A 72,089-nucleotide genomic window follows, 5' to 3' on the forward strand; every position below is an offset into this window, starting at 1 on the left:
AGATTCACCTGGTAAAGTGACCGTCGTGAGTTCCTATGGTAATATTATTTTGACCTCTGCCTAAATAGTTTCAAATGTTTTACTCGGCTTTCTCAGCAACCTATACTTTCTCTAAATTGAAAATAAAGGTCTTTCTTGAGATACCCTTCTATAACTGAGTTCCCTAACAGAATATTGCATCATATGTATGAATTAAGAGAGAAGGGCTAATATTCGGCGACCTACATCGCATCTGATCAGCTACATAGGTGTAGTCTAGGGGCACAACAGAAAGACACGTAGCGATGTGCTTGAGAATCGCAGCCGTCAGTAGGAGCATGGTTGTCCCATCTGTGCAGCAAAGACAGCAGGTGCATAAGGCGGCGATGTATTTATTCGTGTACTTGAGCTTGATTTTATATTTTGACACTGGCCGGAAACAAAATAGGAACCGCTGAAAGACACGTAGCGATGTGCCTGAGAGCTGCAGCCGTGAGTCGGAGCATGGCTGTCCCGTCTGTATTTATGCGTGCACTTGAGATTGGTTTTCAATTTTGAAACTGGCCAGAATCCAAATGCACTCTGTGAGATGATGTGTTCAACATGTCTATGATATGAGATGGTCCAGTCCGCATAAGAGCGAACTGGTTTCCCCACATATGCGGGAGAGTGCCCGGCTATAATCAAATTACTTCGTTTGTAATGAATTGCAGTTTCCAGCGCTCACTTGCTTGCATAATTTAGTTACTCCGAAGAGCTTCCTGCGCCCACGAAGTGCTTTTATGCTCCCTGAATAGCGACAGCAGCCGTGCCAATTGTTTCCGACATAAAGTTCATAGAGTTGCCAATGTGGCACAAAAACATTCAAAGTGTTGGCAACGTATGCTCGCCCGATTTTCAGAAGATATGTGTGTGGTCTCAGGTGGCGTGGTTTCAGAGCGTGTGGCCAGCTGAGGCTCTTAGAGACGACAAAGAGTGCGGGAGACATGGAAAGGCCGACCTTTACTGTCCAGAGACCAACTGAGACCCCGCTTCCGCATTGCCGCTCCTCGTGCCAAGGTCGCTGCGCATGGCCCGGGCGCCGGAGCCCGGCTACGATGATGAGGAGCGGCCAGCTTCCCCATTGTAGTCTAAGGGGCCGTAATGTATAACTGTGCACTTCAAGCACAGCTTATGTCGCGGTTCGTCCTAGGCTCAGGCGCCTTCATACTGCACTCACTGTCTTGTTGAGACACTTGTTGGAAGACGGAAAAAGAAATCAAATCCTATTAAAATAAATTAGAATGTTTAACTTCACAAAACTGCAAAGTGGCAGAAGGGCAGCGGATTGGGCGAGTTGGTGTTGCATGGTAACAATAAAAATTCAAACAGCGCATAAACGACGGGACCAGAATGAGGAGGAGACAAACACGGCGCTGAACTTACAACTGATTTATTTGAAGTAGGAAATCGAACATTTATACGTAAGTTATGTTGTTATGTTCTAAGTTATGTTGACATGAAAGTAGAGAATGACCTAAATGGAAGGTTTATTCGAATTTTTCGATACGTGGACGACTTCCTAATTTTGGTTAAGTCTAAGGGTGCTGAATGTGTGCCTGGCTTACTCGATGTTTTTTCTAAGCATGGTTCTGGACTGAGCTTCACACATGAGATCCCACAGAGCAACGTCCAGCAGTTCTTGGATCTTAATTTTACTTTTCTGTCTAGCCATGTATGCTGGAGATACGCTCCCAGGAGTGAGAAACCTCTTGTAAACTACGCGTCTTGTCACTCTAAGCTTGTTAAATTCGGAATTGTAACAGGATGTATTGGTATGGCTGTTAAGAAATCGTGTACACATCAAATGTCCAGTAGCCTGATGGTCCAAGCCCAGAGATGCAGAGAGGCCGGTTTTCCAGATTCTGTAATTGTGGCTGGTGCTAATAAGATTATAAAAACGCTCAAGTGTTCGGAACAGCCCAAAGAAAATGTCGCGGGAAAAAAGGTTGTTGTCATGCCTTATGAGCACGCTTTGTCACATCGTTTTAAGAGAGTAGGGGCCAAATATGGTGTGAGGGTCGTTTTTTCTGCTCCGATGAAGCTGGGTAAGTTAGGGGCAGCAGTTCAGAGGAAGCAGGAAGGCGTTAAACGGAATACTGCTTGCAAGGTAAATCATGTTAACAAGTACATCAGTTGTAAGAAGGGTGCTGTCTACCAAATTCCTTTATCTTGTGGCCAAACTTACATAGGCCAGACAGGCCGTTGCATCAATATTAGACTAATGGAGCATGCCAATTCATTAGACAAAAAAGACACTAACCTGGCAAAGCATTGCAGCATTTGTAAATGCGTACCTTTTTTTTGACGATACTAAATTGTTATTTTTTCATAGTGACAAGACTACCAGAGAAGTCGCTGAAGCATTTCATATCACCAGAAAATCTAATAGTTGCGTTAGCAAAACATCTTTAATCTTGTCGGTGAAAGAAATGGCATTGCTGCATAAAGGGTAGATTACTGGGCAGGTACAACGCGTGCGAATGTTTGCTGTGCGGAGTTTGTATGTGATCATTGATGTATTGACCGGGCGCATGCGTGCCCATTTTTTACGTATAAATGTTCGATTTCCTACCTCAAATAAATCAGTTGTAAGTTCAGCGCCGTGTTTGTCTCCTCCTCATTCTGGTCCCGTTGTTTATGCGCTGTTTGAATTTTTATTGTTACCATGCAAAGTGGCTTCTGAAGGACGCCGTTCTGGGCCTGATAAATTCTGGCAACCTGGGTTTCCTCTACGTCACCTTAGATGTAATTATAGACGAGCGTTTTTAGAATTGTCCTGCGAGAACCACGGTCGGGGATGAAATCCTCGACCTTGTGTTAAGCAGCAGAAAGTCATTGCCAATGAGCCATGGCAGCAAATAGGAAAGAGCATTGGCAAACGAAATGAAGAGTTGAAATTTGCGAAGGTTGGCTGGTTCGTTGAGCAGCACTCCAAGTAAGCCCGGGTAGCACGAAGATCACCAATAGGCTAAACGGAGGCGCTGTCAGCGCCAGCCATTTTCTAATCTTTCGATAAAGCTGTGTGCCATGTTTCTCTTAAATTTGCCAAATACAAAAGATCTGCCAAATATTGCCGTGCCTCTTTACCAGAACAAATGCTGTGGAGATGTGCGTAAGTGTAGCATGTTGGCGACTATTACACGCCGTCATGCAACTGATTACTTTCTTTTTTCCTTAGTGAGTGCGATGGTTTGCATGATATCAATTTTAAATTAAGTCCTTGGTGACATTCGTTACACGGGGGGAAGACAACTTATTTCCCGTAGCTGTGACTATCTTATGCTTTAGGTAAGAACTTTACACCTATAGACCAAAATTAAGAAAGTTGAGAAGTTGAAATGTAGTGTTTTATATGTGTTATACTTGAGAAGTTCAAACGTACTGTTTTAATTGTTCTATACTTACGATTTAAATGCTAATGAAATACAAAAACAGTGTGATGGCTGGGAACTCAGGAAAGCATGACAGATATAATCAATAATTTGTAGACGCTCATTTCTGACACATGCAAGTAATTTTCTGTTAGAGAATTTTCAAATGTTTCATGCACCCGCCATCTATCATTCTTAGAGCTTTGATTACTGTGTGTGCGGGTCTTAGGAGCGCGAGAGTGTAGTAATTACCTGCGCCAGCACAGAGCGACACATAGTTGAAGATAGTGCAGTGGCATTTTAAGGACGGCACTTACTTTCCCAAAAAGTTATTTGTACATCCCGGGTCACTGTTATTTCACCTGTGAATGCCTTGTCACGTAGATAAATGATGCACATAATAAGTCGGAAAATTCACAGGGTGCATTCAAATAAAGCAATTCTGAGGACTTGCTATATTGAATCACCTTAGGTTATAGTGTGGGCTCCTCCTGTATTCGCACAAAGTAGAACTAGTTACCGTATGCTACCAGTTCTTCATAGAGCCAGCGGTTGAGTTGCTGTCAGTCGACTTCGGCAACCCCGTCATTTCGAGTCCAAGATGCAACCGCTCTCTAATATTCTACTTTTACTGCCGTGTGTGCAAAACCTTATTTATTTTCATTTAAATGCAGGCCTATTTCAACACAGCATTGATTCTGAAGGAGTATCGAATCAATCTGTATGCTGGATTTGCATGGTGTTTTGGTAGCAACGCTAATGCAGGACACGGGACGAAGTAACACGTGATGAGGGCAGGCAGTCAACCCTTATCCTCGTCGTGTATTACTTTGTCCTTCGTCCTGAATTAGCCTTGTTATCCGACCTGATAATAAATTTCCATCACTTTTTTTAAGTTAATCCTCCGCGATGCAGTAAATGCATCATCATGCTTCTTTTATTTGTGCGCTTGTTGACTATTTCACTCTTTATTGAAAGGTAACGTGACAGTGTTTGTCATCTCTTGCAGCGTAACTTGGTTTCTTACTTTCAACACGTACTGGCACTACCCGCTATCAATTTATTAGAGTGCCCAATGAGACGCGAAACGTCATACGTTCGTTGGGATTAGATACAGCACGAAAATTACAGCTACAGTAACCTCTTTTGTGGACTAGGGCACCCTGCCAGCCTTCCCATTGCTCATATCTAGGACGGGAAACAAATTTTTATATTCTATTGCCCGAAACTTGGCATTTGGTTGCCTGTGAAAATATATTTCGGCTCGGTTGCGTTGGTGACTGTTGCCTCGCGAATTACGCACATTTAGGGACAGGTTTTCGTAGATAATCCTGAATGCTAAGTATGCAAAATCAGCTCTGAAAAAGGGCGCGAGATGTAGGAAAGTTCCGGACCGAGAAAACGTGACATCGGCCGACTGTAGCACAAAGACATAAAGGAACCGCATACTAGTTTATCAAAAAGAAACCTTCGCACTTCAAGAAAAAATGACCATGTGGGAAATTTCGTGGGCCCAAGAAGTAAGACCACAGCGATAGGAATGTAGATACGGAGAAATTATAATTATACACAGCGATAATTTTGGTGCCACATCAGAGTTCGAAACGTATAATCACTATAGTTTACGGCTACCAGTAACTCTGATTATACCATCTGACGCTACGCGCTGCATTTCCCTTTGACGTCTAGTGTCCTTGGCGTCGGCAACGCAGCAGGCGACACTGTGACGCTGGCAGCGCAAATATCCACTGATAGTCTGACTCGAGGTCGTGCCGCGGAACGGCCCGCTCTTGTCAGCAGGCTCGCGACGAGGGTTCGGCCCGACGACTGAACGGACCACAGAGTCTCACGAAGTCCTCGGCATGTTCAATCTGCGCTCCAGAAACAGGCAGCTGGACAGACCAAGTAGCCGCCCAGGGTCGGCCGCGGGACCCGGCTGTGGCTATGTACAAATCGGAGGTGCCCGGTAGCCTCCCGATCCCCGCAAGCAGGTGCGGCCTGAAACTCCATGATATTGACCCCCCGATGATGGCCCCCCGCGGTGGCCCATCTGTCCTAGTTGCTGTGACGCTTCTCCTGGTCGCTCTTGTCGAGTGTTTCTTGTCTAAAATAAACGGTGACGCTGGCACTCCCACGACGCACCCTTCAGCTGCCACACGCCCCCTCAATCACGTTGTCTTTTGATGCCCGTCCTGTAGTGATAACGTAACTGTGGCGTAGGTGTGCCTACTCGTCAGAAGTGGTGCGGCATTCGAACCCGAGACCAAAGCCGTCTGAGCTCCGTAAGGGGCTACCAGAACGCAGAGTGACGGAGAATTTTTCGAAAGCTTCAAGCACCGGCACAATTAATTCGGCAAATGATCTCTGCGAAATCCCGCAAGTCCGCAAAGCCCACGTGTCTGTGGTAGCTTCGGGCTACAGTGTGATGGATGTCAGTTTTTCTCTTTCAACGACTTTCGTCTACCTTGCGGCGGATCGCATAGCCGATTCGCCATATTCAGTGTACTAGTGCTTTGAGTTGTCGAATAATTTGCCCTGGCTCTGGCATCTACTAGTCTCTTTGTTAGGTGGAATGATAGTGACCACCCCGGCAAGATGGTGTTCTGGGGAGAGGATCGAGTACAAGCACGAGTTTTCCTTCCGGCCGCGAAGCTTTCTTTCAAAGCCCCTACGGGTTTATATGTGCTAAAGCTCAAGGAGGTTAATTTTCGTTCCATTCTCAATACTACAATTATATAGCATACATCGAGACAAATTACTTCCTAATAAACCATTTTCGCTTGAAGCATTCCGAGCACTTTTATTTTCCTTGTATTTATGTACATATCACGTTGGCTAAATGCGAAGTTTGTTAAGTACAGACACATACTGATTCTATGACATCTTTGTTTCTGAAAATTATTCGTCTGCACAGTAAACCCGTCCTATATGCTGCGCATTACGTGAAATGCGCCCATGTGACCGTTTCTACCAAGCCTAGATTGCATGAGCGAACCCATCATTTTCAATTTTCACAAATGCTGCATCAAAGGACATAACTACGTCTTGCTATATGTCAAATCTATGCCTTTGTTTGCTGTGAGTAAGGTAAACAAGTAGGCAAAGACCACATCCGGTCTGTATAACGATTAAGAGGATTGTTGCGATCCTTCTAGGAACTGCAAAAAAAGAAAACCACTTTGACATGGAACAAGACGTGGATCAAGGCGTAGGTAATGCACAGGCGACAAATTTTATAGAGGTAGCCAATGATGCCGTTGCTCGTAATATGTAGGTTCGGTAGAAATGGTGGGACGAGTGCATTTCACATATTGGGATACAAGTAAAAAGGAATAAATGTTGCGGATGAACATTTTAAGAAATAAGATTTCAGAACAGTTTGAGTCTTCAACAATCCTTGCATGTGGGGTTTTTGTCGTGTAATTAGCGCGAAGAAATTCTACGTTAAACTTCTGTGTTCCCTCTACGCGGTTGTAATAACATAACATGTTTGCTGAATTTCAGATCCCGAGAATCTTTTCACCGACGCAGTGCCCTATACTGACTATAGGAAGTGCTTCATTCTGATATCCGCCGATCTCGGAGGCCGTGAGTCACTGTAGATGATTTACTTTGTAACACATTACACGTGCACAAAGATAACTCATGGACACCATTGTGTAAGATTAAAGCAGGTATTAATCATTTTATTTTTACAGCGCAGCTATTAGGCACCAGTTCCTTCGGCTAGCATCGGCGTCGGTGGCGTAACCAAGGGCGCTATTCCGGACATTCCGCCATTCCCTTCGATGCGTGACGTGGACGCGACGCGAATAACATGGCGCTGATGGTCCCATTTTGCTTTCGTAACATGACGCCAATTTGACGTTTTGCCTAAGAAACTGATATGAAGGCCCTGAACCTAAGGTTCTCGATAAAGCAAAACAGTTTTGCTCCGCAGTAAACTAAAGCAGCTAGCTCAAAGGGCATGATTATTCCGTCAACAATGCTTCTCGCTTTCGTCGTCAGCTGCGTACAAGCCGTCCTCTTCTTCATTACCTAGGATGCGTGTACCCGGGAAAAGGAAAGGGTCATGGTAGGTTGGCGCCAACGCGCTTGTTTTCTACCTCGAGACAACATACGCGACTTAGCAGTGGTGATTAGCGCCTGTTCTACGCCACCTTATGGCTATCTCGCGAAACGTAAGTGACTCAGCCCAACTTGGCTGGCTGAAAAACGGCAGAATATCACCGATAGCCTTGCGCGCGCCAGAGGTATCCGCTTGCGCGACGCAAGCGCCGGCATTGCCATCTCTTGTTCTCTTTGTTTGTTACTCGCACCGCCTGTTAAAACTCCAAGGCGCGGCCTTACGTGCATTCCTTTTTATAAATTAAACAGACACCGTTGTCATAACTTCTAATTGTGCGAAGAGGTAATAATATTGATTACAATACAAACGCAGCAGTGAAAAGTCAACAACGTTGCAGAAAGTTTGCTATGTTTAACCAATATTATTTAATAAGAACGCGTTATTTAAAAACCTGATGGCCCAAAAGACAACTGCCAACACCCCGAGAGTGATGCAAATACTTTGAGCACACATTATGAAAAAAAAGAAAGATTTTCATGGCGCCAAACTACGGGGAAAATGTGGCGATACGCACTCACCTTGGCCGCCATTGCGTATGAGTGCGCATTAGCAAGATTCGCGCGGATAGTCGTACCCAAAATTATGGCTCAATATCTCTGCGATGGCAGCCGTACGCGACGTCACGCAACGTCTAATTGACGTTTACGAAATGGGCCTTCCTGCGACGCTCCCCACGGCATATTCCTTCAGCCAATCAGCAAGCTGACGTGGCACCTATCTTGGATCGCCACCACATTTTTGCGAAACTGCAGATGCATTCGACTGGCTTCTGCACGATAGCGCTCACTTTCTTTTTGAAGCCCTAACGTCACAATATAGCTGCCAAGGACCCCCCAAAAATGTATTAGGTAATAAAATTTGCAGGCCCACGTCAGCGTTTCTTCATCTTGATGAAAACGTGAGCTCTCGACAGCCAATGAGAGAGTCAACATGGCGGAGAATGGCGGCCGTGCAGCCGCCATGTGTGTCGAGAACAGCGGCCCAAGCGAACGAGCACAGCGGAAGATGAAAGACGATAGCCGCGAACGGTGGAGACCAGTAAGAGCGGCCCCTTCAGTGGCGTGCGCGCAGAAAATCGGTATCATGTGGACACGCCCGACCCCTCGATGCATACTTATATCTGGTCTTAGCTGGACCTCTCATTTGACACTTTCACCTGCTCCCATCAGCTCTCGCGCCCGCTTACTTGGTGTGTTCGGTTTCGTCTCGTTCGCGTTTGTTTGGGTGTCATGATTCGCGATTGTTTTGTAATATGACTGTATGCGCAACGCGAATTCTATAGTACTTTCAGGAAGCCATGCGGCACCAACAAATACACTGGAGCCTTCGGCGAGTCATCTATAAAAGTCGACGCGCTTGACCTGCCGATAAGATTTTAGACGATGGCCGACTCTGCCACATGCCTCTCAAATTATTTGCCTAAATATATCACAAAATGAAAACGCGTATAGACCTGCGCTGAAATTTCGCATTAGGTGGCATCGTAATAGTCGGCGAACTTTTTATGGGACAAGAATCAGTTAAATTAGTTTTTCTGAGAGCATCAAATGAACTTGAATTATTGTCTACAACGTAACGCCTTTAAATTCTTAGTTCTTAGGTTCTTAGTATCGCATCCAGTTAAACATTTGCCACAAGAGACATACTTCTGATTTTTGGGTCCAGTGCAAGCGATCTGAAAGCCATGGCAATCTAAGCAGGCAAAGCCTCCTAGAATTGTTTGCGCCTGCGGACTGCATCCGATGAACGTCAAATATGAAGCTTTGTGCACCCTTTTATTCCGGTGAACGTTAAGAAAACTGACAAACCGATACGGCGCATCTAATAAGCGAGACGAAACTGTGGTGCAAAAATACAAATGCAACTGTTGAATTTATCAACCGTGGATTAGCCGAAATATCGCTTTACCTCTTTATTCCGCGTTTTATTCCAGCACTGCGAAACAAATCTCGACATTCAATAAATTACCACCGTTTTCTCGCATTCGAAACAACTGTGGAGCGTCGGAAATGTTAAAAGGCCTATTTTGATAATCATAATGTTGCTCATGTATTGCGCCAACGTTTTCGCTCTGGCGTGGGGCTGTGAATGAAGCTTTGATGCCTTCAGAGTAAACACCTTCGTCCTAAGCAGAACGCTCTCTACTTGAAAAAAAATAATGACTGTTGTTACAATCTTTGGAAATGACACGTATTTCATGTACCGTCACAAACAGCGCCGTAAGTCATTACCGTGCAGCCATGCGCACCAAAACTACAGTAATTTATTTCTTTTTTTTTATCGTAACATAGTACATTAGATGGGGACGCATGGTTTTGTGAGTCATTATTCCGCAGATTTTCAAATTGCCGTAAGTGTTAGTCAGATACCTAAATTGTCCTTAGCACCCAAGTGTGTACTCTAATTTCCCAAAGTAGGCGGCAACCGTGCCCGGTAACTTCAAGAGCGTCTTCCCAGTCATGACGACGCAGGATGTCATAAAAGTAGTACACCGCCAAATGTATTGCACGAACATTGCCGGTGTTCTTCTTTATAACAAACGTGTCTTAAATGTTTAATGTGACCTCTGCGCTCATTTTTTTTCTCTCCTTCAGAGTGCATGTTATGGGTCAACGACCAATACAAGGACAACTACCCTCGGAAATGCCAACAAAAGTACAAAAAATACTGCGGTGAAGGCGTTTTAATCTACGACCAGCAGACTTGCGCCGACCAGCAAGGTGCATAGGAAGCGGCTGAATAAAATGCTTGTAGCAGGCGGCGTTTCAATATTGTCCGATACGTTTGGGTTTGGATTGAAGTCATCACAATACGCGAATATTTCGCGTGCCAGTGCGCATAACGCAAAAGCCACAGCTCGTTTTCAATCGAACAATAGAAAGCTTAGAAGTCGATAAATACCAAATGATGAACGCACTTGTGTAGCCCGAAAGAGCAATGCCACTCAGAAGCATAGCACTCTCTGCGTCTTGTGTCCAATGGCAGTCAGCGCTGGTTTGCACAGGTCACTGAGAAACTCCCGTGGTCCACACAGAAGCACTATGGTCTCAGCCGTTGGTGAAGGAAGGTGCTCGGCCATGATGCCAGGAGTCAGGGGTCCCGCCACGTATGTAATTGCACTTTCACTCGTGGGAGGCTTGCTTAGTACGTGACAGAGACTGCAGTGGGAGGCAAAGCATTTACTCAGATGCACGTATGAGAAAGAAAGGTGTCGCTGATGCAGTATAGCTTTTTTTTTTTCATTAAGGATCAGTGATATGACACACGTATCATTTTTTTTTGCTTAGACGGCGTTACTCCACCTCAAAACCATGGTAAACGTAATTACAAGCCTAGAGTGGTTGAAACAATTTACTGTAATAGTTTTATTACTGTAATAGCTTTTGTCTCCCAAAAAGAGTCATGACGCAAACATTACTCAAGTATACGCTAAATAAAATGATGTTTTAAGCAGTTCTTTTGGTTCAGTCCGCCATCTCCTACGCAGCTACAATCGGCCGTTCCAATAGTAGCTCCATAGCAGATGATCGAGCAAGCCTTAGCGAGTGTCCAAACATCAAGAAGTTTTGCGCACACATGACACCTTACGCGTCGCAGTATCATGAGAGGTACAAAGCTTCTGGGAAACGAAACGAAAACTAGATCGTCAAAAGACTATTCGAGTAAATCTTTAGGGTATCCCTGATCCATGCCAGTATATATCCTGTGGTGTCGATTTCTAGGATCATCGTTAACTCATGATCATGATCATGATCATGAGTTAAGTAGTCTAAAATGTCAAGCCGCAACATTCACAAGAAGTCATAACAAAGCAACTCGCATCCAACAGGAAGACAAATGTATATTTAGGCAAATTGTGTTTCATCGCCCTCATCGGTATGATGTTACGGCTATTAAGTCAAATTGATATTTACAAGCTGCGCTGGCAGGTTCTTTTTACACCAATATGAAAACAGCACGACAGAGATAGTTTTGTTGTGTGTCCTGGACCTACAGCTGAGGACACGCTTGTAATTGTTTAATTATGTTCTTTCTACTTACGCAATCATGATTGGTGCTGACATAAGCGACCGCAGTTTACACACGGAAAGTGGTGCATTACAGTTTCTCAACGCAAATACGTAGTTAAAAAGAAAATCGCCGCATCAAGAATGTTTGAAAAACAATGTTTACTAACTGCAGGTCATATTTATTTATTTATTTATTTATTTATTTATTTATTTATTTATTTATTTATTTATTTATTTTAATAGCTACATATCTCGTGAAGGCTTACAGTAGGACGTTTACAAGAATGCCAGCAACATTCGTATTACACCATTGAAGAGAATGCAATGTATCGAAGTTGTACAGTTCTCAAAGCATATTCTTCTTAAATCAAACGTATTGGGAATAATATGAATGCTACAAATGACTATGCAAAACATATTATACCTATCGTATAGAGCATGACCAAAAAACATAATACACATAATCGGTTGAACACAGCAGCTTAGGATACTGAAAAGCCGTAAAAATAAAAAAAGTGAATAAACGAACTACTAAAAGAGTAACTGCAAGGGATGGTTCAGTGCATTAAAATATTTTGAGTGACGTCAAGTTTTAGGACTTCAACTGTGCTGATTCCATTCGTGTATGTGGCGCGGAAAAAAAAACAACTTGTTGAAGACACCTTAGGGCAGGTTCTAGCTTCAACTTTAGCAGGCAATCATGGGGTAGTGAAAGATAGGTCAGAGTGGTAAAATGGTCATTCTTCTTCACCTCACGGCGCTCTAAAGCATGTTTTACAAAACCTAAGTAGGACAAAAGCGCTTCGTGTAGACAGGTTAGTCGGGTTTAGCTGGTTCTGTATTTGTCAAGCTGCTCGGGAGTCTCCAATGTTTAACCGTAGATTGGGCAGCACGGTTATGTATTGCTTCAAGGCTTTCTTTTTACCAAATATTAGGTACGCTGATCCCGAATTATGCATGCACATTTAAGTATCGGTGAAATGTTAGTTGATAACGAACTTGTAAAGAAATTTCCTCTCATCTAATTCTGTGCGGGGCCGGCTTTTGAAGATATAGCATTCATGGGAGTCTTCCATGTTAGATCTGAAGAGAATGGAACCCGTAAATGTATTGACTTGTTTTACTTCGGCAATATTCTCGTTCTTTGAATAGCAGATGAGCCTATTGTTTTTCATGCAAAACGAATATTTTCACTGGTTGACCTACATAGTGGCATAACCCACTTTTGACACCAAAATATGTATAAAATATAACCTGCTTCGAGCACTGCCTTGAGCCAAGGCAGGGATTTCTAATTTCTCTTTGTAATAATCAATCGTTCGCGGAACGGCTTAGTTTAGAGGCTATGCCTTTGCCAATGTATATAATATGAAATAAAAATAAAATTGGAACCAACAAGGATCCTAGTGGTACGCCTTAGCATACTGAAAGATGAGTAGAATGATCACTATTGACGAGTGCGTTGTGGCAATGGCCCGCTCCAGAAGTGCAGCGCCACAATTTTATTTAGCGGGCAAACCCAGGAAAGACAGTTGGTGAAAGAGTAGGGAGTATCAGATACATTATCGAACGCCTATTGTAAACAGAGAAGAACGCGGTATGTATATAAAATAGTACAGCAATAATGCAGAATGTATATGGGTGCACGCTGTACCCTATTGAGAATGGTTAGAGAGTCGACACTGTCTGACATGGAGCGCTCCATAAAGCTTCGACTGGGGCTAGTTGGTATGGCATGGTTCTGCGTGCAGTGCAATATTGTCATACAAAGCAGAAAAAACGCAAACGCACATCTGTGTCTGTGTTTTTTGTCCTTTGTATAAAAGTATAGCCCAGCAAGCAGAATGTCATGGAGCGTACCGAGAACACGAGTGCAAGTGTTTCCTCAAGTTTTTCTCAAATATAATGCTGCGCTAATTTTCTGATATGGAAAGTATTACACAAGCAACGTTCATCAAACATAAAAACCACAACGCCTGTTTCATGGCCATGCCACTACGGTGCAGAGCACGAGGTCGCGCATCCGAATCCTTGCCGTGGTTCTCGCATCCTTATTGTTGCGGAATGCAAAAGCACCCGCGTACCTAGATTTAGGTGTATGTTTTAGGTACCTCCGGTTGTCCTAATCATTCACCATGTGTTATAAACTAATGAGCTTCGTCAAGGGCAGAGAAGACGAATATTGCTCCCACGCAAAAGAATTGTGTGAACGCAAATATCGTGTGCACACTCGTATGCAGGCAGGTGTCCATAATAGCTTTTGTGAACTTCTACATTCAGGTTAACCTTGTCAAGGTAAGTACTAAACGCGTAAGTGTCTGTTCCATACCTGAACCGCTCAGCTTGAACCTTGGCGTAATTATCCAGTTCACGACGAGCGATGATGTCTTCTTCGGTTCTGTTGACATCTATCATCATGATTTTCGTTTTGTCCGTCTGGTCCGCCAGCACATGGCGCAGAAGCTGGAGCATTGGCGTGACGCCACTTCCTGCTGCGACTAGTCCTAACCAGGTTGCTGGTGGCAGCCAGCTGCCGTCGACCGTCACGAAACGTCCCTGACCTTGATACAGAAAGCGTCCTCGTGGACCCTGGATCTGCGGTCGGAAGTAGGAGGATAACAATAAGGATGAGATTGATACCCGCGCGAGTCAAGAACTAGGCGTAAGCGGCCACGGGCCCTATAACGTAAAACTATTCCAATATGTTTTTATTCCAATCTCCTGCCGTCAAATTTGGGTAAGAGCCGACGCAAGTAACGGGCGGTGACCTAAAGCCTTGTCTAAACAGACCAATCGAGCGCTCTCCTTGTTTATAGGAAGCCACTTTTGTTTGCTTTGAAAATGAATAACACTACCTACACTGAGCGGCTTGTCTCATCTAATTGGCTAGCAGGAAGCCAGGAGCACGCTCAAGTGGAGATGGAGTCAATGGGGCCGAGCCAGTGCACTGAAATTCGACAACCGAATGAAGAGGGCATTGCAGGCGCCTGCGATTGGTCCGCTTTCCCTTACTTGGCTTGCGCTGGCTCATCTAAAATCGCGGTAGCACGCAACGGAAGGTTAAGACTGCTGCTAAAATAGATCCACAGCAAAGAGGAGTCGGCAGAGCCAGATCGTAAACGTGCCGAAAATGCTCCAAATCGTTACACAGCCACGAAAAAGGTTTTATTGTACGCAAATAAACCCATGCTCTCCGGCAGGTGCGGGTAGCCAGTGCCTGAGCGATCGGCGGCAGCCCTCTTTTATTCCTCTCAAACGGGGCAGCCTGCGGCTATTCAGGAAAAATTTCAGTTTTGTTCGGCATATTAATACATCTTTAACGCACACACGCCATTTTCACGCTGTGAATTTTCGCGATTTTGTGACGTCGCGTGACCGGCAGGTGAAGTAGTTGCAGTCCGAAAACTTTTGACCAATACCCGAGGGCTAATGGAGAAAAGGCGTCGGATCAGAAATAACTACGTTTTTTTGTTCGGTACAATCGTGCATAATCAGTGTGTACCCGTTTTATCAGATGGGGAGCTATCACGTTTTTCGTGACGTCGCATGACAGACACGCGAAGAAGGGATGGTCCAAAAAAGTTTTCGACCAATCAAGGAGTGCTGATTACAGAATTGGAATAGAACAGTTTGGAATAGCTCTACGTTATCGCGCGCCAAAACTGATAAATGGTCCAAAAAGGTTTTCGACCAAACGAGGAGTGCTGATTACAGAATTGGAATAGAACAGTTTGGAATAGCTCTACGTTATCGTGCCCCAAAACTGGTAAACTCTAGTGCCGCATGCACGGTATTTTGATAGAAATCAAGATCCGTTTCCAGGATGTTAGTGGAAATAAATTACATTTGTCCGATTAAATAACTCAAGATTCTGAAGCGATCTCATGTAGTCGGAAAGAATCACAAAGAAAAGAGAACATCACGCATTCCTTCGAACTACGTGCAGCATCGAACGTTTGTTGCAAGCATGTCTGAAGGCAAAAAAATGTCGCAGAACGCAAGAGTCTATAGCCTCGCCAGTATTTTAAATCTCCCCCGCTTTCTTCACAGCGCGGTCAAATTAAAACCACCACCGTTACTTTCACGGAAAGAAATCATTTGGACGTGCCTCCATAGTGCGCTTCATGACTTGTAAACTGCAGGTGTTACATTTTATGCGGCACTCTGAAATTCGCTTATTATATATTGGTATGTAATGACCATATTTGATAATAAAAAAAAAACTTTGAGTCGCTCTAAATGTCGAAGGGATGTTACTAAGTTGCTTGTGCTCTCATGAGCCCGTCAGGACTTTTTTAAGGCTTGGATTAAGTTAGATTAAATACCCTGCCCTGGTAATTTATTGCACAAGAAAGGACAAAATAAAGGTAGGAATGATGCAGCAGCCGTTTTTCATATTTACGACAAGGCTCTGCCTAAAGGTACGTCCGACGTCTCCCTCCAACACTTTTTATAGGTTCATTAGATGGATCCGGCATTGTTTTTATGGAATTATGTCCGACGATTCCCATTGGTTTCCCTCTGTTTCACGTTAGGATACTAGTGCCATAAGCATGCTGATGAGCTAAATACAAGCTTTCATTGGATCAGCACTGGTCGTGTGTGTGTTTTGCAGCGCGCTCATCATTGCCTTAGGAACTGCCACTTCTGCCTCCACAGCCTTGATGCGTACTTTCCCAGCAAGAAAAGCTCATTGTATGTGGGGCCCCTCGATGAGATATTATGTGACAACATGCGCTCATCGCAAATAGAGCAATGCTGCAGTTACGCTTCGCTGTCGATTCGCGAAGCCATCGGTGGAAATCCGGTGGCGTCACAGCATTTCACAATTACGAATATTTCGAAGTCAGAACTGCAATCCTGAGGTTAACAGGATCTTTAACTAGCGAAAGCAAAGAAACACAACTCTACTCCGAACTATCAGCTCCACTGACCGCTCTTCATGTTCCATTCAGCATTCGTTCGCGACCAAGCGCGAGTGACCCTGTTTGTACCGTTTGCTTTACAGCTCAAAGAAGTTCTTCCTTGACCTTTCTTCGCACGACCACTTTAATTGTACCGCAAGGCACACCACTCATAAAAGCCTAAAAAACTGGTAACACGAGTTATGGCGTCGTATACGACGCGTTTCCGCATAACTTTAAAAGCAGTTTTGGTCGTGCCCTAGAATATAAAACTTATAATTTGACGTTGCTTCGTCTACTTAAAATAGTGAATGCTGTAGAGATGAGCTTCTGTGTGGAGGGGGCGGTGCGGACGAAGCAAATCCGAAAGAGAACGCGCATACACTTGCTACAGTGATGGTTATCAGCGGCTGAAGGCTCGCTTTTCTAACGCAACGTGCAGTGAATGTTTGTATGGTATAGACAAGGTACGTAAAGCGCCCAAGAATCGGTCTTTAGAAACGGCGAAGTGAACAAGCATTATGCAATAAAAATCGAAACAGTTAGCAATGAGTAGTAAATATTACAAGTACTCAAACTCACGCAACTCGGTCGTTTTGTTAGCGTTGCGGCACAATATCAGATTGATACGCTGAGTACATGGATTTGATACGAATTTACTCAACTTCTCGTTTTTTTATTTCTTTTTGTCTCTGGCAGTTTGCCTGACGTGGCGAAAGCGTTTTCGCCACTTACATATGATAACGCAAGACGCCACAAAACTTCGGGCCTTGCCATCGGACGGTAGCGTCAAGCCTTTAAGTAAGCCTGTTGCTCCGTTCTTACGTGCACTGTAGAGCACCTGTAATAACTGCGGAATAAACGGTGCATTAGATCTGACTGTCAATCGGTCACGAGGACCCGTTTCTTGCTGTCATTTACCATTCTCTGATCTAAGTGGGGAAAGTGCTTTCGCCACAGCAAATACACTGGCGGAAAAAAAAATTAGTAAGAAAAGAAAGTAAAAGTGAGAAAAAGTACGTTGGTTAGCCAAACACGTTCTCCACCGCATTATAGTTGATTTCAGCGTTTCGATGGCCAGTTCTTGTGTGCTTTGCGTACGTTCTGCTCTAACCTCATATCAACTTATTTGACGCCTAGAGCCACTTCTCGACACTTCCTTCGTCAGAACAGTGGGCCATCCGCCTTCGTATCATGAATTGCCGTCGAAATTCTCTATGGCACGTACTCCTCCTTCTTAATTGTGAAGGTTCGTAACTAGTATATCTGATGACGGGAAGGTATGCAAATATAAAATGGAGTTCTTCCCGTATTTTAACCGCTCTATTCTGAATTTAGGGCATAGCTTCGCGGAACGTGGTTCTCATGACGGATCCACCATTTCGCCGTATCGTTAAGCCGACAAACACGATTGATCGTGCGTACGTACGATGCAGCTTTAGACACTTCATTAGGAAAAACATGAAAGCAGTTTATACAGCGTGTACAAGATTTTTCTATTCCCGACGTTCTTTGTCCGGTAGCCTCCTCCCTTGGACACTGTCATAGGGACGCTTGCCCAGCAGCGAAGAAAACCACACGTGTTTCAAGGCGTTTTTCTAGACAACTTCTTAATAAATATGTCATTGTTCGATGTCTCGATCCTCCCTAAAGTTGTTGTTGGTTTTTGTTTTAAATTGACTTTATTGCAATGCCATCCGACTCAGGGCCAATACAGCCCCCCCATCCGCCCCCCCCCCCTCCGAAGTTGGTGCACGCCTGAGGGAAGCCGATTCAAAGCACGGAGCAATTATGTGGCGATGGTTTCTTCATCGTCGTCTTTCTTACGATGTATATTAGTGCCCATTTTACCTGCTTCGGTGTTAAGCGCATTTTCTTCTGCTTCTATTTTTCTCTTGGTATAGTGCGCTGGAAAGCTACGCGATGCACTCAGCCACGGCAATGTTTACAGTCTTACCTTTAATTTCGTCCCTAGGCACACCATGTCGAGGAACTGGGACATCCCGCCCACTTCAGGAAATTTCCCTGTGGTGCCCGTGCGGTACACCTTGACCATAATGTCGAAGCCACCTGCTTGGTCGCAACGGCTCACCGGAGTGTACGGTCTCGTCACGGAGCAGCCATCGATACGCGCACAGAGAAGAAGGTGCTGGCCGACGCTGAGGCCCAGCGTCTGCGCAGGCAGGCACCAAAAAGAACGATGCGTGCTAAGCAAAAACCTTGAATTGAATTCTGGGGTTTTACGCACCAAAACCACGATTTTATTACGAAACAGGCCGTAGTTGGCAACTGCGGATTAATTTTCACCACAAAAGCATCTTTGACCTGCTTCCATTGCACTGGAAACTGACGTTTTTTGCATTTCGCCCTATCGAAATGCGGCTGACTCAGCCAGGATTTCATCCCACGACCTCGTACTTAGCAGGGCAAAACAATACCCGCTGAGACACCATGGCTGTCCAGCAAAAACTTCACAGTTACCGAGTATACGACCCACCTGACTATTGATTAGGAATTGCGTGTGGCAAGCTACACACTGAAGCGGACTGTCCACTACGGCTGTCCAGTAATGCACTCAAATGAAATGAAATTCCAGCCTATTACGTGCGAAAAGCAGGATCTGATAATGAGGCACGCCATAGTGGGGGAGTTCAAATTATTGTCGAGCACCTGCGGAACGTCCACCCAACGAAATGCACACAGGCGTTTCTTGCATTTCGTTCTTATTAAAGTCTGGCCGCCCTCGCCGGTTTACTCTATCACAAAGTCTTTCAACTGCAAGGCAAATACTTGCAGTTTTGACGTTCGATTAAGCCGCAAGAGCTAGCACAAGGACAGGAGTTTACCAAATGGGTGCAATAGAAATGCAGCGGTAAGAAATTACGAGTGCGGCATGCCACCCTTTACTTATCCTTTACTAGAGAAGGCGGTAGTTGTCTGATTGGAGGACATAATTGCGTAGCTGATGTTAAAGCGGTTAACAGCCTACACGCAGGCCGTCTTCGTGGAGGAGTTAGCTCTAAAGCAACGAGGCTCCTCTTTTGGCAGCGAGCTTCACGCTGCCTCAGGCGAAAGACCAGGAATACGAAACCATTACCGCTTCTGAGCTGCTTATGCGCGACGAGCTGTCGGAAATGCAACTGGGTGCTCCCTTACGCATTGCGCTCCATTCATGCTGGAAAATGTAGCGCTGTAGAGGTAAGGCGTGTGCAGTATTTGGCTGCAAAATTAGTGCTAAGGAACGGAATGAATCGATGTGGCCAAGTTCATGGACTGCTGCTACATAAAAATCTCTACAGCCTTTGTTACTGGCCCTTCGTGATACACGGTCTTCCTCGAGGATTAAAAATTCACTCATCTGCCAGCGTCTTTGTATGACTACTTTATATTGAAAGGCCTTCGATGCCGGGACGTCGGCAAGACGGCGACATTGAGAACCCGCTCGTTAGACAGCGCCAAAAGGCGTTCGTGTCGCTTACTGGCATAGTAAATTCTTTGCACGTTATCTAGACATCTCCAACAACGTACACGCAAACGTACGTCCTGTCTATCGCCAACGTATCAGGAGTAAGTGAATGGGCGCCCTTTTGAATCAATGCGCTGGCGCATCGACGACGGTGACTGACAGCACACGAATGTTCAAAGCGGAATGTTTCGTGACGGTTAGCAGAGTAAGCGAGTGACTATCAAAAATAAGCCTTTCCTACAAGCTATTACAGAACAGAGAACATCTACGTCCCATGCCTTTTCCGCACCAATAACAAATATATCGCAACTGAACAACCCGCGAGCGATTAAAGATAAATAACAAACAGCCAGAGAGTGACCGCACAGAGAAACGTTACTGAGCCAGAGACCTGACAACGTGCTGCGTCAAAGTGTTTGCCAAATAAAGAACGAAAAGCGAAACACACTGATTCTGATTTAATTCATAAGCGGAAAGTTTAGAGTGCTTGGAACACATTTCTAGCCGCGCTTCTAGTTCAAGCACCATAAACAATGCTCGCACAGGTTGTACAAGGCATATTGAGCTCCGAAAACGCTTCCATGTCTTATGAAGCTGCGCCTAGAGTTTCTTGTCGTCCACACAGTCGCTGTCAAAAATTTCCGCCAAAACAGAAGTTTGTTGAGCCGCACTGGGATAATGCACACCTATTGCATACACTGGCAAGCAATGGACGTGTGACCAAGTGATGAAACACGGCGGCGCCCACGGATTGCCGTGAAAAGAATCTACAGTCCGGCGTTTCCATCGTGCCATGCAGCGGCTGGTGAAGTAAGATAGGTTATGCTGGAGACGCGAATCTCAGTAACATTTTAACCTCTGCATAGTTCAGAGTCTTAAACGTGGCCTACAGCAGCACGGCCATCTGTTGCTGTCGCAGCGCCAGCGCCATTTGCGTAGCCAGCGGGAGGTGTCGGAACTCCTCCCCCACCCACAAACATTTCTGATGAATCATTCCCTTCTCTTTTTCCCATGGAAGAGAAAGTTCCTGGAGGTGGGCCTCGAAAGAAGGACAGATATGAAAGTGAAAACTTCAATGTCAAATAAAAAGGTGAGGGCTAGTGGTGGTAGGAAGAGGGTGGTGTTATGGAGGCGATCTTCTCTTCCATGTACAGAACACTGCGGCCCCATACATTGCGCGCCTCTACCTCACTCCGGATCATAATAACCATAACTGCTAAGGGGGGATAAACACCAAAAATTCCATACACAGTTAAAGATGGGACGAACGCGTGCATAAAACTTCGGGGCATTGTTGCTCCCCATCAAGCGTTTGTGTCGTCGAAGACTTTCACATTCTGGTATTTTACAAGATGGTCGACCGCACCGTGCGGAAGGAAAGTATTCCAAAATATTACTACTTGCTTGTCTAGGCAACGCATAATAAGCACCCTAATCTTTTTTTTCGTTTTCTTTCCTTGTCTCTGACTTTAGTTATGTTGATAAACTTAGGAAGAGCTTGCTGCTAGATTAGTTTGTAGTCGCTGTTGAGAGCGAAACAGAGCAAAAACCGGGACAATAAAAGAAGGACATACATGAAGCTGATGTTCACATGGAAAAATACATGAAGGACCGAGTGCTGGGGCAGGGAAGCTCAGAAACCACCACAACAAACAGGGGAGGGCAGGTAGGTCTCGAATAGCGTCGAATCCATGCAGAAACAGAAATACAGGAAATTTAGATGCTGAACCTTGCCGTTCAACAACCCTGTGAATGTTCAAGCGCGTAATAGTCACTAACGAAAAATAATCTTAAAGAAGGGAATTGGAGTGATGTATACGACGAGGCGAGGGGGGGGGGGGGGGGAGACGCACGTGAAATGCATCGAGAACGAAGGTGGCGGATAATTATGAACATAAGGTCAGTACCTCGTCACTGCCCGATCGCTCAACGCCATAAGGTCGTGGTCAGTCACTTAGCTCAGGCTCACCTATCACGTCGTAACATGTGTTGCTTGCTGAGGAGAGCCCATCCCAAGTAAATGCCTCCGCAATATTTAGAATAGATAGGTATTAGGAGCACGGCAATTTCAAATCTCACGGTGCTAGTGGACCTTATTTTACTGCGAACTACGGATTCCGTGATTGTCAGCAAGGCTTCTAAAAGGAAGCAGCCCTGCTTCGGACTGTCTCCCTTGTCAACTCCCGAGTGCGATCAAATAAAAATATGCGTCGCGTAATGGCAAGAATGCCATGACTTCAGGTTCCTTCGAAAGATCCTTTCAAACAAGTCGGACAGCAGCTCAACGAAAGTGAGTGAAACTTGCATCATATGATACTATCGAAGCTCTAGCGCAAAGCTTCGTTCCTCTATCTTTAAATCCAGAATAATATGGCAGGCCCACGACACCGAAAGCGCGATCGAGTGAGAGGAAACTTGCAAAAATAGGGCCCGCCTTTTTCCGTACGTAGCCGGTGCCGTACCATTGACAAGAAGATCTGGCTGGAAAACAACAGTTATATTAACTATTACCAGGGCTGCAACAAGCCTAGCAGGCCTGGCCTGCAAACAAGACACACGATAATGTGCTGTCCTCTTTTTGTTTGACCTCGTTTTCAGAGCTGTTCTCTCTTGCAAGTCATGCGCCAGCCAGGTCATCAACACACATTATATGCGTGCATCAATTCGTAAATGAAATTTTAGTTTTTCTTTGTTCTTTAATATCATCACTTTTAAAGAAAGCATGCGGATGATAGCTTAATTGGAGAAGTGACTGCACGCCTTGGCAATAAAAAGTATGCATCCTCGTGGTTAAATCATTTTTGTCCGGAGAGTGCTAGGTGTTTGTCTTTGCATGGTGTACAACATAATACATATATATATATATATATATATATATATATATATATATATATATATATATATATATATATATATATATATATATATAGGAACTAGAGTTTGCATTGGTCCACGCGTGTTCATAAAGGTGAGACGCACAATTGTGCGGTTATCTTTCGTTTATTTAACGATCAGTTTCGGTCGGTAGACCGCCCTTGCTCAAGGGATAGGTATCGCTTGAAAAAGGAATTGGGTAAATGACGCCGAAAATAGCCACGAAATTTTGCTTCTCATCTTTGTATATATATATATATATATATATATATATATATATATATATATATATATATATATATATATATATATATATATATATTTATTTATTTATACAGAGAGAGCGAGAGAGAGTTCTCGGTGGACAACGCACCCCCCCCCCCCCCCCCCGACATGACGGTCTGGCTACGCCACTGGCCAGCGCACCCGTCCGAGCTAGCCCTTTGTTGTTTGTCGAAGGCGCACACTCCACACGCTAGCATCAGCGAACTTGAACTGTATACCAGAATGCTGCTGGTAAGCCATGCTAGCGCACCATGCACTCTGCTCCAGCGGCCACTACGTGAGATAAGACATGTTCCGTTCCCCTGCCAGCTACGCTAGGCTGTGGAGCGTTCAATTTTAGCCGGCGTAGAGCAACTCCAGGCTACGCCTGATATATCTGCGCCTTTAGCTTGGCATGCAAATGCACTCTTCATCTGTTAGTGGAGACAGAACGCAACGAGGCTCTACAACCACGTACAGAAAACCGGCTTGCCTCGGAGAATACTGCGCATTGAAAGAACGTCGCTGGAGTGCACATGCGTGCGCAAAGCCCACGAAGCAGCTAGGAGAGTATAGGAAATTTGCGGCTAGCAGACATGCGGAACCTGTTCACTGGTTCTACGTTACACAAGCAAGGGAAGCGAACTAGAGGGGGTCTGGTTTTCTAGAGTCTATATTGTACGTGAGTTCCGGCGAATGGTAATGGCGGCGTCTTTTTTTTCAGTTTCGATGTGAAAAACATTCATTTTTAGAGTGTTTTGTGAAACACGCACTCGCATATCAAGTCAAATTTTTTTATGAAGGCTATCGTATAACCAAATTATGTGAAATGCGAGTGCGTTTCGGAATTCCACTGTAGTTTGCCTCTGACGCATGGAAGAAAGCCATATATATTAAGTGTTTGAGAGAAATATAAACATGAAGTGGTAACTTTTAGCAAAGATTGCGGCAATTCAAGTTCCGGAGATTCTTCACGGTAGTTAATCAATTGGGCCATTAAAACAGGTAACAGACAGGAAGAATGCTACTATGTCGTGCTATGCAGCTAAATGTTGTATGGACATCTAAGTTCCTAAAGCTAGTTCATCTGCCATTTAGTCCATGCTATAGTCTGAACAATGCATGAAACACGGTCCCTCCTTTAAAAGGAAAGTGACTGGTTTTTCTACTTTTTTATTTTAGGAGTGCACATTTCTTGATCTGACAAAGAAGAATATTGTATACCGAAGAATTCAAATTAATTAACTGCTTGATCATGACATTTTGTGCAGCCTATTTTACTGAGAGGTATTTTGCGGAGCGCCCTTCCGATCTCGCCCCTTTCGATAGGTGCCTGGTACGATAGGCCAAACTAGAGGGCGTGGTTATGAGATCGGGGGGCATGCAAACAGTTCAAATGCCTGCTCTGTAACCGGCCAGTTGACTGCTGATTGCCATAGCTACGGTTGTAGCAATTTAATTGCAGACGGATATCATCAGAAAGAAAGATGACAAAGAAGCACGTGTCGCCTATGGGGGCGGGCGTTACCATATTCATGAAAGGCATTCCGTAACTCACTTTATCCGTTAATGTATTAGAATAAATTTCTCCCTTGCACACAAGCCTCCGATAAGTAATATATAGATGCATCATTTATGTGCCGCTGCAATACGTTAATCTGTTTTCATGCTCGTTTGCCATTTCCCATAATTTTTCTTCTTGGCATCTCTTCAACTGAATTAAATGTTAGTAAGCGAAGATAATGAATTCTTTCTGCCATCTATGTGTTATCTTATACCGGCCGGATCAGTCATTTAATACCTAAAGCCCCTGGTGTGAGTCTGGCATGCAACCACTCCAACGGTACCTGGAAGCGGCTCCGAAAAGAGAAGCGCAGGAGGCGAACGTCGGGGGTGATGTGGACTCGGCGATCCAGCCGCACTGTGTACCAGGCATTGGGGTCGGCGAGCAGCACGTCATTTGTGAAGGAGCTGCCTATCTTGCGTATGAGCAACACGACCAGCGTAAAGGCTCCGAAGGCGGCTGCGACAGAAGCAACAACCACGAGCAGCTGGCGGGCCCGCTTCATTTGCAATGCTGTGGAGGCAGGTGCAGAACCTGGCGATATTGCTGCCGACTTGTTGTTGTTGTTGTTGTTGTCCTGAGTGGCTGTGGCACATACCCACAGTGGGGGATTGGCCAAGAATCGGGCGGTTTAATTAGGTGCCTAAAATAATAATGATAACAAGGGAGTTAACAATTTGGGCGTGTGAGTTTAAAAGGAAGTGTTTTGTGTTTGGAGAAAAAAAGGAAATAATCAGATGAAAACCGGGTATAAGATAATAATAATAATAACAATAATAATTAATAAAAGATAAGAAATAAAAGAAAGCTATGGTTGGGAGGGAGAACGATCAATCTAACATGGAAATCGATTAGTTTCGATGAGGTAATTTTGGATCGCCAAGCAAACGTTTCTGTGGCTGAACCCAACAATGGAGGCTCCAAAAGATAGGATCACAGGCACTGATAAAGTCAGACCAATAGAGCGAAGCGGGATTTCGAGTAGTCGTTTTCTTATAATAGAAAAACGTCTGCAAGACAACAAAAAATGATCGATTGTCTCCGCTTCGCCACAGAATGAGCATAATGGTGAGGGGACCAGACCAGACCTGTGGAGGTAGAAGTTCAATGCAGGTATACGGCAGCGCAGCTTCGTGATGGACACTTCCATTTTCCGTGTTCGGCAAAAATTTCTGTTCCAAGGGTGCAGGAGATGTCCGTAATCCACAGAGTTAGTAATTGCGGAGCCTGATATTGACTGTATAATGATACTCCTGCGAAATCTAGCTGCAGTTACATAAGCAGTCAAAGGGCAGCAAGGAAGAATCGGGCCACTTATCGATGCCTTGGCTAGAGAGTCTGCAATTTCATTAATGATTAGTCCTTTATGGCCGGGCACCCAAATCAAACGCACGCTTCTCAAGTAATCAGGTACCAATGATTGAAATGTCCGCATCACGCGAGAATCACTAGAAGCAATAAGGGATGAGCACAATGATAAAGAATCAGTGACTATCACGGCTGACGTAATTGATGGTCCTAATTTGCGTAATGCCAGCACCACGGCCATGAATTCGGCTAAAAAAATCGGTATGAAATCTGGCAGCCGAAGAGAAAATGTCCAATCGAGAATCGGGGAAAATATTCCTACACCTGACTTTTCTTCACATTTTGAAGCATCTGTAGCAATTACAACGTTTGTTTGAAGGTTTTTCAGGTGATCTTGTAATATACCGTCTAGAATACGGTGTGGAAGTAATTTTGCATTATTAGGAAAGATGTCATCAAATTGAATATCCGTGGCAACAGCTCTGTCGGTAATAGGAAGAACATCGCATATGCGCACGCCCAAAGAGTCAAGTAATTTTTGCACGAATATAATTTGCGGGTTATGTAGTCGCGGCCAGATGACACCGAAAAACAACGCAGGTTGTGAAATAAAGATTACTTGGGAATGACGCAGTGGTGATTCGTAAATCCTTAAGAACGTCTGCACCGTTAAAAGCCGGAACCTGCACGAAAGTGGCGGAACACGGGATTCAAGATAAAGAATAGAATTTGCAACAAATTTAGGAAGACCTAAGCACAGACGTAATGCTTCTCTTTCTAAGAGGATTAGAGGATGGGACATGTAGGCTGGAGCTCCAGAGAAGAGCACGCAACCAAATTCTAATACAGGGCGAACGTACATACGATATATCATTAGGAGTGTATCTCTTCTCAATCCTATTCGACGACTGCTCAGCCTACGCAATATGCCAATTGCACGGGTACCTTTCCCAGTCAAATGATCTATGTGTGAGCGCCAGTTGAGAGAGGCGTTATAAATAATTCCGAGGTATTTAACAGATTCCACCTGTGGTATGTCTTGAAGGTGGTAAGACAATGAAATGTGCACTATGTCACGTATCGGAAATACGAGAACAGCACATTTGCTGGCATTGAGGGTGAAGTGACTAGCATCTAACCACCTCTCCAGATCATAAAGGTAAGTTTGCAGTCGTTGGTATAGCGTGTGGATGTCGTTTGCAGATGCAAAAAACGCAATATCGTCTGCATAAACATAAGTAGTTATTTCTTGATGACAAGGTAGTGTGCTCATGAGAATATTAAAAAGTACCGGGGAAAGAACTGAGCCTTGCGGTACGCCTCTCGTTTGTTTGTGTCTAGAAGAAGAAACGCCGCTTTCGTAGCAATAGAATTCTCTTTCACCTAAGAATGACCAAATCCACGCTACTATATACCCAGGAACACCACAGGAAGTTAACCGATTGATCAATATAGTGTGCTCCACAGTGTCGTATGCTTTAGCGATATCGAGCGTCACTAAGGCAGCGTATTGCTTATGACGTCGAGCGAGTTGTATTCGGCTTTCTAAGTCGACGTGGGCATGCCAGATGGAGCAGCCGGCCCTGAAACCAATCTGACAGGGACTAAGAATGGAATTATCATTAATAAATTTCATGATGCGACGGTGAAGAAGCCTCTCAATAAATTTTACTACGTTTGATGTAAGCGCAATGGGCCTATTGTTGTCCAATACATACCTTCCTTCTTGTTTCTTAAGCATCAATATTACCTTGGCAAGCTTCCAGTGCAACGGAATCCATGCATATTTAAGTGAATAATTCACCAAGTCTAAAAGAACGTTAGGCGATTCATGTAACAATGAATCCCTTCTTCGGCAATCCCTTCTAGGGAGGCGCTCAGTTCCTGCGGGGTCAAAAAAATTGAATTTAATGTTAAGGGTGTTGGTAGCACCTTCCTAGCACGAAGGAATGAAAATAAAGCACGCTTATTTTTTGAGTTAGATAGATAATCGTAATGTCTAATATCGTATTCCTCTTTGGCTCGAATAACAGTACGCTTAAATACACCAGCATGAAACTGATAATTTTTCCAATTGGTCGGGCACTGATTATGTAGAAGCGTTTTCCAAGCTGCCTTTCTTTTTCTGTAGTCCCGCGTACACTCATTATTCCACCAACGACAAGCGGTGCCTTTAGCCGAAGGGATGACAAATTCAGCTTGCTTCCGGGAATCCTCTAGAATTGAGCAAATGGTAGAAGCGATTTCCTTATCATTGGCATTGGCAAGTTTCGAAACGGCAGAACGCAAGAAAGTCTTAAATTTCGTATGGTCCATAAATGTGCATGCCTGGTAATCTAAAGATGTTATTTGACAATTGATTTCAAATGACACAGGAAGATGATCACTGTTGGTTGCTGATTCAACCGCTACCCACGACAAAACCTTGATGCCAGCGCTACAAAATGTCAAATCTAACACTGAACGGAAGGGTCCTCTAACAAACGTTACTTGTCCTGTGTTCTGACATGAAAGGTGACTATCAATAGTCCACTCCCAAAGTCGCTTACCACACAAATCTGTTTTGTGTCCCCACGACACGTGATGCGAATTGAAATCCCCTACAAACAAAATTTCTTTTCTACATGCAGCCACAGCCCTATCAATTTGACGCGTACTTTGCACACCGCTGGGGAAATAAGCATTTATAATTGAAAATGGATGGTGTCCTGGGAGACATAAATCTATGGCCAAAATTTCACAGTCGCAGTCCATGATTTGAAAAGAAATTTTTGCCTTGTGACAAATTTTACTGGAAACAAGTATCATTAATCCTCCACCTCGCGAGTCTCTATCTAATCGGAAGGACCGAAAACCTTTTAAATGAAAATTTTTCTCTGGCGAAAGCCACGTTTCTTGAAGAAGTAAGATATCTGGATTGAATTGAATAGATAGGCAAGATAAATCTGTTGAAGCTGAAAATATAGAGCGACAGTTCCACTGCAGCACTTTCAACTGTCCAATGGTGTTGAACGCACAGCAGCGGCAACTGCCGCCTTTAGAATACTTTCTGTAAGCACAGGAGTTGGTTGACTCTTTTTAGATTTTGGTTTCATAGTTTTTGAAATTGGGGACCCCATACGTTTGGGAGCTCGAGTGTCAAGTTCCATGTCTGTGACAATAGCAGTGTCTGAATAAGAGGGCTCATCCTCGCGTGTTCGAACTAGCAGAGTAGCGTCTGTAGAATATTCTGCAACTGTGGAAGGCGTCTCTACCTCGTTGCTAGGCGTTCGAGATGTGGCGTTAGATTCTGGGCACTGCATTGGTGTCCTAGTGGGCTGCATTATTTGCATCATGTGACTGGAAATTATTTGCGCTAAGCAATCAGAGAGACTGGATATCAATTTATCCATCGCTTTAGCCATTGATTTTTCCACAGCAGAGTCAATTGCTTCTGAGAGGTTAAGATCCATGCTTGGAGTGTTGCGCGCTGTAACACCAGAGTATCCGAAGGCCCTGTCTTTGATCACTGAAATTGCATCTCTTCGGGAGCAACGACGGCGGTCGATTATTTCAAGAATTTGTATTTCTTGAGCGCGAGCTGAGCAGTGCGAATAGTCCGCTGGGTGTTCTCCCCCACAGAGGCAGCACTTTGGAGATTGAGTAGAGCATTCACTTGAAGAATGACCATCCCCACAGGTGCGGCAACGCAAGCTAGACTTACAGCCTCCTGCGCTGTGCCCGAATCTCCAACAATTCTTACACTGGATTGGACGTGACGCAAGCGGCTCTACACGGAACACAAGAGGCCACACCTTTATTTCAGATGGACAGGATGTGCCCACAAACGTTGCAATCACAGATTCTGTCGGAACCCTCTCGTTATTGGCCAGTCGATTGCAACGGTAGATGGCAATGACGCCTGCTGCGGATAGCTTGTCCAGGGTTTCAGTAGGACTTAATCGGGAGTCTACGCCCCGTACAAGACCCTTGGTTCACGCAAGGTGAGGCGGAATAAAAGCACTCACCGGGGTGGAAGCGAATGAAGTGCATTTCAAGAGGTCTTCTACACAGGTCTGGTCGGGTGAACGACACACTATACCTCCCCGTCCGAACGCTCGCACATCAGTGATGGTCTGGAAGTGGTTAGACGTGGCCTTGAGTGCCTTCTGGACAGCCTGTGGATTTGTGATCCTGATGGAACCTCCATTGGTAGGCACAAGCGCCACAGGAATGGTGCTGACGCCACTGCGAAAAAATAAATCTATGGGCAATTCATTAGGTGGCAGGGATGCTGACCAGGCGGATCGCGCCTGGCCAGGAGAACTGGTCGACATCAGCTCAAGACGGCTGACGCAAGGAATGCCAATCAACCAGGGACTAAAATACGGTTATTGAGACACCTTAAACCACCCGATACTCAGCCAAAACGCCACTGCAGGTCCACGCAACGGTCGCTCTGTCGAGGCAAGCAGGAATCAGGGACAACAGCGATGGCGGCCCGAGCCTTCGGTCCACGACTTTAGAGCGATCACTTCTTCTTCCACTTCTATGCCCTGCATTCTTTTTCAACTGCCTTGTGGCTGCAATTTTATGAAGCGCAGTTACTACACTAATGTGGCGTTTATATATATTGCTTATTTTAAAAATTCCAGCGCCCACATGCCCAAGTCATCAGTTTCTATGTTGCACTTAAGACATAAAGTGTTTGCCACGAACGAAATGGAACCGCAACCTCAGACGAAGGATTGCTAGGCACAATAAGGAAATCGAAGATTATACTTTTACATTATGCGAGCAAAATTGGGCCAACAAGTGTGACGAAATGGAAGGGAGCATGCACCTCTCGAAGACGTGGAACATCCTCCGGCACTTGTTGGACCCCGCAAGCTCGAAAACTCAATCCGGTACAAGATTGGCAAAAGCTAGGCACGCGTTCGTAGGGAACGATGATTATTTCATGAAGAAATTAATTGAGACGTTCGTGGGGGAAACATCGCGAACTCCACTACCCGACTATGGTGGAGCGCCTAACGAGGCGTTGGACGCCCCCATCACAGAAGCGGAAGTGCGAGCAGAGATTGTAAGACTCAGAACGAAGTCGGCTCCAGGCCCTGACGGGGTAACGAACAAAATGCTCAGAAACTTAGACGATGATTCCATTACTTATCTAACGAAGTACATGCAGGAATGTTGGGAAAAAGGCGAGCTCCCGCAACAGTGGAAGACGGCAAGAATTATTTTAATACCAAAACCCGGGAAGCCTCCGCAATTGGAAAATTTACGGCCAATTTCCTTAACGTCATGCGTGGGGAAATTGATGGAGCACGTCGTCCAGACCAGACTGATGGGCTTCATGGAGCAGGGCGATCTGTGGCCACATGAGATGGTCGGGTTCCGACCTCAATTGTGTACGCAGGACGTCATGCTCCAAATCAAACATGATATAATAGACTCAAGGTCTAAAGATGCAAAACCAATTCTGGGACTGGACCTCACGAAGGCTTTTGACAACGTAAAGCATGAGGCGGTCCTGGAAGGGCTGAACAAGATTAATGCAGGTACCAGGACATATCGATACATCAGGGACTTCCTGACGGGAAGAACTGCTTGCATGAGGTTCCAAACGCTGGAATCTCCCACAATTGAGCTAGGGAGTAAGGGTACACCCCAAGGATCAATGCTGTCTCCCTTACTCTTCAACGTGGCTATGAGAGAACTCCCCGAGCAATTGGCAAAGCTCGAGGGATTAAAATTTAGTATATATGCGGATGATATCACCCTCTGGGTCAACCGGGGAAGTTATTCAGCCGTCGAAAGCCTGCTCCAGGCCGCCACCAACATCATAGTCGATTACGCGGCCGAGAGAGGCCTAGCATGCTCGCCGCAGAAATCAGAATTGTTTATATACAATCCGAAACACTTAAAGTGCAAGGCACCGTCGGAGATCAAAATTAAGGTGGCGGGTAAAGCGGTACCAATAGTCGAGCAAATTAGAATCTTGGGCCTGATTCTCCAGTCACACGGCCACAATAGCGAGACCGTCAAGAGGCTGCAGAATCACGCATTACAGACCCTGAGCGTACGGATTGTTGGCGGGTTGTACGGATTGTTGGCGAATTAGGCGGGTGGCCAGCAAAGGCCGAGGGCTAAAGGAAAAAAATTTAATTAAGCTAATACAGGCGTACATATTCAGCCGGGTGAGCTATGCAACGCCATATCTCGATTTGAAAGTGGCGGAAAGAGAAAAGATTGATTCTTTAATGAGAAAATGCGTAAAACGAGCGCTGGGACTGCCCATGTGTACATCAACAGAGAGACTGATGGCTCTAGGAGTGCACAACACATGGGCAGAACTGGCGGAAGCGGTGCGAACCTCTCAAATTGAGATACTTAGCACCACGAAGACAGGAAGAGCCATATTGGCCAAAGTTGGAATAAATCCGGACAGAGGCCCCACCCAAAAGGTGGAAGTAGATAGGGAAGTTAGAAAAAATCTGATTATTCCCCCTCTGCCAAAAAACATGCACCCGGAACATAACAAAGACAGGAGGCATAAACGAGCCGAAGCATTAAAAATTAGATTCGGTAATATCTCGGAGCATGAGGTGGCCTATGTAGACGCGGCGGGAGGTAGCGGCAGTTTTACGGTGGTAACGGCCGTCAGCGGCCGGGGTATTGCCGTGACCGCTGTCACTCTGCGCGGGCGCAACATAGAAGTTGCCGAGGAAATTGCGATCGCATTAGCTTGCGCTGGAACGGACGCGAAATTTGTGATCAGTGACAGCAAAACTGCCATAGAAAATTTTCGCAAGGGAAGGATCTCGCCCTTAGCGGCCAGAATCCTAGGCCAGAGAAAGCTAGATAGAAAAATTCAAATAATTTGGACTCCGGCACACGAAGCCGTCCCCGGCAACGAGGCGGCCCACGAGCTGGCTCGAGATCTCTACCGCCGAGTGGCAACGGGGCCCCTCGATGACCGAGGGAGCGGAGAGCGCATGCTAAAATATGGGGAGATCACGCAGCATTATAGATTGGCTCGTAGACTGGTATCCCCGCGAGACCCAAAATTAAACAACAGACAAGCAGTCGCGTGGAGACGACTACAAACTTATACATATCCGCACCCGGTTATGGCGAACCACATGTTCCCCGAGGCCAGGAGCGATAAATGAAATCTTTGTGGGGCGAGAGGGACCCTCGACCACATAATATGGGAATGTCCATATTCTCCCGGGGGAACGCACAAGATAGGTAGCAGAGACACCTGGGAGACCCTGCTGCGCAGCTCGGACTCTGAGCTCCAGCTCCGGCTCATGCAACTGGCCGAAGAGGCTGCTGGGACCCAAGACCTCCCAGCCTGCATCTGAGGCGGCGGCACTCGCCCCCTGACCTGCGCGTCGGCGAGTGGGTAGATCACCTTTTCCGTTGGACATTAAAGTTTATTCTATCTATCTATCAAGGTTACAGGAATTACATTCATGACGTGCTTACACGCCATTTCGCTCGAAACACCAGCGTAACTTATTTTATATTGGAGGAACAAAAGCAAGCAAAATAAGTGAAATAAATAAAGAAATAACTGATATTCTAGCTTGACCATTATGAAATTCTCACGTTTTATTTTGCGCCTAACTTTAACTTAACCGACTCTTCTCCAATCCCTACAAGGATCTACATCTACATCACATATATTGCACACACATCAGGCAAAGTAGTTCTTTTACTCTATGCCACTATGCGGGATTGGTCAATACTCTGGTGTAACAAGCCAATGACTCTCCAAATAAGATGGCCCTTCTAAAGTTGCCGCAGACCAAAGTTATAACATATCCATGCCCTTGCTTATTTAAGCACTACCAGCAGCATATAATCGGAACAGCGGTTAAAAAAAGGAAAAGTATACCTAAAAAATTTAAATATCGGCTGGCAATATTTTGTTTTTACTAAACGTGAGTGAGTTGCATCTACCTACTGGCATTTTAGGGCTAATAGGATGTTATCTTAAGCTACGGGTGATCCGCGCGCTTTATCTCTGGTCCTTGCAAGGACATGTGCTCTTTATTAGCTTCTTACGGGTGTATGGCGTCTGCTTAGAACATACTTTATTGATGTAGTGAGTCCTGGCAGAGAAATATTTTTAAATACGAGGACACCTGAGCACTTCTTACGACTTTTGAATGCGGGAGCTTTTAATGTCCAATTGAACGTCGCTTAGCGGCCCTTCGAGTTTTGCAGTGCGAGTAATGTACCATAGCGGTTTGTGCTGGCCGAGCCAGGAAACAGCACCAGCCTGCGGTGCCAACGCCGCATGCCACCGACGTGGCGACGTAATTCTGCCCTCAAGCAACACCTCGGGCAGCCGGTCTTCAGCAGGTGTTCAGCAGGCCAACACTGCGGCAGCAGGTGATCCCTTTCGTCCGCACTGCTCCATCAAGGAACGCTCATGCCGTGGTGTCGCAATAAATGGGAACACCTTCTAGGCGTGCTCATGACGCTGCGTCGCAACTGAGGTGTCGTTTCGCTGCTACATACGCTGGCTTTCTAGCTCAATGAGGCATTTTATGCTTTCGCATCAGTCAAAAAGTACGATGGTAGCTTGCAAACTGCGATAAACCTACCAGTAGTCTCCCTGTGCGTAGAAGCACGTTCCACGCCGAGACAGTTGCAGGTGGTCGGTAGAAGACATTCTGCAGAACATCACGACGACGCAAACCAACCATGTGCCTGTAGTAGGCATTCGCGCTGCGTCGTGTGGAGGATATGCACTATGGAGGCTTTTTACTTGGCACAGGAACATTTTAGCGTGGACAAGGTGTCCACGCACTATTCGTCTTATAGTTGACTCAAGATTGTAGGACGGCCACTGAGGGAGTTAAAGACCCCTTTTAGAGTTCGTTTGATGAGGTAGCCGACCTTATTTTCCTTTTTCATGAAAGCGTTGACAGACTTCCACAATGTTATTAATTTTTCAACGTAGGACGTGCAAGTCTAGCCTTCGACTTGAGCACGCTGCATCAAAGTTCGCAGAGCGCGCTATTTTTTGGCGGGAGTTGATGTTTGATTTGATGATTTGATGTTTGAGTTGATGATTTCTTCGAGCGAATTTTCACAGGTTGAGACCCGTGATGATTCCCAAAGAGCATCAGCGTGGTTCGATTGAGAAAGGAGGCCACGGTGGCCTGCCGAGTGTTATAATCTCTGTGATTTTATCAGCTACATAATCAAGCGGCCGCGACTGAACTATTCTTCAAGGTTACGGCAAGATGCGTTTATATAGTGGAAGATGGTGAACAATTATTGCTGGATGGTGTTTATCAGAACAAAGTGCACGTGAACGTCGTCCTCATCTTCTATAGAGCATCTGCTGTAGCGAAACAGTGTTGTAGTAAATTGCACGTCCAGGTCGAGAGAGCGGGCATCTGCGATCTCCAGAACATTGTGCTACGCAGTAGTGCGATAAGAAACGAACCAATTGTCAGTCACCATAATGAGTTCAACCAAAAAGTGACGACAATCTTAAGTTAACAAAGGAAAAATAAAACTGGCAATGAAGGAAGTACTTCTGAATGGTTACTATTGCTGTACAAAAAGAAACACCCTACGCTAGCGATTATGCTCGAAAAGACAGGGTCATAACTACTAATTAGAAAAGATTCAACTTCTTATTCATGGTGAGCATTAAATATAGATAGTGGTGCTGGAGTTATATTTTTGTTAAAGAGTGACCTAGCATTTCTATGTGCTTTCATAGTAGAAGATGAACATGGTCCTGAGCACTGACCGTGTAGTTGTTAAAACAAAATATTTAGGATATCTCGGTTTGATCAATCACACCATGAGCACTCGAGCATGTTGCTGATATTGGTGTTGTCGAAAGTCCTCTTTTCGATCGCTTGGAGATGAGTTCGAGAAGGTAATAATGACATTGTCTGAACGCGAACCTTGTAAGTTTTGTTGCAGGCACCTCAACCAGCATAGATGCAAGACAATGTTCAAGGATGTTAAGACATCGCGAAAGGTTAGTGAAGAACGATAAGTCAGTCACGGTAAAGTGCGCGTTTACTAGCGCAACGAGCTTAGACACGGAATAAAGATTTAAATGACTGGCGTATATTGCAATTAGCGGCATCGTGGCGAGCTTTCTCCGGTGTTGTGCGTATTTGATTTAAAGTAAAGCACATCCTTAAACCCTTCTGAGGCTTTCAGTTTTGCAGTAGTGCGTTTCTGCTCAGAAAATCAGCACTCGTGTCGCGTCGTGACCGATATCCCTGAGCGCTGGCTTGCACACCTCGTAGAGAAAATTTGGTGGTCCACAGCACAGAACGACAGTTTTTGGACCGGGAGAAGGCAGAAGCGCGGCCACGATGCTTTTCGTTAGCGGTCCCTGGACGAAGTCTTTCGGCACGTCGGACAGAAGTAGCTTGTTCAGCACGTGCCAGATCCTGAATAGAGTAGAATGCGTATATCGGTTTGCAAAAAAATTTAGTCTATCAGAGAAGATCAACTATACGAAACAGAAGCAGGGCTAGGGAGAAAATGTATGCGTCAGGGCTGTGACGAAAATAAAATTACTACGAAATGAATATTTACAAATTTCACGCCCTTGCGATAGTTCCATGGTTCTGAGCTCCCGGCCAATGTTTTGTTTTTGCCCACTTTCTCGTGGAGATTATTTGCACTTGCAGCAAAACGACTTTCCAGCTTTTCGACGTTCTGATGCATCTGCACCCTCTTTGTCTTTTCGTTGTTTTTTTACGTCACCGTCTCACCTGGAGCACCATGCTAAGGCTGTCGCTACGGGTGTACATGACCACCAATGATTTATCTGTAATGTACGGCCGAAAGCACACCTTTACGAAACGCAGAAACCCCTGCCAAACTGTCCCTCACCGCCACCTGCCAGTGACACACATGCCATCAAAAGCTGGCCTAGGCTGGAAACGGTTTCTCTTGTTTTTTTCCGCCATGTAATCTTTTTTCTCTTGCACGGCACGATGCTTTTTTTACTTTTTTTCATTTTCACAGAAATCAGATCCCCCCTCCCTTGCAGCACGCATTGATATCAGCCCAACGGCGCATGGCTAATGTTAATTCCAATGGCTCCATGTGTCACAGCGGCTGTCTAAAGGCCTAAAGATCCTTTGGGTGAGGAAAAAAAATCATCGCGCCGTGCAAAAAAAGCATTGGCACGCTGACGAATAACCTGACGCCTTTCCAATAAAGTGCAGCTGTCGGGGGCAGTTGGCTCACCGGAAATATACCAGAGATACCGTTTGGCGTGTTCGCGTGGTCTGTACCTTTCCGCTGTTCATTGTAAAATGATGCATATAGAAATCGCCGACATACATTACCCGGGCATGAGATAAGAGTACCGACAACTGTATTCGCCATAATTATTGTGATCAGGCACGTACCCAAGGGGAGGCCCGGTGGCCCCCCCCCTCCTTGTCAACCCACGCCACCACGCCTCACACGCATTCCTAAAGCGCCGACAAATCAATCTACTTGGCGGTCCCCATTTTGCCGCCTTTTATAGCGGAAGCAATGTATGACTAGCTTCTGTAGTTTTTTACGGTGTCCGTTAACAGAAACAATCATCAGAGAGAGAGAGGGAAGGAGATTCTTGATGGGAAGGAAAGGTTGGGGTAAAGTGCAGCGCAGTAACTGTCTCTCAGCAGAGGACACCTCAACCGCGCTGCACAGGGGGTAGGGAATGAAAGTAGGGGGAGAGAAAGAGCACCAGAGACAGCAGAGCTAAAGGCGGTCGGCGAGGCCGACAGCCTCGGCGAATGTCAGGAGCGCACGTAGAAGTGTCCTGTGGCGTGAAGGGCAGCCCGAGGGGTGCAGGAGTTCAGTCACGGTGTCGCACGGCAGGCCGTGCCCACGGTAGACACGGGCAAGGGACGCGCGCGCGAGCGAAAAGTTGGGGCACTCACACAGCAGGTGCTGGAGTGTCTCGATCGCGCCGCAGTCGCCGCAAAGGGGAGAGGGGGCTCCACGCAGTCGATGCCGCCGCTCGGCGGGCCACACAGAACCGGTCCGAAGGGCGAGGAGGAAGGCGCGCTCGCGCCTAGTGAATCCGGTCTGCGGGAGATGACGCGGTGGGCGCCCCTGCGCAACTCGGTTACAGTGTACTAGAATACTTTCCAGTGGCACGACCGCGCCTCTCCGCTGACGCGCGCGGTGGCACCTGCAGCGGCGGCGCTGCAATCGACCGCTCTTGAAAGCTCGTCCTGTTCCCCTCTGAAGCGTACGTGGCACACAAAAATAGAAAGCGTGTTTGGTTATGCACAGCCGCTGTTTTAACGCAATTCAGCTTGGGTTTTCAATTATTTTTTGGGTACTTTATGTGCGTAGAGGTGTTTGAGGTGGCCGTAAGATTTTGGGCGTGTCTTACTGAGCAAAGCCAGTAGCAGACGAAGGACAGTTGATGCGCTGCAATTTCTTTTTTCACGCTTAGTCGTCAACTCGGACTAGATGGCACTACCGGAATAATTTGCGAGTACCAAATTTTGCGAAGCAATTGTCATTTGCGGGACCAAATATTCGCATGATGTTCGCGATCGCAAAAGACACCTTACAGTGTCTGCTAGGGTGCACATGCACAGATATCCGTCAAATTAAGGCTACACGAGAAAGCACTTCATTTTTAAAGTATGTGCTGCACAAGACGAAATCTGACGCGCAGAAAAAAAGGGAGAACGACTTCGAAACTGATTTCTCTGTCCCATACGATTTTATTCCAGGCGCTCTGTAATAGCGCAAGAATCATCCCGAGAGCTTTATGTACTTAACAAGCAGCTTAGAAATTGGGCTAAGTCAGTCTGCTTAGCTTCAGGTGCTGTGCTGCCTTTCTTTTTGACAGCATATGTGCTTTATTCAAGCCTTTGATAAAAAAATGGAGCCGTGTGGTGACATAAAAGCTGACTATGCGAGGAGTCAGGCTTTCTGCATGATCTCTGCATCCCACCTTCAAGGGAGCGGCGCAATGAATCATATGCAGGATGTCCATTACGCTTTCCCGATGAACTTTTTGTGCACTAAAGCAATTAGTGAAAATGTCTTCAAGCCTTGTTATAAAGCGGAACAGTTCCACCGAGGGGTAGAGTAAACCTCCTTCATCATTATGGCGCACAAATTCTGCAGCATGCAAGCGGCGCCCTTCTTCTGTTGGAAGTAAGAGGCTGTCATTACACGCACAGCATTTGGTGGGCAGCACACACTTTTTGGCCACGTATCCGGAAATGTAATATATAAGCCTTGAGTCGCTCCTCTGGACATTGTACTCGTGTTCCACTGCTTCACTGCCATGTGAACTTGAAGGTACTGCTTGTTTTTCTGTGCAAAGCTTCATCTGGTCAATCAGCTGTTGCTTTGAAGTTTCTTCCCGGTCCCCAACATCAAGAAGAGAACTGATGACATCTCCCTCTGCATTCCCGCCTGCAACACTGTGCGCCAAGTTATAAAAAGAGAGACAGTTAACAGTTAGCAGAAACTGCTGTGGCGTTGGGTGTGAGTTGCAGCCAGATGAGAGTCTAACGATTCCAAAAAAGTTTTCCACTTTATCCTGGCTCAGCCGGGATGTCAACAAGTAGCTAAAGCCAACTTGGTGATGCAAATAGCGAAGAAGCTCAAGAGTACTTGTTAGAGTAACTCTTAAGCCTTCTGCAGTGGACTCGCTCAGAAATTTCTTCTTATCAGCATGGCGCTCCCAGACGTCCAGGAAACATAGCATTTCCTTAATGGTTTCTTCACCTGCAGAATGGAGTCGGAGATCTTCGGCTGTGTACCTTGCAGTCATCACAGCAATCAGTGACTTCATTCTCATGAAGAACTTCTCTGTCGCTTCGATTTTACCACAGCTCCTTTCCAACTGAGTACGGTAAAGAAAGAATGCCCTCAAAGGACCATGCCCAAACAACTGGAATGCATAACTTGCCCGCATTTTTTCGAAATTGTTGGGGAATACGTGGACGCTGGTTATTCCAGGCATTGCTTTCATAGTGACAGCATTGCTATCCAGTTTGAGAGCTTCTCTTGGAAACTGCATTGAAACTGCACCATCAGGGGTGTCAAAAGTCGTGGTGAGAAGCCTGTTTCGCACGTTTTTTACTAGGTGAGGAAAATCAGAGAGAAAATGTAAGAACCGACTGCTCTCAACAGGATGGGGCTTCTTGCAGACAACTTCCTTCAAAGATGCTCGAATGTTAAAGATGCGCCACATTTTCCTGTTCCAGGCCGCTGCATCGCAAGTTACGAAGTCCACAAACAGGCCAGCCCTTTCTGCTAAAATTGTGGACTCAAGCACAATTTTGGCCAACAGGTCCCCTTTCACATTCTCGTTGCTTCCGAAAACACCAATAACCTGAGTCCAGCTGCCAACCATTGGCACAAACATCACTACGAGGCCATGATTGCATGGCAATGTTTTTTTCTTTTTCGGGTGTGTACGGGCCCAGGTCCACAAAACCTTCAATCTTCGCTCCTGTGGTCACTGACAAATGTTCAGCTAGCTTCATTTCATCCACGACTATTCCACCATGTCGGTGGAACACATCCAGGTGGGCAACCTTCTTTTCCAACACACTCAGCATTTTCTCATTGAACCCGTAGCCGCTTCTGTATTGAGCAGCGTATTTACGCAGGGTTGTTTCACTTGGGAGCACCAAAATGTTCTGCCTCCGCATATATTGATACAGCTTTGGGCTTCTCATTTTGAGCAAGATGCATTCGAGGATCCATTCTTTGTCGTACTTCATGCCCCGCGGACTCTTCCTTCTTGATGCCTCGAAGCACTGCCTGACAGCGAGCTGCTGCTTTGGTGACAAAAAGCTTAACTTTTCAGCAAGTACATCTTCAGCTGTTGCAGCACATTCGCTTTTGATTTTCTTGAGGTCCAAGGCGAGCTTGTCTACCTTCGATAAAAGCCGCTTGTTTTTACGGGTACATGCCTGCAGCTTCTTCAAAACACTGCCGTGCCACCGCGAGCTAGCATTATTGCAACTTTGGTTCTGACCTTGACGCCTTTCGAGGCGCCACTGCCGCCTAACAAGGGCTTTTCTGAGATACTTGCAAACGACGCAAGCTGTTCCTTCTTTTGTTGTCTTGCCTAGGCAGTTAGTACTATAAGCTGCTCTTGCCTCGCGCCTAATTTGGCCTTGCAATCTCATTGTTAAGCTGGTAGTTAGGCAGCTTTCATTCCGTGACGCTGCGCCTTTGCAGAGGTGCATATCATGCGCTTCCAGCAGAGTGGTTATAGCATCTTGAATAGTTGCCACTGACGCGCCAGCCACCTGCTTACCCAGCACGAACGTCTTCGAGTTCATAGCACCGGCACTGTTTGCAGTGAAGAACACGGCCTTTTCCACATTCATCTCACCTGAGAGCGAGTCGAGGGAACATGAAGTAAAACACACTCCGTCTGCGTCGTGAAGTTCATGTAGCGTCCAGCGCTTCCCAGGCACTTTTATTTTCGTCACCGCAGCGACAGTCGCGGCCACACAGACTTCGTTGTCAACCGTCGCACCCGTAGGTTCGTCAACCTCTGTCGTCTCTGCAAGCTGCCCTCGTGCCTTTTTTCGTGGTGGGACTTCGTCATCGCCTTTCCTTTTTCTTTCGTTCCTCTTGGGAGTAGGCTGCTTGCTCAGGTAAGCTGGCAGATTTGGCAAAATTGTGGGGACTGCGTCCGGAGTAAGCGTAGGCGTACCGCGTGGGATGCGAACTTCCTCCCCATTTATACGGTGCACATAGTCCCGAACAATGAAGCGCTGCTCAAAATGCAGCTCACATACCGCGCAGTCTGTGGTTAGCGGCTTGTCGGCTCTATGTAGGTTTCTCTCCCACGTGCACCTCCGTTCCGGGTCTGCAGGCGCCTTGAATAACGATAGCTTCTTCGCACTGTTAGTTCGGGCGTATCCTGTGCTACACCCTGGGGCGTAGCAATGGTTGAGACGTTGCTTTGCACTCATTGATGCAAGTGGCCGCATTCACAAGAGAACGCTTGCGACGCACAACCGCACAGAGCAAAAAGCCACCACCAAAACACACCGCTGAAATGCAATGGTATTGCGTGCCCAGACCTGTCGCCTTCAAGAGTGGTCGACGGCAGCGCCACCGCTTCGGGTGCCACCGCGGGTGACACACGCCGCAAGGCGCAGCCCCCTCCGCTCGTTGCACTGAATTGCTTCTAGTTCACTGTAACTCGGTCGTCGGGATGGCGGAGCGCGAGCTCCCGCCTGAAGTGAAGTCGCGCTGTGTCCAGCGAGCTCACCCGGTCTGTCAGCGCGGTCGACGAGTCGTGCGCGCGCCTGGCCAGCCTGTCCGCCGTCTCGTTGCCCGCGACTCCGACGTGCGAGGGGATCCACTGCAGGCGCAGGTTGCATCGCCCCTGCAGTGCGTGCAGACGGACGGCAAGGCGCTGTGCAAGGGGCGGCGCGTGCTCGTCGAGTAGCAGCTGCTGCAGCGCGGACCTCGAGTCGCAGAGAATCGCCGCGCTGGTGATGTGCGGCGACTCCTCGAGAATGTCCGCAGCGAGGTGAAGTCCCGCTAGCTCCGCCGTGGTAGAGGAAGCCCGGTAGTAGAGGCGGCACTGCTTCGAGATGCCAAGTGCGGGAGCAACACAGGCGGCAGCCGCCGAGCCGTCGCTGAGGACGGAGCCATCGGCATACAAGTGCGTCATTCCTCCCAGGTCGTCCTCGATCCTGGCAGCAGCCTCCTGCTGTACAGCGCAGAGAGGCGTGCGATGTTTGGAGCGAACGCCCGGGAGGTCAAGTCACACGTGAAGTGGCGTGCGCTGGTGTGGCGGTGGCCAGGTAGGCGGTACGGGCGGAGGGTCGACCACCAGGCTGTCAAACAGATCGCACACTGTTCCCACTCGTGACTGGGGCAGGCAACGGATGAGGGACAGGATGGGTCCTGCGTCCGGGGCACAGGAGAGGCGCTCGAGGTGACCGAGGGCACGCAGGTCAGCCGTCAAAGAGACGGGCCACGCGCCAGTTTCCGCGAGCGTTTCCGCAACCCGCGATGAGCGAGGGAGGCCGTGGCACATGCGAAGCACTCGGCGGTGGTCGCTGTCGATGAGCTTCCACAGCCGGGCACTGACACGACACAGTGGTAGCGCGTACAACACTTTCGGCAGTGCCACCGCAGAGTAGAGCGCCGCCGCGAACGAGGCAGGGCAGCCGTCGCCGCGGGCGAGAAGGCCGCGCACCGCACTCTCCACTCGGCGCATCTCAGCGCGCAGCCGGCGCACAGCAGCGAACCACGTGAGGCGGTTGTCTATCGTGAGCCCCAGGTACCGCACTGTCAGGCGCCAGGGCAGGGGCACTCCATCGACGAGCACGCAGCCGGTGCGGCGGCGAACACCGCTGGGGCGGATCAGAATAGCCTCGGATTTCGTCGACGACAGCCGCAAGCCGATGGCGCGCAGGAAGTTCGCGACGCCGTCCAGCGCCTCCTGAAGCCGGTAGCGCATCTCCCCCGTCACAGAGGTCGGCCCGTGCACGAGAAGCGCGATGTCGTCTGCGTAGAGCACAGCACGCACAGGGAAGCGGCCCGTTTTGGGGATGCACTCGATGATGGGCGCGAGGGCAAGGTTGAACAAAAACGGGCTCAACACGCTTCCCTGAGGCACACCGCAGCTCACAGGACGGGGAGAGCCGACCGTGCCCCCGACTCGGACAGCTGATGTTCTCCCGGCGAGGAAGGCCTCGATGTAAGCAAGGAGCCTGCCCTCCACACCGAGCGTCCGCACGGCCGAGAGGATGGTGTCGTGAGGGAGGCAGTCGAATGCGCTCTGGACATCGAGGAGCAGCAAGAAGGCAGTCTCCCTGTCGAGCCTGGCCTGCTCGAGGGTGCCGACGACGACAGCGATGCAATCCGCCGTGGAGCGGCGAGCGCGGAAGCCGCACTGTTCGGGAGGTAGAGCACCGCGGGCATCCGCAATCCACTGGAGCCGGGACAGAGCCATCGCCTCCATCGTCTTGCCCGGGATAGACGTGAGGGAGATCGGCCGGTATGAGGCAGGGCTGTGAGGTGGCTTGCCGCGTTTCAGCACGGGGACGATTACAGCATGTCGCCACGAATCCGGGAGGGAGCCGCTGTGCAGGACGTCGTTGTAAGCGTCGAGCAGGAGGCGGCGCTGCGGCTCATCCAGGTTTCGCAGCATCTGCAGCGTGATCCCGTCCGCCCCAGGCGCGCTGCGGCGGCGCCGGCCGCGCGACAGGGCCCGCCGCAGCTCGTGATGAGTGAAGTCACTCTCGCACAGGCTTGTGATTGCCTGTGCGTGGTTTGTGTGAGCTTCGCCCCGCACGAACACCGCAGCGTACAGCGCCTGTAACACAGCCGGGGGCGCGCTGGAAGCAGGAGGGGTGGCAGCAAAAGCGTTCGCCAGAAGCTCTGCGAGCTCCAGCTCGCTGATCCCGCGCGCTAAGGCGATGGCTAGCACCGGGAACCGCGGTGCCTTCGGGTTCAGGAGGGCCCGGAGGACTCGCCATCCACGGCGCTCGTTGCACGGCTGGGCGAGCGACGAGCAGAGGCCGGCCCAAGATCGGCGGCGCAGCTGACGGGCGTGTCGTCTGCACACAGCGTCCAGGCGGTTGTACAATGTCCAGTCCGCCTCGGCTCCGGTTCGCATCGCTCTCCGCTGGGCGCGGCGGCGAGCGGCGCGCACATTGAGGAGCTTGATGTCCGGGCAAGGGGAACCGGCAGGTACGGCAACACGCGTCGAAGCCCGATTCGCGCAGTCTGCGATGTGCGCGAAGAAATCTTCGCCGCGCGGGGTTTGGGCACAGAAATCGCGGAACATCGGCCAGCGCACGACCGTGTACACACGCGTGGCGCCGCGATTCGGCCGCACGGGGGAGAGGGAGATGGGGAAGTGGTCGGATCCCGCGGTGTCCGGGGCACGCTGCCACTCGTATGAGCAGCGCTCCGAAACAAGCGCGAGATCGATCACTGTGGCGGTCCCGCTGCGTCGGGCGAAGGTGGGCTGGCCGCTGTTGATGACGGCAAGGCCCGCCGCACCGGCCGCGCCCATCAAGTTCTTCCCCCGGACGGTGGTCTTTGCAGAGCCCCAGCACCCATGATGCGCGTTGAAATCGCCGCACACCACACAGTCACGCGCGAGCGAAGCGGCAAGGCGCGACAGGAACGTCATGTCGCACTGCAGAGCGGGTCGCACGTACACACTCGCGACCGACGTATCGGTGCCGCGCACACGGACGGTAACGGCCACGCACTCGACCACTGCACAGCACAGATGTTCCGTGGCGATGAGGGCGTGCGGGAGAGAGGCACGCACATACACCGCTGCGCGAGGGGAGCCAGGCGGGTGCGCTGCGTCGGTGCAGGGCGCAGCATCGCAGTCGTCGCGTCGGCACTCTGTGGGGCTGCTGTAGCCGATGTAGCCGGGCAGCGAGACCTCCTCTGCACGCGCATACGTTTCCTGGAAGGCAAGGACGTCGTAGTCATGCAGAGGCAGCTGCTCGGCCAACTCGGCGTGCCTTCGCCGCAGGGAGTTGCAGTTCCACTGCAGGATGCGCGGCCGACAATCAGCAGTGGGACTGGCCATGATGGTTCGGTGGCTGTTGTAAGGCCACTGCCTGCAGGCAGATGGGTCGTAGCGGGTGGTCAGCTGGCAGCATAGCGCCGACTGCTTGCATGGTAACCAGCAGGTTTGCTACCAGCTGATCCACTGTAGCCTGGCCAGGGGGGGCAGCATTGTCCCGTGCCTCCTGACGGCGGGAGGTTCGAGGGGCTGGTACCGGACCCTTGGGTGCGGGACTGGGGCCTTTCAGCGCGCTCGCATATGACCGCGCCAAGGTTGAGGACTGCTGCTGCTGCTCCTCCCGGGCTGCTGCCCTGACAGCACGCCTGGACAGTGCTGCGGTGGAAGAAGCCATGATGGTTGCCACCTGGCGTTCTTCTTGCCATTTAGGGCAGGCGGGGGTGTCGGCCCTGTGGGGGCCCCCGCAGTTCCTGCAGCGAACCGTCCGGCAGGGTTCGCCCTCCGCATGGCTTTTGCCGCAGGAGATGCAGTCAGACGGCCAACTGCAGGATTCCAGCACGTGCCCGAAGCGGCCGCACTGGCGACACTGCACCGGACGCGGCCTGGCCGGCCTCACCCGGAAGCCGAGCTTGAAGAGGCTCAGGTGTTCAGGGGGGACCGGCCCCGCGAACCGGACAGTGATGGTGCTCCCATCCCGCGTCGCCGACAGTACTGGAACGCTCGACTCCATGGCTCCTAGCAGGTCAGCGTCCGCAGGTAATCCGGTCACCCCGTGCAGGTAGCCGGTGCTCTGGCCGCGCACGGCCGGCAGTCGGGCAGTCACCGAAATGCCGTGCAGCTCGGTTATCGCCAGCAGCTCCTCCTGGCATTCCCGGGTGGTGGTGTCGGCGGCGACGATGTTGCGCCTGTGGTTGACGCGCACCGCAGCAACACCGGCCCGCGATGAGAGGGCCGCCGCGAGTGCGAGGCGCGGTGCTCCCCTGAAGGCGCCGCCGGGCGCCGAGGGCCGGAAGAGGACCGTGCCGATGACCGCAGGGTCCACCGGGAGTGCTGCAGTCTCCAGGGCCTTCGCACGCCGCCTGTCCCACCTCGACCGCACGAGGGTGAAGCCATCTGAGGTCGGCTCGCTGGCGGGTGGTGTCTGCCTCAGTACAGCCGCTGCAGGTACGCTGGGGGCGACATGGCTGGCGGGCGGGCGCCGCGAGCCGCCCGAAGCGACGGGAGACGAAGACGAGGCAACGGCAGGAGCTTTGTTGTGCTTCCGGTGCTTCTTCCCCTTTCGCTTCGGCAGCGGGGCAGGCTGGCGCGGCGGTTCCTTCAGGAACCGCGCCGCGGGGTGCTCGGGGCCCTGCTTGGACGAGCCGGCGGGAGGTGCGTCCGCCAGCTCCATCGCGGCGGTAGCGTTAACGCGTGCAGCCGAAGCGCTAGCAGACGCCGTTTCCGGAGGGGCTCCTGCTTGGGCGGCCGGAGAGGAGAGGGTGGCGGCTGCGTCTCGGGAGGGTGGCAAGATGGCGCCGCCCCGGCCTGCCTGCTCAACATGGCCGCTGGCTTCAACGTGCTGCTCCGCGCTGGGGGGAGCATACGGCGGCTGCTTGCGACGCGCGGTTGCCTCGTCGTCGTCGCTCTCCGTTTCACGAGCTCGTTTTCTGGAGCTCGTCAGGTCCATCTCCTCGTCGTCAGAGGAAGGGAGCGGCACTGAAGCATGGGGCGCCTCGCTTGCTGAGGAACGCTCCGCGGGAGGCTTCGAGTTTACCTCGGGGGCTGACGGATTCGCGGTGTCGACTGGGGCGGCCTCAGTCTGGGAGGGAACCACGGGTGGAGCAGTGGTGGTGGTGGCCCGTTGACGAAGCCATTCGCCCAGCATGCTTGAAGCCCTCACATGCAGATCCTCCCTGGCGCGTACCTCGTCAAGGGACGCGGGGCCGAGCGTCAGCCGGCTCATGCTAGCATGGCGTCGGTGGCGCACGGGCGGCAGGCGCTCGCTTGGCGAGCGAAACGCCATCATCATAGGCTGCGATGGCCTCTTCTCGCGAGCGGGAAGAAGGCCAAGTGCAGCGAAGGCACGTCACACGTGTAACGCGATGGTCGCAGGAAGCGTCCGTTGTCGTGCTCGGAATAGGCGAAGAGGAGCGCGTGAGACGCTGTAGCGTCTGCTGCTGATGCAGGAGCTCCAAACCTCACGTCCGCACACGGTGGTAGCTCCGAGTGGACCAAAACGAAACAATCATCATGTGGACCGACCCTGGTGATAGTGAAGAAAGGGTCCAAGATCAATGGCACATACCCCTTTGGACTCAGGAACCTACAACGCGCCCTTCGGAGTCTTCGGGACGGGCCCACGTATTGGAAGCTCTTAACGCCTGCTTCGCCTCCACCGCGGGTGGGCCCGGTATTGCAATGTCTTCGGAATCAGCCTACGTATGGGGAGTTCTTAATGCCTACTTCACATGCGCCGTGGGTCGCTCCGGCGTGGCACTACCTTCAGGATCAACCCACGTATGGCGAGCGCTTAACGCCTGCTTCACCTCCGCCGCGGGTGGGCCTGCTATTGCAATATCATTGTAATGACCTACGTATGGGGAGTTTTTAATGCCGGCTTCACCTCTGCCATGGACCGGCCCGGTGATGCACTATCTTCGGGATAGGTCCACGTATGCGGGATGCTTAACGCCTGCTTCACTTCCGCCGCGGGTCGGCACAATATTGCACTATCTTCAGGCCGACCCGCAGTGGAGGTGAAACACTTTTTTTATCGTTTGAGAGCTTTGACTGTCGTCAGCTTTCGCTGCCATTCCATCTTCACAGAGCAGAAATGGTTGTCAATTTTTGCACTTCTTTTGGATGGCGGTACTTATCAGCATATCCTGGGGCGTGGAGACCAGTTTCCTCATCCGCCTGTGCTACTAACTCAAGGTGAATTCAGTTGTCACCATCTGTTGCAGCAGGGAGGGCGTAGTTTATTGTTTTAATTATAATATTTTATTTTTTTATAATGCCCAACAAAATTTTTATCTGACCATCTATTCGACGATCACGCGCATCGCTGTTGCTTCGTTAGTTCAACCTTCCTTATTTAGACTGATCCAGGGGCCAGGAAATGGAATCGGTTCATAGTCAGCTGGTCTGTATGCTCGTGAAACGAGTTGTTGCCGGAGAAACTGTCAGTTGCGTTTAACTTTTCCTTTTGCTTTATTATTTCCTCGAGGGATGGCTCGCCGCGACGCTGGCAGGTCTTCGGAACCATATATCCGCGATATGAGTTAGATAAGGTGGAAAATAAGATATTGCGAAACAGCGCCCATCATCAGACCCTGCAATAACCGTTAAACTCCTAAGCAATATGACCGTCACCCGTTACCTCGTCGGGTTTTTCCCTACTTGTACAGCACTTTTCGTGCAAAATTGACAACTGGAAATAAGAGTCGCAAGGAGATGAGAAATTAAGTGGTGTACTTAGGGAAAAAGCCACGGCAAGAGCAAAACAGGAAGGAAAAGCGAAAATTGTTCATGAACGTATTTAGAGATCAATATCTTTTTATTTAAAAAGGAAGTAGAGAAATCGCCAACGGAAGTTGAGAATAATTCTATGTGTTGAATGACGCTTCTACAGTTATCAATCGAGCCGCTTGACGTATCCACTTCCCTGCTGTGCTGATGGGGGTGTTTTTCTAACCTTCCGCGGTGGCCTCAGTACGTATATAGAACCCCTTAGAACCGCGTCCTGTGCTCTACGGGACTGGGTACCACGAATCGTTACGCAACTTCCCAAATAACAACATGAATCGGTTTTGGCACTTAGTAGAGCAGTAAACGAGCGATGCAAAAGAACTGTGATTGTTCCGCAAATATACATTTCTCCGTAATTCTTCCAGATCTAATTCAAAAAACGTGACTAGAAATCTTTTTTTGGCACTTTCGCTTGTTAACTTGTTCTTGGCAAGGTTCTTCCTGCGCATCTTTCATGCGCGAGTCCATTTGATGTGGTTGTTTGATTGCCAAGTAAAGAAGAGGTGTATCTCACAGGTGCACCTGTGAGATACACGTTATTTCAATTCTCTTTCGCGAGTTTACGCGTCTTTACGGTGAATGGTGGGCATTTCTCACATTTGTATAAGTAAAAGCACCCTCCCCTTTATTTGCATAGAAATTTTACATTGGGTTGCCCCCACCCCCCTAAAAAAATTGTGCGTACTTGCCTGATTGTGATTGGAACCTTTCTCACAGTTACGTTATTAACCCACGCGTTTGAAAGTGCTTCGTCATCATCACCACACTATGACATCTGGCAGATGTCCTTTTTCCTTTTGATCTGCAGCGAATATAGTAGGCATATAGTGACGACCGCAGCGACATCGCCACTGACCAGCGAGCAAGCCTTTGTGTAGAAGTGTTAGTGCCAACACTATAATTGCAATGTGCACAGTCACGATGACTACTACAGCTTCATCTCCCACGACCTTGTTACAAATGCTTAAGGAGCCCCCATCGTTCCCCGGAGCTTCTTCGGATGATCCTGAAACCTGGCTTGAGACATTCTAGAGGGTCTTCCCGTAAAACAAGTGCAACCCGGAATGCAGGCTCCTTTGCGTCTATTTTTTTCTTGGAAGGCACTGCGTTATTTTGGTTTCAGATTGGAGAGTCCAGCCTGGCCACATCAGACAGCGCAGTACGACGTCACCAAGCAAAACTGCGTTTCAAAAACCTAGGAACAGGTGTAGAATGATGTAATCTTTTCTACGTATGTCATGAACGTCCACACAAGAACTAATCCTACCTATGTTTGCCAGTTTTAGAGTTAAGTGTGGCCCGGTGTGGTTGGGACGTGGGGAAAGCTTCAACAACGATAATCGAGATCTGTTGAGCCATCGGCCGAGGTAATACTATGAAACCCGCGCAATCTAAAATAAATAAAGCTGGAAATATTGTGTTTTATGTGGAATATTTATTATACGATTATGAGGCACGCCGTAGTTGGGACTCCAGAAGGAATATTTGCTCAATTGGGTTCTTCAAGTACACATAAATCTAAGTAAACGAGCATTCTTACATATCGAAATGCAGCCACTACGGTCGCCATTAAACCAGCGAATTCGAGCGCCATGCCATAGCTACGGGGCTACCACTGAATCTTTACAACTGTACTCTTCTGGTACGGGATGTAGTGTGTAAACGCGTATCCATATCACAAGAGCTTGTGTTTGTTTTTACCGCAGTGCTAAATGTATTATCGCGATAAAAACAGGCACAGATGAACCTGAACACCGAGTGCCCTGAGGTCCTCAGCTTTCACTCTGTGTTGGTGTACTTCACGCTTTTATATTTACCAGTCCCGAGTGGACTTGTAGGTCCTCTCTGGATTGGTGTTGGAGCTGTATTTTTTATATTTATTTTATTTTTGTTTCATTTATAAAATACTGCCGACAAGAAGTCCAAGCAGGGTGAGCAGAATACACAAGATTATTTACACTGAAGAACAGGATGAAACAAGTGCATAACACGTTTTTCACACAAATTCTTTGGTCATAAGCAAGAAGAATAGGAATATTTTAAACAACTTGGTGATAATAAAACCATCAAAAATAAGCCAAATGTCGACAATACTTGCACAAACTGTATAAAGGTCACGGGTGCTTGGGATATAATTCATTTAGTTTATTCCAGTCAGCTATTATTTTTGGAAATTGGAGTACCGAATTGTGTTAGGCATTGCGAGAACTGGTGTTAGCGAATGAAGGTAGCCGTGTCGGGTCGGCTTGCTTCTCATAGGGCATACGTATGTTGCGGTGTCTAAGGGTAGCCTATGATTAATAGGGTTTGAAAGAAACTCTTGTCGACTTTTTTTTTATTTGTAATAGTTCAATGTCATTTGTGGTTAGTAATGTACTGGTGGAGTTAGTAGCATTAAATTTACTGTAGATAAATCGTACTGCTTTTCTTTGAATTCTTTCTAGGTTCGTAATGTTAAATCCGCCCCACGCAACAACTACGTGCCCGCCACGAAACGTTCACATCTGTACTCTTCTGGTATGTGATGTTGCTTGTAAGCGCCTATACTGAGTTCGCAGGAGTGATGCTTGCGCTTGCTGTTATCGCAAAGATAAATACATCAGGACGAAAGTAATGAACGAATAGGCCAACCCGAACCCCAAGTGCACTGCCGTGTTTAGCTTTGTCTGTGTATCGGCGTGCTTCGCGCTTTTAGATTTACGAGTTCTGAGCGGGCTTGTAGGTGTGGTATCTTTGAGAATTATTGTAGCGCAAATAGGCGAGCTCGCAAGAAGGCCCTCAAAAGACACCGACATGGTGCGCTAGATCAAGAAATAAAGTCAACTAGTGTTGCAGTACGGGCTTGTTGATGTGTCATGGCAAGTTTTCTATTTTTGCGATAAAGAAAGAAAGGGAGTAACATTGCAACCTAATGGTTTAAGTACATCGGCCTCTTGTTATGTGATTCCCGCCGTGACTGCTTAGTGGCTATGGTGTTTGGGCTGCTAAGCACGAGGTCGCGGGATCTAATCCCGGCCACGGCGATCACATTTCGAGGGGGGCTAAATGCAAAAACACCCGTGTATTTACATTTAGGTGCACGTTAAAGAACCCCAGGTCGTCCAAATTTCCGGAGTCCCCCACTACAGCGTGCTCATAACCAGAAAGTAGTTCTGACGCGTAAAACCCTATCATTCTTTTATCTGACGCCTATGGGTATGACCGCACTGTCCGAGGTGTATTCTTCATTTCTTTATAAAAAGCCTGAAGAGATGCGATACTGAAACAACCATCTTACCTAAAGCTACACCGAAAGGAAGTGCGTGGTAGGAGGCGGATTCTCGTCATTAAAATGGCGTAACTACGTGATACATGAGATCCGCGCCGCAGCAAACAATGCCGAAGTATAAAGTATTTACTGTCAACCATCAAGTGAAGTTCCGATGCTTGATTTTCAATGCATACCTGATGCTTACACTGAAGCGGAGTGCGTAGCAGTCGAGCTCCTCGCGCGCGATGATGTCGCCCTCGCTCGCGTTGACATCGACCAAGATCACGCGGGTTCAGTCGCAGCTCTCTATCACGTAGTGGAGCAGTTGAAGCATAGGCGTTACGCCGCTGCCAGCAGCTATCATGCCTGCTTGAGTTGCCCGTTCGAGACGACGTCCGCCGCGAAGCACGAATTGGCCTCGACCTTCATAGATGAATGGTCCCTTGGGTCCCTGTACCTGGAAGATGCGAAGTGCCCGGCAAAATCGAACGGAAGGACACAAGTACGGAGCTTCCGTAGAAGACGGTCAGTCTTAAGGTTCACGCATCTGGGCTATAGTACCGTTAAGTGAGTGCAATTGATGAGCTTATCTAAGGGCCCGTAGAAAAGAAACGTTTAAATTTTTTAGACTGCTAAGTAGCCTTTGAAAATTCCAGTTTCGTAAATTTTGTTATAAGCAGTTCATTATTTTAAAAAAAAGGTTTTATGTACCTCCGTTTATTTTGTTATGTCAACTAAACATCACAGTGAGGACATGGCTTTCGTCATAACTTGCCGTATTACGGCCGTTGTTGTGCAATAGTAATTATTCAGGCTCGATAATTTCAGCCTTCGGTTGCTGCAAACTTCAATGCGGCGCATCCGTATAGCACGAGAAAGGTAACTTAGCGAGAGCATATGACAATAAGTTCTATGACATAACGGTGAAGTGGTGCGGGAAAGGCAAGGCGTTGCCGCCACCCGCATTTCATTTTTTACTCTTTTCTGGTTAACCAAGCCTCTACTGACGGTAAGCGTAGCTTTTATGGAATTGCAGAAAAGTAGCTTACTAATACGAAGCGCGCCTTATTTTACCTTTGATGTCCTTTAACCATGTAGCACCCAGCCATAGTTGTACATCAATGATTTCTGGTCATGAACAGTACACATCTGTGCGACAGGCGAAACAACATCAAATGTTATATGCGCCAAATTCAAATTTGTACAGAAGTGCACATCTCCTTCAGTTTCGCGCGCTGAAATGAGAATTTTGATGCATCAATCTCAGCGTATCTTACGTGACAGGCGTGTACGATAGGGTTAAGGCCATCTACACCTTAGCCGCAAATATGCCTAAGATTACGACACAGGCATCAGCAAGTTTCATAGCAACACAGCATAAACTTTAACATATCAGTGTAACCACGCTAGACCAGATAAGGAAATGTTCAAAATGATGTTGCTCTAAAAATACATTGTTCTGTGGCGACGTTCGACCGCATAGACCGGTGGAGTGTCGGCCTTCTGAGAGAGAGTGTGTGAACCGACACGACCGGTCTCTTAGCGTAGCACCTTTTTTTTTTAACCTTTCGAACGCTATCCCGTGCTGGCGCGTGCAAACGGCACCTGCCTCACGTAGACGCGAGCGCCTACAGTATTTTGATGCGATGCCAATCCTGCTGTTTCTACAGTTCTTGCCATATTGTTTATGTTGCGTTCTCGTATAGTTATACTTTGAAAGCGCACTCAAGTTGGCATTGGCGTGCTTTCATTGTTCATTTAATTCAAAGTTATGCTGACTTAAAACGGGATAATAACACACCCAAATAAACAATAACTGGTGCTACAGCGCTGCTATTTCTGAATAGACATAGCGCTAAAACCTGAACTTATAACCATGTAATGACATCCCGTCCATTCAATTGCTACATACACAAAAAAGAACACATGCGTTGAGAGTGCCGGTGACAAGGAACTGTAATAATTTATTGAGGGCGAGAAAAAAACATTTTTTCTGATGCCGTGCCTTTGTCACCATTAGGCTTGAGCTAATGCTGAAACTGTGTTGGGGCACGGTCTAGCTTGCTTGTCCATCACGCGCCAGAAAACCACAGAAACGCACCTCGTCAAAGTGACTTGTACGCATGAAGGATGCATAAACATGCCGAAAAAAACAAATCTTGCAGGGGGGCGGGCGGAATGGCGAGACTGTCCCGTTTCGAAAGGAATAGAAGATGGTGGTCCACTCATCAGGCCAGCCCTGTTTACTCGAAGCTGCTGGCGAGAAGTGTATTTCTTTGCGTACAGAAAAAATCCGTGGCAGGATCCCGTTTTCGAGCCCTTTTGAACGCATACCACGCCGCTCTGCCAAAATTTATTCTGTGATCATCTGCTATGGCGGTGTCTTTAAATTTCTGCTGCTCAGTGCCATGAGTCTTGTCCTGCCACAGCATGCTAAGAAAGAGGAAACTGACCAATTGCAGACGGCGATCGCGCCCTCCTCATCCGGTTATGAGTTTGCACGACACTAAATCGTCCCCATCAAAATCCTGCTTTCTTAAGTTGAGGTAAAGCTCAACAAAGAATGTGGGACAACAGAAGGGCATGAAGTCATTGCACTACCAACCTATGAATCTTTCATTTCAATCATCAATACATATATAACATATTACAACAGCCGCAAAGAACCACCGTCGGAAAATACATGACTTTTCGGCATAATCGTCCACCACAGGTCGCTACTGCGTGCCCTTCCTGGTACACTTCTATTGTCCTACGTGCTTTCTTGCGCGTTACCTCAAGTTATGCAGTACCACCTAGCCCAGTAACCTGTTCTGTTGAACCTCTTTTCTTCTGTGTGCTCTCAGCCTGTCATGAGCCAGTAAAATACGAAACACCTGTCGCCGCACTCTGTGCTGTTTGCTTTGAAACGAAAGAAAGTTCCCCACTCCTTTGAACGAGGATAGCGTTTATTAGACTGTTGAAACAAGCTTGCCGGTCAACGCAGGTGCCTTCATCGGTGTTCGCATAAGCTTGACGTCAGGATATTATAGTTATGTCAGAATGGAGTAACTTTACATTTTAGGCCCCTTCGTTTTGTTCGGGTCGTAGGAGGAATCGGGGTGCTGTACGAAAGAATTCGGGTGCTGTACGCCCCCTGTGTTTTCAAATATACTGGCCCAGTTAGCGGAGTTTAGAAAGGAAGTACAACGATGGGCCGCAGGTAATTTCTAGTCACGAGGAAAGAGAGGAGATCGTAGCCCATTTAGCACAGCAATGCAGCCAGTACCTTAGCGGGCGGACAGCGTACTACGAAAGAGTATTGCACAACATTGCAGTGAAAAAAATGACTGTCACTTTCTCTTATAATAATACATACCGCTGATAAAATACATCCCCGAGTATCCACAGACGATCACAATGTAACGCCAAAGATGCTAAAGGTAATAAGTACGACCAGAATGAATGGTCTCAGACATGGTCGGCTATATCTGTACATATCATGTGACGGTGTCTATGGCTTCTATATTTCTGTTATTAGGACAACCGCCACTTCAAGTTCCAATGATCCATGATACGGAAGGACACTGACTTTTCCGGTAAAAACTTCATTGCCTTCATAAATTGTGTGCGGAAGCCAAAACATTGCATCTACTGTAAGCTTGTTACACATGTTTTATATCGTGCCTAATATGTATCCAACGAAAACTCAAACATATTTCCTTTATAAACATTACAAAATGTAGAAGAGAAAGAATATACAAATAATGCTCGAATTAGGATTCCTAATATTGTTTTACTCTGCGATGGACTACAATATTACCGTTCATTAGGCGTAGAGCTTTTTGAGAACGTTACGTGCGGTTGTAGGCACAACCGCGTCCAGGTGAAATGCTTCCATAGCCTCAGAAGTCAGCACAATCGACGCACCGCTGCATCTGAATCCCCGTGACTATTAAATTTTCGCTATGTTTTAGCAGTGACTATGTTGCTCTCGAAATCTGCAACAGATTCTGGTAGTGTAAGATTGCATGTGCACCATGGCATTAGTTGCCGTGCATGTTAAAAATATATACAAATCGCCACCCTTGCCTGCCATAATGATTAAATGTCATGTAGTGCTCCTCACAAAGTCCACGGTTAAACTTTAACAATGACAACAGGGTCTGCCTTGTTAAAAAAAGGCTCCTGAAAACTCCACAAGGGGCAGTATAACGTAAAACTATTCCAATGTGTTTTTATTCCAATCTTATGACGTCAGATTAACGTAACCGAGGAGGCAAGCATCGAGCGGTGACCCGCAGCGGTGCCTGAACAGCCCAATCAAAAACGCTCCTCGTTTATAAAAGGTCAGTTTTGTTTGCTTTGAAAACTAATAACATTGCCTACATTAGGTGTTTTTTCTTATCTAATAGGATGACACGAGGCGAGGAGCCCGCTCAAGAGGAGAGGGTTTAGATGGAGCCGAGCCAACGCTGTGAAAATAGCCGGTGTCCTTTGATTTGTCTGCTTCCCCTTAGCGTGTTGTGGCTGGTCGAAAATCGCGGTGGCGTGCAACGTAACGTAAAGAATGGAGCTAAAACGTATTCTCAGAAAGATGTAACATACGTGCCGCAAGGGCTGGATAGTGTTTTACTGCCACGCACAAAATTTCATTATACCCAAATAAACCTATCCTCTTCGGCAGGTGCGAGCAGCCAGTGCTTGAGCGACCGGCGCAGCCATCTCCTATTCCTTTCTTTCGGAACGGGGGCGTCTCCGGCTACTCAGAAAAAAAAAATCAACTTTTTTCTGCAAACTAATGCACCTTTAACGCATACACGTCACTTTGACGCGGTGAGTTTTCGCGGTTTTGTGACGTCGCGTGGCAAACAGGTTAAGCGGGTGCAGCCCGAAACCTCCTTGCCAATAACACCGGGCTAACGGCGAAAAGGCGCGGAATCAGAAATAATTATTTTTCATTCGTCCGGTCGAGTCATGCATAACCAGTGTCAACACGTCATTACCCGCGGGGAGCTATCGCGGCTTTCCTGACGTCGTGTGACAGACAGGTGCAGTGGGGGTGGTCCAGAAATGATTTTGTCCAATTGCAGAAGGCTGATTCCAGAATTGAAATGGAAAGTTTGGAATAGCATGTTAACCTTAAATTTTAGGGTCAACGTTTTTATTTATATTGTTTTATCATTATTTTAATACCTTTACATTGTTACCGGCTGAATAAAATGAAGCGTGCATGGCTCTCACGCACGCGCTTGAATGAGTTTCATTCACTTCATATGGCAGCTAGCTGGCTTCAAACTTCATCACAAAGCACTTGATAGATATAGATTTGTGCTATTAGTGCCATTATTCTCATTATTTCCAACATAGTGTAATTATTTGCACCAATTACATTCGACGTAGTTGCGTAAGTACGCGCTTGAGGGCAGATATTGTAGTAGCCAGCGTGTGAGCAGCAAAACCTGGAGGAATCTTATGCCCGAATAGACACACCTGAATAATGTTTGCTGGCATGAGAGTTCCGAAATACTGCGACATGAGTCCACCTGTGGGGAACCTGTGAGTCCGCCTGTGTCCACATTAGCGACTACGTCGAAAGGGCCACGCAGATCGCAGAAGGCGACCAGCGTGTAAGGGCGCGTCACATGACGCTCGCCGATCCGCACGTGGCGTAGCACGTGCTGTTCGGGCTGAATTCCGAGTTTCTATGGAAATATTTAAATAAAATTTCTTGTAATGGGGAGAAATAGAAAAACTTGGAAAACTGATGGAAGCATTCTCACTTGTCTTGTTTATCAGACAATTTTCTAAGTCTCACAAATGAAGCAATTGAAGCTGTTGATAATTCAAGCAGTGCTTATGGCGCTCTTAGTGGTATACAGTAAGAAAAATGTAGGCTTCCAGAAATCACTAGATGTGGGATTGGGTTGGCACCGCTGTTCCAAGAAACTCTGTGGCGCTGAATTGCGGCAGTAGGTATTTTGCAACTTGGTCTGTGGTGGTCTTCAAAGCACCTCTTTGATGCCACATGCCAACATGGCGTGTCTGGGCATTTGCGAGTAGGTGTGTGCGGCTGTTCAATGAACGTCGTTTACTCCATCTTGGATCACGAACTATGCGCCACTGAAAATGTGCTACTTTACGATGACGAGAAAGATCCGTTAAGTTTCCCTGATGGTGAGCAGAATCGAAGCGGCGTCACAAGTCTTCCTCAAGGACAGCAAACCAACCCATTAGCAGGCTGCACCACAAATGCACTTCTGTATGTGCCGCTCTCGATAAACGCCTTTAACGCCAAGATTTTAGTGGACTGCGCAATGAGTGCCCTAGGAATTTCAGAGGACACGCGCATTTCGCACTTCGGAGGACACGAGCAGGCTTCGCGGTGGTGACGTTAGAGGGCGTCGAGTGTGCTTAGTTAAGCGCGAAAGCAGTATCCGGCTGCAGCACACCCCTTTCGCATAACTGGTTTGAAGGTTGGAAATACAATGTGTCATTATATTGATTTATTGCGAAACGCATAACCGTGTCTAGATGGGCCCACCGCTTTTTTAGAACGGAGTTGTTCACCTCTAGGCTCGTTATGCATACCCGCATGCGTTCCCAGGGGTGATACGCCGCCCAGGCATGTACCGTGGGCGGCTTACGTCCCTATTGGGGACATGGCGCGAAGACAGAAATGGGGACGGGTAGGCGATAGGGGGAAACAGTGTGGTGACAGTGCCTCTAGACGTCGCCTGTGCTTCTGTGGCTAAGACGTCATGCGCCTTCAAGGTACCGGCTCGGCCGCAGCAGCGGTTGCGGCAGATGCATGGGAAGTGCGTTGGCCGTGGCGGCGCTTATGTCGGCGTAGGGTGGTGGTGCACGCCGGAGGAGCAAGTGGAAAGGAGCCTACAGCAGAAACGCGAATACAACCAGCCACAACGAGACCGTCCAACAGCGAAGAATTTGCTTGCATCCTAAATAGCTTTACTGGTAATCCGTCCCAATATGAATGTTGGGGCCCTAGAAATTTTCATTCTGGGCTTCATTGAGAACATATTCTATTTAAATGATTGATAATGAAGCTTTGGAATATGCAGGGCAATACCTAAATAAATGTTCGATCATGAAAGTTAAATGCCTTACGTAGTGCCTGCTTTGGAATTTATTTGGAACAATGATATTATTTGCAACAGATGAGCTTCATGACAAAATAAAGATATGATACATGTCTCATGCTTATTTTCTTAATATTTCGCAAATACTGTCGACAGTAGTGCGATCTTAGCAGGAAGGTTGTACTAGATAATGTTAAAATTATCCATGCTTTGTAAAGTAGCAACACGCAAAGCGATTCACTCATAAACAGATTGGGGGGGGGGGGGGCAGTGCCCTCAAGCAGCTTTTCTGAGACAAAATATGAGTGGAATAATTTTAGTGGTTATTTAGTGTAGCCTCGCACGCACGGCACAGTATTATACACTAAGGTTGTATTGTTTTCGCATGTGAGACGTTTTTCAGTGTGTTCTAAAAAAGATGCCTTGAAGCACATTTTAACATTCATTATTGTGATTACAGCAGCTTCATAGCGAGTGTGCTCACTCACTGGCTGCAAGGGAGAGAAAAGACTGCGACAGCAGCCACAGTGGACGCAAGGTTCTGACTGGTGTTGCATAAGTCGCGAACCGTTTTTTCTTTTCGTCGCGACAATAGTTTGGATTTTTTACAAGTACTGCTTCAAGAGGGCACACGTAACCGGCAAACGGAGGCCTCAGGAGAACACCTGTGATTATAATAAAGGAAGCGCTGCAGGATATCCAGGGCACCGAAGGGGCAGCGGGGAGATCAAAGCTGGAAGCAGGGCTACACGTGCGTAGGGGCCGTGGAGGCCGAATCTTGCCAAGGGGTGGTCGCATAAAAGATTCCCTGTCCGCTCTAGCGGCAAGCCGACCTTATACACTCCTGGCACGCGCAGGGCTCGATGAGCCCCACCCTACGGACCAGTCCGGGTTCTAGCTTTGGTGTCCCCATTGCCGCTTTGGTGTCCTGGAGGCGCCGCCAATGATGCCAAATAATGACACGTTGTTACAACTAGTGAAAAGCACGATTGAGTATATATAATTACTTCCAGCCACCAACTTGTGACGTTACGTTCAGCTCTACCACTCCCTTCCCCCCGCAATTTCTGCAACACGTCAGAATTTTGCTCAGTGAACCACAGGAAGTATGGCCATTCACGCGCTCGCTGCGAAACTTCAGACCAACGAGCTAAACACTCAACTGTCTGCTGTTTTGCAGACTGAATCACAAGAGGCACACAATATGCGTGAGTGTCCGTCTTTGCTGGGCCACGACCATGTATGGGGCGTTGCGGCAGACCAGCAGAACCGCCTTTCCGCCAAACAGGAGCCGGAGGCGCCGGGTCATCGTGAAACGCTGCGCTGAGGCCCCGGCTGCCACCGCAATCGTAGCGAGGACAAAGAGTAGAGGACGCCGTTGAAATGGAGATTGCTGCAAGATACACATTGCATTCTTCTTCTGCTTACTTTTGTGCTTGTTATGCCATGATGCTTACCCTCTACAGGGGAGTGGCTAAGCAGCTGAAAGTTAACCAAAGGAGAAGAGAGAAGGAATTAGAAGAGAAAGTGAGGTATATATATATATATATATATATATATATATATATATATATATTTATATATATATATATATATATATATATATATATATATATATATATATATAGTAGAGACTGTGAATTTAATTATATTAGCCAAATTTATTTACCTTGGCAAGTCTTTCTTTATTGTTTGAGCGAATTGTGCAATCTGCGGAAGTTTGAGAGAATAGCATTTTTACACGGATCGCATTAATATTTGCTATAATTACCCAGGTATTCTCCTTGTGCTACGGAGGAATTAGCGGATGATCATGTACTTACCTTTTCATGAGGCGAAGTGGAAAGGTCGTGTGGAGATATTTTTTCTCCTTTATGGGCTGTGCGAGCCGACACGGCGCTGATTGAACTCATTGCCATCGCGTGCTGCGGAATGATCTGGAGATGTTTTAGCTCCTCCGGCAAGAAATTTACAAGATGTCAGTTCATACGGGGTAATTGAACAACCGCTTTGTGCATTTAGAAGTAGCAGCGAGTGAGTGAGTGAGTGAGTGAGTGAGTGAGTGAGTGAGTGAGTGAGTGAGTGAGTGAGTGAGTGAGTGAGTGAGTGAGTGAGTGAGTGAGTGAGTGAGTGAGTGAGTGAGTGAGTGAGTGAGTGAGTGAGTGAGTGAGTGAGTGAGTGAGTGAATAAACTTTTATTTGGTCCAGCAAAACGCAATAAAACTCGTACCGGGCTAATCCCACGACGATACTGAAGGATCAAGTCTGCCCGCCTTATCGCTGGAGCACTGGACGGCCAGGATTTGGTCCTCAAAGTCGGGACTTCGCAGGGGCGCGTCCCACTCTTCTTTGGTGAACTTCGGGCCCAGCGACCCGCACTCCCAGAGCATATGAGGCAGAGTAGCAACCTCACCACAGGCCACACAAGAACAATGCGGATACATCTCGGGATATATGCTGTTGAGTGACGCCGGATTTGGGCAGGAGTTCGTTTGCAGGACTCTGAGTGTGACCGCCTGCGGCCTGCTTAGCTCAGAGTGAGGCGTCGGCAAAACCCTTCTCTCTAAGTAAAAGAATTTAGTAAGTTCATTGTGCGTTATAGGAGCGTCTCTGTGTCCGGGGAGAGAGTCGCCCGATCCGAGGGCAGCGCGGTCGGTAAAGCCACGCGCAGCCTCATGGGCAGACTCGTTGAGGTTCAGAGGAACCCCCTGAATCACGCCGATGTGTGCAGGGAAGCAAAAGATGGAGCGTATGGACGTATCGCCGTGTTTGGCACCTTTCAGAATTTAAAAGGCCTGCCGGGCTACCCGGCCTTTCTCGAACGCTCTGACTGCCACATTCGAATCGCTATACACCCATTCTCTCCGACCGCCTTCCATGGCGAGTGCAATGACCACTAGCTTGGCCACCTCGGGGTTTGTCGTCCGGACTGAAGCACAGTTGATGACTTTACCCAGCGTGTCCACGACGGGAACCGCAAAAGCCTTGCCGTCTCGGTATGCAGCTGCGTCAACGGAGCTTGCTTCGTTCCTGTCCTTGTTTATTTGCTTCAGTATATTCAATTTTCTTGCTTTACGATGACCTGCGTTGTGAACGATATGAACGTTGCGGGGCAAAGGGGCGACCATGATCTTCTTCCCTATTTCTCTGCGAATTTGGGTGTTTTCAGCGAAGTTCTTGGTAAGTTTGAGTCCGATGTCCTCGAGGATACGCCTGCCGGCCAGTGTGGTGGGCAGCCGAGTTAGCTGGTCCCGTTCCTGAGCCCCCGCTATCTCCGCCATAGTGTTCTGTTTGCCGAGCCGAAGGAGGTCCTCGGTATGCGTTCTGACGGGCAGCCCGAGGGCACTCTTGATGAATTTTTTAATGAGAGCATTAAGCTTTTCCCACTAGGCTCTGAATCAGTTGTGCGTGGCCAGCGTGCAGGTGAAGCGACACAGCACAAAGGTGTTGATGAGGCAAAGTAGGTTGTCCTGGTTGAGGCCACGATGTCTGTTTGTGACCCTTCGGACGAGGCGAAAAGCATTGTCGGTTTTCGCAATTATCTTGCGTAACGCAGTGCCACTGCCACCGCGTGGTTCGATGAACATACCCAGGACTCTGATGGTGTTGACCCTGGGCATCGGGTGACCGCTCCGAGGGAACAGGTGAATGTCACTTTCCGAGAACGGTTTCCAGCCCTTGGGTCTGCATCAGGACTTGCCGTTACGCATTTGCCCTCGATCGAGTCACAGACCTCGTCCCATTGCTGCTTGCCGAGTGTCCGACAGTGATCTTCGATGGCCTTGTTAAGCTCGGAAGTCTTTTCCCTCAATCTTCGGTTAAACGACAGAAAGCTGAGCTAGTTGGTAAGGATTCATTATGCAAAAAAAACGTGAGGCGTGCAGACAGTACACACGAGTAGAGAAGTGGACAACACGAACGCCGACTATCAACTGAAGGGAGCACTGAGGCGAAAGAAAGAAAGAAGACACAAAACTCGTCTGAGCATGCTCAGGAATCGTAACACCACGTTTCAAGCGGGTACACGTGCCGGTCTACGTGAGAAATAACTGTTAAGGCACTTAATCTCTTCCTTATGTAAAGTAATCGAAGGCTGACTCACGCACGCACTTCCACCATTATAGATATGCCTTGCCTCTACCATAAGACGGGTATCTTCATTCTTATGCCTGTACAATATCGCGCATTCATCTAACTCTGGCGTGCAATTACAATCTCGGCAATGTAGCGAAAGATTAGAAGGCGATCCACCGGTTAATGACCTTTTATGCTCCATTAGCCTCTGAGTGATACACCGTCCCGTTTGCCCTACGTAGAACTGGCCACCGCTAAGGGGAATGTTATAAACCACACCCATACGACAGTCAGTAAAACTGCTGAGTCGATAGTCGGCGTTCGTGTTGTCCACTTCTGTACTCTTGTGTCCTGTCTGCACGCCTCACTTTTTTTTATGCGAAGCATATTACGAGAGCTCAACACAGCTCCTCAGGCGCGGCGGTGTCGCCTTCAATACCACGTGACACCGTGACGTCACAACAGAGGAGACGCTCGCGGCGTCGCGGCGGTATATAAGCAGCTGCGCTTGCCTCTGCTAGACACTCACGAGGTGAGATGCCTCCTGGAGACAGAGCTGCTCGTTGGAATGAGAAGCGAAGGTTGCGGCGTGCTACAGAGACTGATTTTCTAGGTGGCTTTGGCTCAACTCTTGCAAGATGGGCTGGGTGGGAATCGAACCAGGGTCTCCGGAGTGTGAGACGGAGACGCTACCACTGAGCCACGAGTACGATGCTTCAAAGCGGTACAAAAGCACCTCTAGTGAATGCGGTGTTGCCTTAGAAACAAGCTGTTTGTAAGGCTCAGGCGTGCGTCGCTTGCTCAGGCGCACATTTCGTTGCCGCACCGAACGCTGCGTTGCTCGACGCTCACCGCGTCCAATGCGGGGCGCGTAGTCGCTGCGCCGTAGCCCATTGTCTTACACTCCTTCGCGGGTCGACGGGAACGCTGTCGCGTTCCACTCTTGAAGGCGAAGCAGAGTAACGCATGAGTTGTTGCTTCGTCTAGCCGAACCAAATATAGCCAAGCAACAGCAGTTCACCAGGCTAAACAGTGGTTCAACAACTAAAATAAAGGCTAGTATGCTTCGCATCCTGGGCTTAACCTTAGCTAAGCCACAGCCATTTTTTTCCACAATGATTCGGTTAAACCTTTGTCCCTTCCATATTAGAAGCAGCACCTGCTTGGCCTCGATCAAATGGGCTAGCCTACTGTCAATCTTCTCTACCTGCAGCTCGCTGACGACCTTCTTAGTCGATGACTCGGCGTCACTCTTGATTCGCTCACACCAATCTTCCAGGTCTTTGGGGACGGGTGCGCTGTCATTGCCGCGGAGCTTGCGAAAACGGTCCCAGTCCGTGACAGTGAATTCTCTGGATTTACTTCGGGTGACTTCGAAGCGGGTGTCGAGCACGTAATGGTCGCTACCAAAATTTATTGCGGTGTTACTTCACCCGGCTCCCTCGACGTTCTTCACGAACGCCAGATCGGGGGTGGTGTCCCAGCTAAACGAGTTGCCGATTCGGGTGGGGAACGCCTTGTCCGTGATGAGCGTGAGGCCCATTTCGTTTGTGCTCTGCCACAGACCCCGGCCCTTGCTCGTGTCGTAGACGTACCCCCACACTCCGTACGGTGCGTTGAAATCCCCGACGACGACCAAGTGATGGGCTCCGGCCTGGTCGACCGACTTCTTGAGTATCGTTTTAACCTGCTGTCGCGAGTCCCTATGATTGCTGGAAATGTTGGGCATAAACACGCTGTTTCTCCGCTGCTTGCGTTGTCTCGTGCGGAGCAGAACCTCCGCAATGACGTATTCGACCTTGCAACTCGCCAGCTTCAGGTGGTGAGAAACGTCTGTAAGCCTCTCGTCAAGTAACGTGCATACTCCCCACCTTCGAGCTGCACGGAAATGGCACGATAACCAGAGAGGGAAGTGGCAGAGACAAGGGTTTCCTCTAATGCTATTACTTGTAGTTTGTTAGGTAGCGATCTAAAATATTGCTGCAACGGAGCCCTCTTATTGGAGTACCCCCTGCAGTTCCAGTGCCAAATTTTGAATTCCTCTTTGTAACTATCCATGATTAGATTATTGTATGGGGTACCCGCTGTAAGCACACCTGCACGTAAAAAATGCCCCCCACTCTCACGCGCCGATGTGCTCGTAGCCCTGATTTGAGTCCCCAACGAATTCGGAACAATGACCTGCATCGGAGTTACGGACGTATTATTTGGGATCACCAGACGCTCTAGGGCGTCCATGTGATTTGCCAGCGCGCCTAGGCCTCTCTTCGGGTCTCCTAGGGTGACTTGCACCTGTGCTAAGCATTGCTGTAACTGCTGCACACTCTTAGTGAGCGTGGCCAGCATGCCTTTGATATATCTCTTGGCTGTGCAAAAATGCAACACGCATGATCAAACGCAGTGCGCGTGTTTGTTGTAAATTATTTTGGCCTTTTAAACTTTCGTTGAACAAAGAGACGCGGCTTCGCTGAATCGGCAGCGTGAATTGAAAAATATTTTCACTGATCGCTTGGCATGGGAAATAAAGCACTGAGTTCTCGTTCACAGCCAACACAAGACAACGCCCAAATATTTGCGTTTTCCCGTGGCAGCGTTGTTATGAATTTCAATTATAGAAAACGTGAAATCCCTATCGTCAGCTTCCTGTATGAGACAAATGACATTGCTGAGCACAGCGATCAGTGCGGTTGGTAAACCAGCATGATACACATACGTTTTGTACTTCACCATTGCATTTTGCTCTGTGGAGCATATTATCCAAAGGATACCACATAACAAGAATCCGATGGCTATTTGTGAGGATGCAATTTCCGTAGTACGGATGAGTGCGTCGTAGAGGGTGGGACCAAGTAGACTGAAAACAAACGGAGGAAAAAATTCCTAACATCACCTAACATAGTAATAAGAGTTAGCATGGCCATGGCACATGGTTGGACCATGCAGTATGAATCACACAGAGATTTGTAACACAGCGTCTACCACTGCCTCGGACGCTCGCACATTCTGCAATCTGCCGCTCGATCACAAGGCAAGTGGGATTCACATTGTACGGTATGTCTGTATTACTAGACGAAACTATTTTGTTCGTGGGCGGGAACCTTGTTCATTAAACAAGACAGTCACGCGGTGTATATAGGGATAACAAATTGAAAGCTTGTGAAAGTAAATAGCTCAACTTATTCCGCAGCAAAGCGCTACCCACGCTGACTGGACCTCATATATGTCTCGCAACTGATAATTGCTGCTAAAACTGAGCTTAGAATTACAGTTAGAATGCTTTAATAGGGTTCCATTCATGAAACGAACTTTCAGAAATACATAACTGATATCTGCGGCTGATTGCAGGCTCAAACACGCGCGCACGCATTGAGCTGGGTGCTCCTTTCATCCTACGGCCGTGCAGACTGCAATAATTTTAATACGCTTCACAGAACCGTTCCTCACGTAGAAGACGCCATGTCGTGCTAATTCGACTGCATGTGCGCGAAAAGAACCGTCAGAAACTGCAACCGAGCGTATACCTGGCATGCAGCATGGAGAGCTCGCCCAAGCCACTATACCGACGACTTCCCATAGATGGCGCGACAGCCTACGCAATATGGCGGTGCCTATGAAAAAGGTCACCGCCATATTGGCTAAAGCCCAATCCTTCAGCAGGAAATTTTCTGAGCATGTGCAGAATACCTAATTTCGGAACGAAATTTCAAAATGTGCCTTTTCCGTGCTGGTAAATGGGCCGCCCGTTAACAATGATTTTAGGTACTTGCACGTGTGGTATAGAAAGTATGGCACCATATCAGACATTTGTAGATAAAGATTCGTTTCTGGAACAGGGTAGCAAACATTTCTAAGCGAGATTTTCAATTTGTGTGAGAGACAAATTGATTGCTCCACGAGGCTTATGTTTGTTATTGCAATTCAGCTGTCTATGTATATGGCAGACGTGATGATAAAGATGATGATTTAGTGCTTTAAACACAGCACACACCAACAACGCGGTCGCACAATTAATCGTATGTTTGTAAGAAACGCCCAAATAATACAAATCGCTGGATCCCACGCATGTGTGAGAGTCGGTGATAAGGAACGCTGCTGGGCGTATATGTAAATGTAGAGCCTTGTGGTATACTGGCACGGTCCCACTCCGGGAGATAGGCCAAGAATCGGGTAAGTCCACATAAAGTGCAAAAAAAGAGTCCACCTTTTATTATGGGCAACTTAGAATCGAAAGACTGCACACCCTGTGTGATTTTATTATAATCAAAAATATGCCATAACCCTCAAAATAAAAGCTCAAATTCAATTCGCATCAAAGAAAAGGAGGCTTAAATGTTTGTCTTCAGAGTTTATACCTCATTGATGCTAAAATAAGATCTTGGATTGCAGCGGTAACCTTCCCATCTCTATGCCTAAGTGTAGAGGCACCCAAGAATAGTACATTTTGAGCAGGTAAATCTAATCCGAAAAGGTGGAGTGGTGTTTCTAAAGTTCATTTTCTTAAGGTAACAAGTCATCGGCAAGAAATTAAAAACGTTTTATGGTCTCATCTTATCTAGACTTTTGAAAAATCGGGCAGGCCCCAGATGAGTCCGGGCTAAATAAAAATTTTGAAAATGTATGTGAGAAGGAAGCCTAGTCATAGTTACTTCATATTTTCGTTGGTTGCCACAGAATACCTTTACAGGGTACAATGAGTACTTAAAATTTCAAGGAATTTCTTATAGATTCGTACAGAGAATTCTCACAGCGTCATCTGTCTTTGAAATCGTGCGGATAATAAATTAAAAATTAGAGTATGTGGTTTTACTTGCCGAAACCACGATCTGATTATGAGGCACACCATAGTAAGGGACTTAAGAAATCTGGAATACCTGGGGCTCTTTATCTTGCACCTAAATCTAAGCACAAGGGTGCGAAATGAGGCCGCCATGGCCGGGATTCTGGCAGCTGTGATCAAGGCTTATGTAGGGAGGATTTGAATGGATCTGCTAGCTATCCACGCATTCGCCGATGAATCAGCCGTTTCATTTAGAACTAGGCCTGTTTGCCCAGTTACCCAGAGTAAATGGATATTAGTTAGCTTTAGAGGAACTAATGATTTAAACGCTTACAATACCTGAGATTCATGAGGTGCTATGAGTGAAGTACACAAGTACATAAAATCAATTACAACGACCAGATAATCTAGTGACGCATTAATTTACGAAGGGCCAGTACTATCGCTGAAAGTTCTACAAGAAATATTGCTACAAAGTCTGAAAGCGGCAGTGGAAATGACATATCGAGAATAGGCCTCTATATACCAATAGCACATATTTCTTCGTCGCTATGACCACCAGTCGCTATGACCACATTTGTTTGTTATTTCATTAGAAGACCCTGTGGTGTAGCCCTTAACGAATTTGGTAACATACGTGTTTTGCCTTACTGGGAAAAATATCGTCAAATTGTACGGGAAGAGAATTTTCCCTGTCACAAACGGGCTTTACATGTCTCATTCTAACGTTCAACGGATCGAGAAGACTTTCTACAAAAAAAACTTCATGTGTTTATTTATTGGTTATTTATACTTTAACTCCTAATAGCGCTGCGAATTTTCTTTCATTGACAAGGCCATTAGAGCGTGTTGATAATCGCAAGAAGAACAGACAATAACAAAATAGCAGCTGTTAACATATGCTTCTGCCAGTCATTCAAAAGGGCTTCAATAAAGCTTTAAAGACATTGTCTTTCCTGGCCGCACATATGGGTCCTGTAAAGACTTTGAGGTTCCTTCAATAAAAACTAAATTTAAGTTTGAAACAGACATGTGCCGTCGTGATCCGAAATATAGTGAAGCTAATTTGTCTGCCAGTCTACGTCTGCCCATAATAGGGACAATCAATTTTATCCGACACTTCAAAACTGTTTTGCTGCCTGAAAGAAGACGCTGTTACGATGAACTTTTCCAACAAAAATATCTTATTTCGCCTATATCTCATGGGATTTACATGCACCTTTGTGCTCGACGCTAGCCAAGATACTGTGAAGGTAAGGAGGTGAACATCGTAACGTGAGTCGTTCCTTGATGAAGCGGTCATTTTCAGCATCAGTAAACAGAGGGGCTACATAAGTGTTAGCTTAATTTTTAAACGTATTGGCTCTACTAATGTATGAAATAGCAGTGTGCATTGTTGTTTAGGGCAAGCTTACTCATTTTGACTGTAATATTCCTGCAGTACCTTAAGGGTAACAGACTGGATTCCAAGGGACGAGAAGCGTAGCAGGGGGCGGCACAAAATCAGGTGGGCGGATGATATTAAGAAGTTTGCAGGGACAACATGGCCACAAATATTACATGACCGGGGTAGTTGGAGAAGTATGGGAGAGGCCTTTGCCCTGCAGTGGGCGCAACCAGGCTGATGATGATGATGATGATCTGGTGGTGCGCTGGCTCGCCGCATCAGTTTCATCAGCAGGTCTCATGGTGTTAGGTTATACGCTGGCACGCCGCTACTTCCATGGCTATACCAGATGTTTCTTTTTATGCGAAACACTTTTTCTAGAAGGTTTCATAACTAGGGTCCTGCCATTTTTATGGTTAGGCAACGTGGATAGGTGAACATAAATGTCAGCAATGATTTGGAAAGTCCTCCCCTCTCTTAAAAGGGGAAGAAAGTTCGTTCATTCATTCAACGAAAGCAAGCTTTACAGCCTTTTGATTACTAGCTTTAGGGCACTTGTACCTTCGAAGTTCGAAGTTCGAGCCAAAGCATAGTGAAATCATCTATGCTGAGCAGAAGTCCTGTGACTTCGGCACTGAATCTTGCCGTGTGTGCGGGGTCGTTGCGTTCACAATCACTGTGTCGCGCTATGTCAATGAAGCGGGGGCATTAAGCGTTGAAAACAATTATAAGAACGAGAACTGACCAAAATAAATTTTTTATGCGAGTCTCTTGAGTCTCAGTTCAAATAATTAAGCAGGATAAAAGGCAGATCTCTGCTACTACCTTTTATGACATATATATATGATGATACTACATTTTATGAATATTGTACTAAAACACAAAATAATGAACTGATTCGCCGTGGTGGCATAGCGGCCATGGTGTTGCGCTGCTGAGCACGTGGTCGCGGGATGAAATCCCGCAGCAGCCGCCGCATTTCAATGGGAGCGACATGCCAAAACGCCCGTGTCCCGTGCATTGCGGTTACGTTAAAGGTCCCCTGGTGGTCAAAATTCTTCCGGAGCCCCCCCACTATGGCATACCTCAAAACCAAATCGTCGTTATGGAACCGAAAACCCCAAAATCGAATTTAATAACGAACTGCCAGCATCACCCTCACTGTATTGCGCTTGAAAGCAGACACTAAAATCTTTTGACCAGGTAAGATGTTAGCGCTAGGAGCATAATCTTGTAAAGACAAAAGTACGCAGCCATGGGAAAAAAATATCTGGGGGGGTAGGATGTTACATAATGAAAATCTTATGACGAGGCCCACTGAAGTGGAGGACACAGCAATAGTTTTAAGCACTTGGGGTTCTTTAAAGCGCATTTATTGTGTGGTGTACCAGCATTTTTTGCATATCGCCCTGTTGAAACGCATCAGCAGCGGCTGGGATTTAGCCTTCGGTGTAGGATGGGTATTGTAGGCGCCAATCGACGCAGAATTCGTGCGTAATAGGAAACTTACACCATTTAGCAAAGGTTGTGCCATGTATAGCATGTAGCAGTCGTTGTCAGTGTCCGAATAGTTCGCAAAGTTGCGTTAATCCTGCCATGTCAATTTATTTCTTGTGCATGAGCAAAATATTACACATCATCAGTATCAGGAGGTACTGCATGACGTATGCATCAAAAGCTAATTGTGTTGCTCTACTAGGCGGCCTTTTGTACCTGCACTTCCTTCTATGCTTATTCAAACTGGCGGCTTGTCATTGGTCACCATGTAAAAATAAAATAGTATTTACGTGCTCTCGCTAATCACTGATAGAATGACCACACGTCTCCCTTATTACAAATTTTCAAAGTTCTGAATGTTCATAAACTTTTCAGATGAAGGTTAATTTTTGTTTTGTTGTTAGAAGTCTGCAAAAATACGAGTAACTTCCTGCAAATCGCAAACTTCCATGAAAAAACTTCATCTTGAACAACTTCGGGTCATGAGCAGTGTCTTCTTACGCGGGCTGAAAATAACTGAGGTGTACCGACATTACATTGAGCCTCACCAGCTGTGCAAAAAAAGCTCGGTTTTACTGAAAAAAGAGTTGCGAACATTGTCTAAAAGTGAAGGGTATATTAAGCTAATGTAATATGATATAACTGTTAACCCGTTACATTTTGCTTTACTGTTTACATTGTGTTATTTATTTCTTAATGTGTTTGCGTACATATGTTAGCTATGTTTTTTCACTCTACTTTCTTATGTACTTTTTTAACTATAGGCACTTGCGCACCTTCTATGGTGTAAATAATCTGTTTACCTGCGCGTCAACTGTTATGAGAAACTTGTATGGAAGGCGGAGCCTGCGCTACAGCTTCTTTCCTACTTTGTTTCTCATACCATTACACGCGTGAACATGTTTATAAGAAATAAGTCAAACGATATTAAAGAACAGCCCCGATATCGACGATGCAGCTGCGTTATACTATGACAGTCATATAACTTTCCTCTTGGATTCCACAGGGGAGCGCAGCAACAGCACGAAGTTTCACGTCTGTTCACAAACTTCTGGCAGAAATATTTCTCGGCGATATGAGTTATCTGCTGTCTCCGCCAATTTTACAGCTTCAGCGGAT

At 47.4% G+C, this 72,089-nt stretch overlaps 2 protein-coding genes and 1 long non-coding RNA gene across 3 annotated transcripts in view; 1 reads left to right on the forward strand and 2 right to left on the reverse strand.

Moving 5' to 3' along the window:
- Window positions 1-9,825: 9,825 nt before the first annotated feature.
- Window positions 9,826-25,153, reverse strand: LOC135899764 (NADH-cytochrome b5 reductase 2-like). The gene is made up of 4 exons (XM_065429092.2): window positions 24,887-25,153; window positions 18,393-18,608; window positions 13,861-14,126; window positions 9,826-10,679 (listed from the first exon to the last, which is right to left on the reverse strand). Exons 1-4 carry the CDS (start codon window positions 25,106-25,108, stop codon window positions 10,466-10,468), a joined length of 918 nt encoding a protein of 305 aa, XP_065285164.1. The 5' UTR covers window positions 25,109-25,153; the 3' UTR covers window positions 9,826-10,465.
- A 16,926-nt stretch (window positions 25,154-42,079) lies between these two features.
- Window positions 42,080-42,571, reverse strand: LOC139060306 (uncharacterized). The gene has a single exon (XM_070539406.1). It carries the CDS (start codon window positions 42,569-42,571, stop codon window positions 42,080-42,082), a length of 492 nt encoding a protein of 163 aa, XP_070395507.1.
- A 26,555-nt stretch (window positions 42,572-69,126) lies between these two features.
- LOC135899762 (uncharacterized) overlaps window positions 69,127-72,089 on the forward strand; it is a 16,753-nt gene continuing 13,790 nt past the window's right edge. The window contains exon 1 of the long non-coding RNA XR_010563713.2: window positions 69,127-69,339. This is a non-coding gene — a long non-coding RNA (uncharacterized lncRNA). The remainder of the gene's footprint in view (window positions 69,340-72,089) is intronic.

Source organism: Dermacentor albipictus, chromosome 5 (genome assembly GCF_038994185.2).
Source record: "Dermacentor albipictus isolate Rhodes 1998 colony chromosome 5, USDA_Dalb.pri_finalv2, whole genome shotgun sequence".
NCBI classification, from domain to species: domain Eukaryota; kingdom Metazoa; phylum Arthropoda; class Arachnida; order Ixodida; family Ixodidae; genus Dermacentor; species Dermacentor albipictus.

What these genes read in the sequence shown, in the direction of transcription:
- LOC135899764 (XM_065429092.2), bottom strand. Translation starts at nt 25,108, where the DNA reads ATGAAGCGGGCCCGCCAGCTGCTCGTGGTTGTTGCTTCTGTCGCAGCC. An exon ending in GCCTAGGGACGAAATTAAAG is followed by an intron (nt 14,127 to 18,392) that starts GTAAGACTGTAA and finishes TTCCGACCGCAG; the next exon opens with ATCCAGGGTCCACGAGGACG. An exon ending in GTTCAAGCTGAGCGGTTCAG is followed by an intron (nt 10,680 to 13,860) that starts GTATGGAACAGA and finishes CTCCCACTGCAG; the next exon opens with TCTCTGTCACGTACTAAGCA.
- LOC139060306 (XM_070539406.1), bottom strand. Translation starts at nt 42,571, where the DNA reads ATGACGCACTTGTATGCCGATGGCTCCGTCCTCAGCGACGGCTCGGCG.